The sequence below is a fragment of the Lolium rigidum genome, chromosome 2, assembly GCF_022539505.1.
Source record: "Lolium rigidum isolate FL_2022 chromosome 2, APGP_CSIRO_Lrig_0.1, whole genome shotgun sequence".
Classification (NCBI taxonomy): Eukaryota; Viridiplantae; Streptophyta; class Magnoliopsida; order Poales; family Poaceae; genus Lolium; species Lolium rigidum.
The window spans coordinates 141,401,153-141,473,241 of NC_061509.1; the positions used below are offsets into that span (position 1 = coordinate 141,401,153).

The 72,089-nt window shown below is 45.5% G+C and overlaps 1 protein-coding gene and 1 long non-coding RNA gene across 4 annotated transcripts; one reads left to right on the forward strand and one right to left on the reverse strand.

Annotated features, from left to right (window-relative positions):
* Nucleotides 1–4,947: 4,947 nt before the first annotated feature.
* Nucleotides 4,948–6,524, reverse strand: LOC124690181 (flavin-containing monooxygenase FMO GS-OX-like 8). The gene is made up of 2 exons (XM_047223602.1): nt 5,295–6,524; nt 4,948–5,202 (listed from the first exon to the last, which is right to left on the reverse strand). The coding sequence occupies exons 1-2, from the start codon at nt 6,522–6,524 to the stop codon at nt 4,948–4,950; spliced, it is 1,485 nt and encodes a 494-aa protein (XP_047079558.1).
* A 61,201-nt stretch (nt 6,525–67,725) lies between these two features.
* LOC124687365 lies at nt 67,726–69,388 on the forward strand. 3 transcript variants are annotated; one of them, XR_006998190.1, is made up of 4 exons: nt 67,726–67,826; nt 68,323–68,431; nt 68,845–68,874; nt 69,244–69,388. It is a non-coding gene; the product is annotated as an uncharacterized LOC124687365 (long non-coding RNA). The 3 variants fall into 3 exon arrangements; XR_006998189.1 differs by lacking the exon at nt 68,845–68,874; XR_006998191.1 differs by lacking the exon at nt 69,244–69,388 and having other exon boundaries at nt 68,845–69,235.
* The last annotated feature ends 2,701 nt before the right edge of the window (nt 69,389–72,089 follow it).

A 72,089-nucleotide genomic window follows, 5' to 3' on the forward strand; every position in this document is an offset into this window, starting at 1 on the left:
TCCGATATGGTGTCTGGTGCCCCGAGCCCGTCCCCGTCCCACAGGGGACGCACCGGGGACGCCGGACACACCGAAAAGCGAGGCGAACCGACGCGGGCCCGGCGCGTCAGCGGCTCAGTGAAAAATCGTCTCCCACTCCCGCCAAATCCCACCCCTCTCGCCATATCGCGCCTATCCCATCGCGCATTTCTGGCCTCCCAACACATATCCCGCCGCCGATTCATTTCTCCTTTCCCCGCCGATTTGTTTCTCCCTCCCGCCGTCCACCCGCCGCCGCTACCTTCTCCCCATTCCATGACGCCGCCGGTAGCCCCCAAGAAGATGGCCAAGAAGCCGCCGGGCAATGCGACGAAAGGGGCGAAAGCGCCGTTCGCGAAGCCGCGGAAGGCGCCGGCCCCGAAGAAGAAGCCGGAAGGATGGACCGATGATCAGTGGCATCAAGACTGTCTGCGCTGGAAGATGTCGACGGCGCAGCGGAAAGGACGGAGGACGGCAGAGCAGGAGAAGAAGGCTCTGGCGGCGCGCCAGCACCAACACTTAATGGCCGGGTGTCTCGCCGCCACCAACGCGAGCCCATATAGTACGAACGTGCCGGTGTACGTTCTGGGAGTCTTCTCTCCGTCGTCATCCGCCTTCTACAACGACGGCCCCTCCGGCACTCCTGGGTGCGTGACGCCTAACTTGTCGCCGCACTACCAGGATGCACTGCTGCATGGCGGCTTCAACCCCAACAACCTCTACTCCCCGGCGTACGAGCAGCGCGAGCCAGGACCCGGTGCGGACGGCGACCCTTTCACTGGCCGCAGGGGGCCGCTCGAATTCGACGGCGCCGGTGCTGAGGGTGCAGAGGAAGTGGGTGGGGGTGAGGATGAGGAGGACGATGAAGAGGAGGGGGTGGAGGACGACGACGACGAGGACGAAGAGGGCGGCGAGGAATAAGACGAGGAGGGTACCGGTGATGATGATCTCGTGGAGGTCGATGCGGACGGCGTGAAGAAGAAAAAGAAGAAGAAGGCGTCGGGCACACGAGGCCCCAAGTGGACGGCTTTGGAGGATCTTTGTCTGTGCGAGTCGTGGGCGACGGTGAGCCATGACTCCATCATCGGCGCCAACCAAAAACACGGGAAGTATTGGGCGAGAATCAAAGCCGAGTTCGATGAGCGCAAGCTCATGAAGAGCGACTACAACAAAGTGACAATGAAGAGGAGCCAAAAGGCAATGTCGACGCGATGGGCCATCATCCAGGCGTCGGTGAACTCCTTCCATGGATACCATCAGGAATTACTGACCAGAGCCGAGAGCGGCGCCGACCTCTCCCAAATGGTACGACTCTTTCTTCCATAATCTGTAGCGCCTACATTGTATTCGATGAAATGATTCCGCTTCCTTTGGCTAGTTTGATAGGGCCATGGAGGTTTACGCGAGGAACTCGGATGGGCATAAGTCGTTCGCGCTGATGCATTGCTATACCAAGCTCAAAGGGAATGAGAAATGGCGGTTGACGCGCCTGTCGCTGTCCAAGGGGAAGGACACCATTGATCTGGACGCGGCGTCGGCAACGTCGGCAGGGCGTCCTACTGGCAACAAGGCTGCCAAGGCCACCTTGGTCGACGCCGCGTCGTGTGAGAAGACGCAGGCGTCGATCACGAAATGCCTCGCGGACGTCTCCTCGACCTTTCTCTCCCGCGCCAAAAAGAACGACGAAAGGTGGGCGGAGCTGCTCAAGAGGCAAGCGGAGAAGTTGGAGCTCAAGAAACGCAGGGACGAAATGTCCCTGCTGAGAGCGTCGACAGAGGGAATGTCTCCCCGGACGCGGGCGGCGCACAACTTCTTCAAAGGCCAGATCCTCGACGACATCGAAGCCAAAATGGCGGCGGCCGACGCTGCGGCCGACGCGGCGGCCCAGGAAGCGGCAGCGGCAGCAACTGCGGCGCAAGAGCCGGCTGCCGTGTCTTCGACTGCTACACCATCGTCGGCCTACGCGACGGTGGCGGAGGAGACGGAGCATGCATAGCACCAGGCAGATCGCGACGAGGTCATCGTGATCGACGGGCCTGCGTCCACTCAGGATACGTCGCCGTCGACCAACCCCTTCTTCTAATTTAGCATGCACTATATGGTCTGTAATATGATCGCGCGCCTAGTACTTTGATCGCCGCTATTCTGATCGCGACGATTCGGCGGGAACGATCTCTTTTGAATGCAAAATTTGAATTTTTGATTGGGGGCGGCGTTTGGGGGACGCGACTGGGGAGCGACGTCCCCCAAAGGCGTCACGAACAAAACACGTCCCCCAAACGCTCAATCCGGCGCGGTTTGGGGGACGCTTTGGGGGACGCGGCTGGAGATGCTCTGATTGTTACGATGTGCGGGATCCATATTTTTGGATGAAAACTGTTGTGGAAGGTACAAAGGTACAATTTCTCTACGTGATGCTTATATTTGTTGATGTGCTTGTAAAAAAATTACTTTTGCGCTTCCATGTGAAGATCGCGTACAATTATAGTGTTCCGCCTTTTTTGCTTGGAATGCTTCTCCCACTAACATGTTCTTCCATAGGGTATTTGGATATTTCTGACGATTCAACATGATTTGGTCGCAAATCGCATTTATCTCAAAGAAATCTTCTCAGTATTTTCGCGGCAACCGCATGGGGTTTTATCTAGTCCAGTTTCGAAAGAAGCAAACCCCGCCGAAATCTTGCTTCATAAGGCAGCGGCACGACGTAAATAGTTGCTCAGCGACCGTTTTCGTCCGCCGTGACCGGAAATGCGTGTGGGGTCTGCTCCAGCGGGACGACGCAAAGTGATCGTGCGAAGACGCAAACCTGGCCCAAATATGCGTTAGGTTTGCGTCTCCACGAACGCTGCGCGGACGCGCCGAGCGTCCTCCATTTCTTACCCGGTCCCGCAAGTCAGGGACAATGAAATCGACCACTTCGATTTGCTTCTTTTCCCCCTTCTTTGCTGCCCTAGTGCGACGCCACCATCCCAGCCCCACCCACCGCATCCCCGCAATACTCGCCGTCAGCTCCGTTGTTGCTGCGCGGGAGAGCAGGATCGTACTCGGGCTTGGCTCCGCCGCGTACCTGCCGGCTGTTTTGGGGCCAAACGTTGCCGGTTGCGCCGTCCGGCCTCGTCGCCCACGACCTGTTCGGTCAATTGCGTCGGTAGGTTTCTTACTCGTGTTTTTGGCGCTATTGTGCGCAACCATTGATCCGCAATTCGTACTCACGCAGATGGACATGTGGCAGAGGTTGGACAAGTTCCACGCGGAGGTCATTGACTCCTCTTCAGACGAGGAGTCTGATCAGTCGACGCAGACATTGGCAAGTACTGCGGCCTTCATGATCCACGAGTTCACCTCAAACCCGGGGCCGGAGCACCGGGACTCTGTGAAGAGGCGCTCCAAAAACCTGCCGCGCAACAAAGTGGAAGGGCAGGCCCGCCTCCACAAGGACTACTTCCACCTCACCAATCCGGTGTTCCCGGAAAAACTCTTCCGGCGCCGGTACAGGATGTTAAGGGACTTGTTCTTGGTCATTCTACGGGGCGTCAGAAACTATGACCCGTACTTCCAATGCAGGCCCGATGGAACAGGTGCGCTAGGCTTCACCTCGTACCAAAAATGCTCCGCGGCTATTCGCATGCTCTCATATGAAATGGTTGCGGATATATTCGATGAGTATCTTCGAATAGGTGAGAGCATCTGCCTTGAGACAATGTACAGGTTTTGCCGAGCCGTGATTGGCGTGTTCGGAGCGTATTACTGTATGGAGCCAACTGTTGAGGATACAAGGCGGCTCCTGTCTATCAACGAGTATAGAGGGTTCCCATGAATGATTGGCAGCATAGATTGCATGCATTGGGAGTTGAAAAACTGTCCATTTGGATGGCAGGGTGCGTACAGCGCGCATGAGGAGGGACGGACTGTCATTCTTGAAGCTGTCATATCTCAAGATTTATGGATTTGACATTCACTCTTTGGCATGGCCGGTTCCAACAATGATATCAATGTGTTGCACCGATCACCGTTCAACCGGCTCATGCAAGGCAAAGCTCCCCGGGTGAGCTATGAGATCAATGGAAATGCATATGACAAGCCATATTATCTTGCTGATGGCATCTACCCTGACTGAGCCACATTGGTGAAGACTGTCCGTAATCTAAACTCCGAGAAGACGAGGAGGTTTGCCAAGATGCAAGAGGCTTGCAGGAAAGATGTGGAGCGCGGATTTGGTGTGCTCCAATCTCGGTGGGCAATTGTCCGTCACCCGGCAAGAACATGGTCCCTGAAGACCATGCATGAGGTGATGACATGCTGCGTGATCATGCACAACATGATCATTGAGAACGAGCGTTCTGATAGCCGCAATGAGAACCACTGGGAATTCCAATGTGAGCTGGTGGCGCCACTTCCTGGAGCTTCATCTTGGCAGGACTATTTACATATCAATGTAGAATTAACTAACGAGAACGTCTGCAAACAGCTGCAGACGGATCTGATTGAGCATCAATGGACATTGGCTGGCCATGAAGATCATGCCTAGAGAAATAATATCTTATTTTCATGTAGACTTTTAAAAATTTAAATGTAATAAGTATAACTTCGTTGAATTTCTTATTTTGTTGTTTCGAAACTTCATAATTGATGCAAACGCCGAAATGCGTCGGGCCGCTGAAGCCACCCCTAGATGCAAACGGACGCGCGGACAAAAACGGTCTGTCTCGCGTCCGCCGCGTGACACAAACAGACATTTCGGACGTCCGAAATAGTCGCTCCGCTGGAGATGCCCTAACTAGACCGCATGTGTCACCATACCGAACCTGCCTCATGATTCATCACCTGCCTCATGGACATGGACATCACATTTAAAAAGGAAAAAAAGGAAACTTGCGTAATGGTTGGTTGTGTATTCAGAGGGTTTGCTCTCCCTATCGGCAATCGTCACATGTCGTGAACACCAGGCGCGTCATCTTCGACTTCGACTTCAACATCAGCCATAGTTTTGTTGTCTTGAGCTCGAGCAGCCAAGCCGCGCCATGCCCGCAGGCCCTTGTGCACGTTCTCGCTGTCGTCGGCGCGGTCGCGGAAGGTCTCCGCGTCGTCCTTCATGCTCAAGATGCTGGATAGGACCAGCTCCTTCTTCCACTCCTCCAACGGCGCGAAGTCACAGTACTTCTCCCCGAACTCGTACATTTTCTGATCATCATACAGGTTACCAATGGATTCATGCATTCTTACTGATCGATGAATTTGAATGGATATGCATATGTATATGTACAAAAGCGCACCAGAGGTTCGACGCCGCCGATGTTATGCGTGAGTTTCCTCGGCACGCCGGCTGCCTCCCTGGCACGGTAGTGCTCTTCCACGGACCGCAGCATCTCCTCCTCCGGTGGCAGCGCGCGGCGGCTGGACAACACCTGCGCGACCCACCTCGCTTGCCTCTCGAAGAACCACGGCACCAGGATCTTCCGCGGCACGCCCACGAAGGAGAGCGACGGCGCCAGCGACGGCGGGAACACGTGCTCGAACAGCGGGCCGACCACCTCGTCCTCGACCGCCACCGCCCCGCCCGTGTCCAGGAACGGGAACGAGTAGCCGTACCCCGTGCAGTAGATGACCGTGTCGGCGAGCACCGAGGAGCCGTCCGCGAACTCGACACGGCCGTCGGCGTGCAGCCGGCGTGTCCGCGGGTGGAGGCGCAACACGTCGCCGTGGCTCGCCAGCATCCTGGACATGGCAGGCGTGGTGGCTTCCTCCGCGGAGGAGGAGTTGGCGGTGAGGTGCACCTCCCTGGCGACTTGGCAGAGGTCCAGCGCGATGTCCTTGCCGCTGTCCCCGCACCCGACCACCACCACCGTCTCTCCCTGGAACGGCTCAGGCGTCCGGTACGAGTGGCTGTGCAGCTGCCTACGCCCCCACTCCTCCATGCCTTGGATGCGCGGGAGCACCGGCTGCGAGTAGTGGCCGGTGGCCACCACCACGGCGTCGAACACCTCGTCTTGCGCGTCGTCGTCCGTGCCGGTGCTCACCGACCTCACCGCCCACTGGCGCGTCGTCGATGTCGGCGCCGCGGCTGCGACGCGCAGAACACGGGTGTTGAGCCTGACGGCGTCCATGAGCCCGAACGCGTCGCAAAAGTCGCGGAGGTAGCAGTGCACCTCGCGGTGGCCGGGGAAGCGTCGCGGGTCGCGGCCGTCGTCCCCGTCCCTGGGCACGAACTGGAAGTCGGAGAAGCCCATAGCCTCCCGCGGGCTGATGAGACGGAGGCAGGCGTAGATGCTACCGGGCACGCGCACCGACACAGCGGCGCCGAGCGGGTCGTCGCCGTCGGTCCTCGGGTCGTAAAGCCACTGCCCGCCGACGTCGCCGCTCTGCTCCATCACCGTCACGGCGTGCCCCTCTCGCCGCAGCTCCCGCGCGGCCGCCAGACCGGCCATGCCGCCCCCAACCACGCACACCTTCTTGGAATGCAGCTGCTGCTGTAGCGCCGGCAGCGTGCCGTCGCCAGCGACCATGTCGATCGATTGGCACTGGAGTTTGGTAGTACTACTACAATGGAAAGGTTGACCGCTGGAGACTTTGCTTTGGGTTTCAGGACCAGGGCGATGGCTCGATAAGTTTCCTAGGCAGAGTCTGAAAGTGTGCACCTTGACTAGCATCGTTTCTTGGTCGTCTTTTTTTATTTCTGGCTTCGTCATATTCGTTCAATCCTGACGAAGACAAAATGCGTCACGCGAAATTAGTCGGCACGATCACATTTACATGTGTTGTGCTTTGTTTTATAGGATGGCCATAGACAAACAATCTTACAGCATCCCACCGTCGGCCCCGATAGCTATGTGGAGATCGGAGTAGTTTTTGAGCTCACACCGACGCGCTCCAAAAAGCGTTGGCGCAGTTTCGAGTCCAATAGAAATGTTGGTAACCACATACCGGTCTCTTCACAAAGGGCGCGAATCAGGCGCGCCGACGCCAAGCTCTACGGGGTTTCACGGGTAGGGCCGCCTTGGTAACGACTCAACGGCCGGCGGCATCATAAATACGACGACTTGTATGCTCTATGGCCGGTCGACGATGAAGCCAGCGGTTCTCCATGCGCAGATGCCACCGTAAATGCGGATGGCTTGGATGCTCTACAGCGAGTTGGCACATCTTACTTAGTGCGTCCTCCATCACGCTATCCTCTCCTTTCCTCTCCACCACCGTCGCATTCCTCTACAGAACAATACTGCGGCGGTTGTTTACGACGTACTCGATGCTTCGCCGTAACGGCCGCATGCCGCCATCGACGCCGCAACCACCACCGCAGCCCGACGCCGAGTTCGACTTCAACTCCGAGGACTCTGGCGACTCTTAGTTCGACGAGTGGGACGAAGCGTTCATAGCAGACTCAGAAGCTGAGGCGACGGAGGAGGAGGAGGCGCAGTGGGGCGAGCAACAACAGGTCCCCGACGACCCAGAGCAGGCAGCAATCGTAACCTCTTTCAACACGCAGTTCTTCCGGAGGCTGAAGGAGGAAGGGCGCGAGTTCATCAACGATGCCAACTTCGAGCACGCCGTCGTGATCTCGCGCCAGCGGGCGGCCACGGAGGAGGTAGGACATCTCCTCATGGCGGCCGAACGACAGAAACTGCTTGAGCTCAGCGCTCAGCGCAAGGCCGAGGTGTCTCACCAGTGGCTTGCGTCTTGAGGGGGCAGCGCCACCGGCAAGCTCCAGCATCGCCGGCGGCCATGCTCCACCGCCATATGCTAGAAGCAAGGACGAAGAAGTGGGCACAGATGCAGGCGGCAAAGGGGAAGAACGATGATGAGGCATGTAGGGATTACGTTGCATAGAAAACAAAAAATTTCCTACCGCGAACACGCAATCCAAGCCAAGATGCAATCTAGAAGACGGTAGCAACGAGGAGATTAACGAGTCTCACCCTTGAAGAGATTCCAAAGCCTACAAGATGAGGCTCTTGTTGCTGCGGTAGACGTTCACTTGCCGCTTGCAAAAGCGCGTACGAACGGGCAGCACCTCCGTACTCGGTCACACGTTCGGTTGTTGATGAAGACGACGTCCACCTCCCCGTTCCAGCGGGCAGCGGAAGTAGTAGCTCCTCTTGAATCCAACAGCACGACGGCGTGGTGTCGGTGGTGGTGGAGAAATCCGGCGGAGCTTCGCTAAGCGTGCGGGTAGTGGAGGAGCGGGGCGGCTAGGGTTTGGGGAGAGGGGGCGCCGGCCATCTAGGGGGTGCAGCCACCTTGGTGGTTGTTGGGGTGGCCGGCCCCCTCCCCTTGGCCCTCATTATATAGGTGGAAGCCCCAAGTGTTGGACTACAAGTCTCCGAATAAGACCCGAACCCAAAACCTTCCATGTGAGGCCTTGTTTGGTACTAGAGTTTTCGTGGGGATTAGCGGGGATAATCCGCTCGAAATTTTAAATCCCCACTTATCCCCAATGCATGTTTGGTGCTAGAGTATGAGAGAGTTTAATCCCCACTTTTCCCCCAAATTTTAGTGTAATTTTTTCAATCCCCAATACTCTACCCATACCTAGTGGATTGGGGATGGGGTTTTGGGGGGATTGGGTGACAGTAGTAATTCACCCAATACTCTAGAGTATTATCCCCAGTAATCCTCACTGATACACTAGTACCAAACAAGGCCTGATAGGGAAACCTACCCAAGGTGGGAATCCCACTTGTGGTGGGATTCCCCCCTTCCATGTGGGGGGGTGGCCGACCCCCATAGGGGGAGTCCACTTGGGACTCCTCCCCCTCTAGGGTTGGCCGGCCATGGAGGCGGAGTCCCTCCGGGACTCCACCTCCCTTGGTGGGTTCTTCCGGACTTTTCTAGAACCTTCTAGAACCTTCCATAGAACCTTCCGGATCATTTTAAATCTCATAAAATGACTTCCTATATATGAATCTTATTCTCCGACCATTCCGAACTCCTCGTGATGTACGGGATCTCATCCGGACTCCGAACAAATGTTCGAACTCCATTCCATATTCAAGTTCTACCATTTCAACATCCAACTTTAAGTGTGTCACCCTACGGTTCGCGAACTATGCGGACATGGTTGAGTACTCACTCCGACCAATAACCAATAGCGGGATCCGGAGATCCATAATGGCTCCCACATATTCAACGATGACTTTAGTGATCGAATGAACCATTCACATACGATACCAATTCCCTTTGTCACGCGATATTTTACTTGTCCGAGGTTTGATCATCGGTATCACTCTATACCTTGTTCAACCTCGTCTCCTGACAAGTACTCTTTACTCGTACCGTGGTATGTGGTCTCTTATGAACTCATTCATATGATTGCAAGACATTAGATGACATTCCACCGAGAGGGCCCAGAGTATATCTATCCGTCATCGGGATGGACAAATCCCACTGTTGATCCATATGCCTCAACTCATACTTTCCGGATACTTAATCCCACCTTTATAACCACCCATTTACGCAATGGCGTTTAGTGTAATCAAAGTACCTTTCGGTATAAGTGATTTACATGATCTCATGGTCATAAGGACTAGGTAACTATGTATCGAAAGCTTATAGCAAATAACTTAATGACGTGATCTTATGCTACGCTTAATTGGGTGTGTCCATTACATCATTCATATAATGACATAACCTTGTTATTAATAACATCCAATGTTCATGATTATGAAACTAATCATCCATTAATCAACAAGCAAGTTAAGAGGCATACTAGGGACTCTTTGTTGTTTACATATCACACATGTACTAATGTTTCGGTTAATACAATTATAGCATGACATATAAACATTTATCATAAACATAAAGATATATAATAACCACTTTTATTATTGCCTCTTGGGCATATCTCCTTCGACCTCCCACTTGCACTAGAGTCAATAATCTAGATTACATTGTAATATACCTAACACCCATGGCATTCTGGTGTTGGTCATGCTTTGTCCTAGGGAGAGCTTTAGTCAACGGATCTGCTACATTCAGATCAGTGTGTACTTTGCAAATCTTTACTTCTCCATCTTCGATGTACTCGCGAATCGAGTGGTAACGCAGCTTGATATGCTTCAGCCTCTTGTGTGACCTTGGCTCTTGTGTATTGGCGATGGCACCCATGTTATCACAGTAAATGATTAATGGGTCCAATGCACTAGGAACCACACCGAGATCTACAATGAACCTCTTCATCCATACCGCTTCGATGAAGCCTCCGAAGCCGCTATGTACTCGATTCCCGTTGAAGACTTCGCCACCGTGCACCGCTTTGAGCTTGCCCAGCCTATCGCAAAGCACCATTCAATATAAACACGTACCCGGACCGTGACTTAGAGTCATCAGGATCAGTGTTCCAACTTGCATTGGTGTAACCATTTACAACGAGCTCTTGGTCACCTCCATAACAAAGAAACATATCCTTAGTTCTTTTCAAGTACTTCAGGATATTCTTGACTGCTGTCCAGTGTTCCATTCCTGGATCACTTTGATATCTGCTAGTCAAACTAACACCATGCGCTATATCCGGTCTAGTACATAGCATGGCATACATGATAGATCCTACTGCCGAGACATAGGGGATATTACTCATCCTTTCTCTTTCTTCTGCCGTAGCCGGTCCTTGAGTCTTACTCAAGACCTTGCCTGGTAACATAGGTAAGAACCCTTTCTTACTTTCGTCCATTCTAAACTTCTTTAGAATCTTGTCCATATATGTACTCGTGATAGCCCTATTAGGCGTCTTGATCTATCTCTATAAATCTTGATGCCTAATATATACGATGCTTCACCAAGGTCTTTCATTGAAAAACTATTATTCAAATAACCTTTAACACCGATTAATAGTTCTATATCATTCCCGATCAATAATATGTCATCTACATATAATATCAGGAATGCTACGTGAGCTCCCACTCACTTTCTTGTAAATACGAGGCCTCTCCATGACACTGTATAAACCCGAAGTCTTTGATCACCTTATCAAAGCGTCGGTTCCAACTTCTTGATGCTTGCTTCAGTCCATAGATTGAACGCTGAAGTTTGCATACTTTGTAAGCATTTTTAGGATCGACAAAACCTTTGGGTTGTACCATATAAAACTCTTCCTCAATGTCTCCATTAAGGAACGCCGTTTTGACATCCATCTGCCAAATCTCATAATCGAAAAATGCAGCTATTGCTAACAAAATCCTCACAGATTTTGGCTTCGCTACAGGTGAGAAAGTCTCATCGTAGTCAACTCCTTGAATTTGTCGGAAACCCTTTGCGACAAGTCGAGCTTTATAGACAGTAATATTACCATCAGCATCTGTTTTTCTTTTGAAGATCCATTTATTCTCGACAGCCTTTCGGCTATCGGGTAAGTCTACCAAAGTCCATACTTTGTTATCATACATGGATCCCATTTCGGATTTCATGGCTTCTTGCCATTTGTTGGAATCTCGGGCTCATGATCGCTTCTTCATACATTGCGGGGTCCTCATCATTGTTATCCACAATCATGACATTTAGACAAGGATCATACCAATCGGGAGTGGCACGTTCCCTTGTCGATCCGCGAGGTTCGGTAGTTTCCTCGTTCGAAGTTTCATGATCATTATCATTAGCTTCCTCTCGTTGCCGGTGTAGGCGGTACAGTACAACTTCCGGTATCGCGCTACTCTGATCAACGAGTATAGATTCATCAATCTCATCGAGTTCTACTTTTCTTCCAGTCACTTCTTTAGTGAGAAATTCTTTCTCGAGAAAGGTTCCGTTCTTAGCAACAAAGATTTTGCCTTCGGATTTGTGATAGAAAGTGTACCCTATAGTTTCCTTAGGGTATCCTATGAAGACGCATTTCTCCGCTTTGGGTTCTAGCTTGTCCGGTTGTAACTTCTTTACATAGGCTTCGCAACCCCAAACTTTCAGGAACGACTGACTTAGGTTTCTTATTAAACCATAATTCATACGGTGTCGTTTCTACGGATTTTGATGGTGCTCTATTTAAAGTGAATGCGGGCTGTCTCTAATGCATAACTCCAAAATGATAACGGCAAATCCGTAAGAGACATCATAGAACGAACCATATCTAAGAGAGTTCGATTACGACGTTCGGACACACCGTTTCGTTGTGGTGTTCCCGGCGGTGTCAATTGTGAAAGTATTCCGCATTTCTTTAAATGCATGTCAAACTCATAACTCAGATATTCACCTCCACGATCAGATCGTAGAAATTTAATCTTCTTGTTACGTTGATTTTCTACTTCACTTTGGAATTCCTTAAACTTCTCGAAAGTTTTGGATTTATGTTTCATGAAATAGATATACTCATATCTACTCGGATCATCTCGTGAAGGTTAGAACATAACGATAACCACCGCGCGATGCTACACTCATTGGTCCGCACACATCGGTATGTATGATTTCCAATAAGTCGGTAGCTCGCTCCATCATACCGAGAAAATGGAGTCTTAGTCATTTTTCCCATTAGACATGCTTCGCATCTATCAAGTGACTCAAAGTCAAGTGATTCAAGTAATCCATTAGTATGGAGTTTCTTCATGCGTTTCACTCCAATATGACCAAGACGACAGTGCCACATATAAGTAGAATTATCATTCAATTTAATTCGCTTAGCATCAATGTTATGTATATGCGTATCACTATTATCGAGATCTAACAGAAATAAGCCATTCTTTTCAGGTGATCGACCATAAAAGATATTATTCATAAAAATAGAACAACCATTATTCTCAGACTTGAATGAATAACCGTCTTGCATTAAACAAGATCCAGATATAATGTTCATGCTCAACGCGGGTACAAAATAACAATTATTTAGGCTTAAAACTAATCCCGAAGGTAGATGTAGAGGAAGTGTGCCGACGAGCGATCACATCGACTTTGGATCCGTTTCCAACGGGCATCGTCACTTCATCTTTCGGTAGTCTTCGTTTATTCTTTAGTTCTCGTTTCGAGTTACAAATATGAGCAACCGAACCAGGTATCAAATACCCGTGTACTAGAACGAGAACCGATGAGATAAACATCTATAACATGTATACCGGATATACCTTCTTTCTTCTTCTTGACAAGGCCGCTCTTCGGATCAGCCGGATACTTGGAGCAATTACGCTTCCGGTGTCCCTTCTCCTTGCAGTAATAGCACTCAGCATCGAGGCTTAGGGCCGTTCTTAGGTTTCATAGGAGGCGTGGCAGCTTTCTTGCCACCCTTCTTGAATTTTCCCTTAGACTTGCCCTCGTTTCTTGAAACTCGGTGGTCTTGTTGACCATCAACACTTGGTGCTCTTTCTTGATCTCAATCTCGGCAGCTTTTAGCATGCCAAAGAGTTCGATTAACTCCTTGTTCATGTTCTCGCATATTGTAGTTCATCACAAAGTTCTTGTAACTTGGTGGCGGTGATTGAAGGACACGATTAATCCCCGATCCGTTAGGAATCACTATTCCAAAGTCACTGAGTTTCTTCGCATGCCCGGTCATGGCGAGCATGTGCTCACTAACGGAGCTGCCTTCTTCCATCATACAGCTGAAGAAATGTTTCGATGCTTCATAGCACTCCACGGCCGCATGAGTCTCAAAAATAGCTTTCAGCTCTTTCATCAACTCATGAGGATCGTGGTGCTCAAAACGTTTTTGAAGATCGGATTTCAGACTGCACAGGATGGCACACTGAACTTGAGAGTACCGAGTTTTCCGAGTCTCGTAAACAACTTTTACTTCATCGGTTTCAGTTTACGCAGGGAGGGTCACCTAGCGGTGCATCAAGCACATATTGCGGATTTCCGCCGGAGAGGAAGATCCTCACATGATGGAACCAGGTCGGTGAAGTTGCTACCGTTGCTCTTAAGTTTTTCTTTCTCTAGGAAGCCGGTTAAAATTGATTGGGGACGCCATCTCTACAACATATATTTGCAAAAGTTTAGACTAAGTTTATGACAAATTGAGTTCAAATTTTAATTCAACATAATTAAAAATCTAGGTGAACTCCCACTCAAAACAATATCCCTCGCATTGTCTTAGTGATCACACGAACCAAATCCACCGCACCTAAGTCCGATCATCACGAGACAAGGTGTGATTTCAATGGCGAACACTCAAAGTGTTCATCATATCAACCATATGATTCATGCTCTACCTTTCGGTATCACGTGTTTCGAGTCATGTCTGTACATGCTAGGCTCGTCAAGGCCACCTTAGTATCCGCATGTGCAAAAATGTCTTGCACCCGTTGTATGCACTTGTTGATTCTATCACACCCGATCATCACGAGATGCTTCGAAACGACAAGTCTTGGCAACGGTGCTACTAAGGATGAACACTTTATTATCTTGAGATTTTAGTGAGGGATCATCTTATAATGCTACCGTCGCGATCTAAGCAAAATAAGATGCATAAAAGGATTAACATCACATGCAGTTCATATGTGATATGATATGGCCCTTTTGTCTCTGTGCCTTTGATCTTCATCTCCAAAGCACGGACATGATCTCCATCATCTTCGGGCATGATCTCCATCATCGTCGGCGTAGCGTCAAGGTCAATGGCGCCGTCTTCATGATTGTCCTCCATGTAGCAACTATTACAACTACTTTGAAATACTACTCAACATGAAATTTAAAGACAACCATAAGGCTCCCGCCGGTTGCCACAATACAATAATGATCATCTCATACATATTCATCATCACATTATGGCCATATCACATCACCAAACCCCGCAAAAACAAGTTAGACGTCTCTAATTTGGTTTGCATATTTTACGTGGTTTAGGGTTTTCGAGAGAGATCTAATCTACCTACGAACATGAACCACAACGTTGATACTAATGTTGTCAATAGAAAAGTAAATTGAATCTTTACTATAGTAGGAGAGACGGACACCCGCAAAGCCTCTTATGCAATACAAGTTGCATGTTGAACGAGGAACAAGTCTCATGAACGCGGTCATGTAAAGTTAGTCCGAGCCGCTTCATCCCACTATGCCACAAAGATGCAAAGTACTCAAACTAAAGATAACAAGAGCATCAACGCCCACAAAACCATTGTGTTCTACTCGTGCAACCATCTATGCATAGACACGGCTCTGATACCACTGTAGGGATTACGTTGCATAGAAAACAAAAATTTTCCTACCGCGAACACGCAATCCAAGCCAAGATGCAATCTAGAAGACGGTAGCAACGAGGAGATTAACGAGTCTCACCCTTGAAGAGATTCCAAAGCCTACAAGATGAGGCTCTTGTTGCTGCGGTAGACGTTCACTTGCCGCTTGCAAAAGCGCGTAGAAGATCTTGATCACGGCGCCACGAACGGGCAGCACCTCCGTACTCGGTCACACGTTCGGTTGTTGATGAAGACGACGTCCACCTCCCCGTTCCAGCGGGCAGCGGAAGTAGTAGCTCCTCTTGAATCCGACAGCACGACGGCGTGGTGTCGGTGGTGGTGGAGAAATCCGGCGGAGCTTCGCTAAGCGTGCGGGAAGTGGAGGAGTGGGGCGGCTAGGGTTTGGGGAGAGGGGGCACCGGCCATCTAGGGGGTGCGGCCACCTTGGTGGTTGTTGGGGTGGCCGGCCCCCTCCCCTTGGCCCTCATTATATAGGTGGAAGCCCCAAGTGTTGGACTACAAGTCTCCGAATAAGACCCGAACCCAAAACCTTCCATGTGATAGGGAAACCTACCCAAGGTGGGAATCCCACTTGGGGTGGGATTCCCCCCTTCCATGTGGGGGGGTGGCCGGCCCCCATAGGGGGAGTCCACTTGGGACTCCCCCTCTAGGGTTGGCCGGCCATGGAGGTAGAGTCCCTCCGGGACTCCGCCTTCCTTGGTGGTTTCTTTCGGACTTTTCTAGAACCTTCTAGAACCTTCCATAGAACCTTCCGGATCATTTTAAATCTCATAAAATGACTTCCTATATATGAATCTTATTCTCCGGACCATTCCGGAACTCCTCGTGATGTCCGGGATCTCATCCGGGACTCCGAACAAATGTTTGAACTCCATTCCATATTCAAGTTCTACCATTTCAACATCCAACTTTAAGTGTGTCACCCTGATACGTCCAATTTGCATCACTATTTTATATCATAATTTGCTGTTATTCATTGATATATTTCATATTGGGACACAATACTTATGTTATTTCATCTATTTTGCATGTTTCATCATTATTGGAGGATCGAACACCGGAGCCGGGATTCTGCTGGAAAAAGCACCGTCGAACGCAATATTTCGGAAGATCAACTCGGAAGGAAATTATACCAAAAATCCTATTTTTCAAGATGACGAAGGAAGCCGGAAGGAGGAGCCGGGAGCAGCCGGGGTGGGCCCACACCCTAGGGCGGCGCGGCCCGGGCCCCGGCCGCGCCGGCCTATGGTGCAGGGGGCCCACGACCCTTTTCGCCTCCTTTTCTTCGCCAAACCCTTCGTCCCGAAGACCTAAGCCACGAGAGGGTACCTCGCGAAGAGTTACAGCCCGCCTGCGGGGCGGAGAACACCGAGAGAGAAAAGAGCTCTCCGGCGGGCGGGAATCCGCCGGGAAATTCCCTCCGGGAGGGGGAAATCGACGCCATCGACACCGTCATCGAGCTGGACATCATCGCCATCACCATCATCATCATCTCCACCATCATCATCGCCGTCATCACCGCTGGACACCGCCTCCGCCGTAGCAATTTGGGTTTGATCTTGATTGTTTGATAGGGGAAACTCTCCCGGTATCGATTTCTACTTGTTGTTGATGCTATTGAGTGAAACCATTGAACCAAGTTTATGTTCAGATTGTTATTCATCATCATATCACCTCTGATCATGTTCCGTATGATGTCTTGTGAGTAGTTCGTTTAGTTCTTGAGGACATGGGTGAAGTCTAAATGTTAGTAGTGAACTATGGTTGAGTAATATTCAATGGTGTGATATTTAAGTTGTGGTGTTATTCTTCTAGTGGTGTCATGTGAACGTCGACTACATGACACTTCACCATTTATGGGCCTAGGGGAATGCATCTTGTATTCGTTTGCTAATTGCGGGGTTGCCGGAGTGACAGAAACCTAAACCCCCGTTGGTATATCGATGCGGGAGGGATCGCAGGATCTCGAGTTTAAGGCTGTGGTTAGATTTATTCTTAATTACTTTCTTGTAGTTGCGGATGCTTGCAAGGGGTATAATCACAAGTATGTATTAGTCCTAGGAAGGGCGGTACATTAGCATAGGTTCACCCACACAACACTTATCATAACAATGAAGATTATTTAGCCGTATGTAGCGAAAGCACTAGACTAAAATCCCGTGTGTCCTCGAGAACGTTTGGTCATTATAAGTAAACAAACCGGCTTGTCCTTTGTGCTAAAAAGGATTGGGCCACTCGCTGCAATTATTACTCTCGCACTTTACATACTCGTACTTTATTCAACTGTTACATCAAACCCCCCGAATACTTGTCTCGTGAGCATTTACGGTGAATCCTTCATCGAAACTGCTTGTCAACACCTTCTGCTCCTCGTTGGGATCGACATTCTTACTTATCGAAGATACTACGATACACCCCCTATACTTGTGGGTCATCAAGACTATTTTATGGCGCCGTTGCCGGGGAGTGAAGCGCTATTGGTAAGTGGAATTGGTAAGGAAAACCTTTACTTGTTGTGCTGATTTTATTTCTGCACTGCTGCTATAAGTCATTATGGAGAGATCTTCTCTTCAATTTTTATTTGGGAAATCTACTACTACTGCAACGGTAGTGGATGAGGCGCCAGGTGAGGAAGTAATACCATATAAAATACCTATGAAAATTATTGAACGTGTTATGGATAACCGCTATGAAGGGGATGGAACTGTCCATCCCGGTGATCATTTACTATTTTTGCATGAATTATGCGGTTTATTCAAATGTGCAGGTATTGCTATGGATGAAGTGAGGAAGAAACTATTCTCTTTATCGCTGTCTGGTAAAGCGGCGCATTGGTATAAATTACTTGGATAATGGGGATTCTCTTGAATGGAATGATATTGTGCCCCGGTTTTATTCTAAGTTCTATCCTCCAAGTGAAATTCACAAGGATCGGAATCGCATATATAATTTTTGGCCTCATGATGGAGAGAGTATTGCCCAAGCTTGGGGGAGATTGAAGTCTTTAATGCTCAAATGCCCCATTCATGAGCTTCCTGGTAATGTTATTATTGATAATTTCTATGCAAGACTTTCTTTTCAAGACAAGACCTTGCTTGGATACTTCTTGTTCCGGATCATTTACACGCAACAAAGAAGAGTTTAAAAGGGACCTTCTTGATCGGATCCAAGAAAATGCTGAAGGTTGGGAGAATGACAAGGATAGAGAATCGGGTATAATTTGTGATTATAAATGCATTGAAGCTTTTATGGATACTCGATAAATTTCGTAATATGAGTGCTATATATGGTCTTGATTCTCAAGTTGGCTGTAAATCTTTATAAAGCTTTTGCCTCTCATTATGAATTGCCAAAGAAGAATTTTGATAAGTATCATGAACCGTATAAAGATAAAATTGATTCATCTATTAATAAATGCGTTGTAGTTGAAACTGCTGATCGTGTTATTCCTGAAGCTTATATTGAAAAAACTCCTTTCCCTGCTAAAATGAAAGTGTACTCTGTTATAAATAGTGCGGTTCATAAAAGTGAAAAGAAACCTGTAGAACTCTGAAGAACAAATAAAAGTTGAACTTCTCTGTTGCAATAGTTAAAGATCTTGTGACTGAAAATGTGGAGGATGGTCATATTATTTTCTGTGAAGATGCTTCTAATATTGTTTCACATCCTAATAAACCCAAACAAGCTAGTGTTCCTATGATATCTGTTAAAATTGGTGATCATTGTTATTATGGATTATGTGATATTGGTGCAAGTGTTAGTGCTATTCCGTATGAGCTTTACACGGAGATTATGCACGAAATTGATTCTTGTGAACTTGAAGATATTGATGTGGTTATTCAGCTGGCTAATAGAGAAACTATTTCTCCAATTGGTATTGTTCGAGATGTGGAAGTTTTATGCGGTAAGATTAAATATCCTGCTGACTTTTTGGTACTTGGTTCTCGTCGCTAGTGATTATTGTCCTATTATTTTTGGTAGACCTTTTCTAAATACTTGTGGAGCTATTATAGATTGCAAGAAAGAGAAAATTTTGACTAAATTCGCTGGTGAATCTTATGAGTTTAACTTCTCTAAATTTACTAAAACTCCTTATAAAGCTGATTTGCCTAGTAATGATTTTAAAATGGAGCAATGTGCATCTATTGTTCTTGTTCCTAATAATCCTTTGCAGCAACATTTGGAGGATAGCGAGAGCGAAATTTTTAGGAAAGAAAGAGATGAGCTTGAGGAAATTTTTCTTCGCCAACCTATTCTCAAGCATGATTTACCGGTGGAAGATTTGGGTACAACACCGCCACCAAAGGAAGATCCTGTTTTTGATTTAAAGCCTTTACCTGATAATCTTAAATATGCTCATATTGATGATAAGAAAATATATCCTGTTATTATTAGTTCTAAGCTTTCAGAGATTGAGGAAGAAAGGTTATTGGAAATATTGAAGAAGCATCGAGGCGCTATTGGCTACACTCTTGATGATTTGAAGGGGATTTCTCCGTCTATATGCCAACATGCTATTAATAGGGAAGATGATGCAAAGCCTGTTGTTGAACCTCAGCGTCGTCTAATTCCGAAGATGAAGGAAGTGGTAAGGAATGAGGTATTACGACTTCTTGAAGCTGGTATTATATATCCTATTGCTGATAGTAGATGGGTTAGTCCTGTGCATTGCGTTCCCAAGAAAGGAGGTATGACTGTTGTGCCTAATGATAATGATGAGCTCATTCCTCAAAGAGTAGTTGTAGGGTATAGAATGTGCATTGATTTTCGAAAAGTTAATAAAGTTACTAAGAAAGATCATTACCCTTTACCATTTATTGATCAAATGCTAGAAAGATTGTCTAAAAATACTCATTTTTGCTTTCTTGATGGTTATTCTGGGTTTTCACAAATTGCTGTTAAAGCTAAAGATCAAGAGAAAACCACTTTTACCTGTCCCTATGGAACTTATGCTTATAGACGCATGCCTTTTGGTTTATGTAATGCTCCTGCTACTTTTCAAAGATGCATGTCTGCTATTTTTCATGGTTTTTGTGAAAGTATTGTAGAGGTATTCATGGATGATTTTTCCGTCTATGGGAATTCTTTTGATAGTTGCTTGCGAAACCTTGATAAAGTTTTGCGAGAGATGTGAAGAAACTAACCTTGTTCTTAATTGGGAGAAATGCCACTTTATGGTTAATGAAGGAATTGTATTGGGACATAAAATTTCTGAGAGAGGTATTGAAGTTGATAGAGCTAAAGTTGAAGCAATTGAGAAGATGCCCTATCCGAGGGATGTTAAAGGTATTCGTAGTGTTCTTGGTCATGCTGGGTTTTATAGGAGATTTATTAAAGATTTCTCCAAGATTTCAAAGCCTCTTACTAATCTTCTTCAAAAAGATGTACCATTTGTTTTTGATGATGATTGTAAGGAAGCTTTTGAAACTCTTAAGAAAGCCTTAACAACTGCTCCTATAGTTGAACCTCCTGATTGGAACTTACCATTTGAAATTATGTGTGATGCTAGTGATTTTGCTGTAGGCGCTGTTCTTGGACAGCGAGTAGATAAAAAACTGAATGTTATTCATTATGCTAGTAAAACTCTTGATGCTGCTCAAAGAAATTATGCTACAACTGAAAAAGAATTATTAGCTGTAGTCTTTGCTTGTGATAAATTTAGATCTTATATTGTTGATTCAAAAGTTACTATTCATACTGATCATGCTTGCAATTAGATACCTAATGACAAAGAAAGATGCTAAGCCGAGGCTTATTAGATGGGTACTTCTTTTGCAAGAATTTGATTTACATATTGTAGATAGGAAAGGTGCTTGATAATCCTGTTGCTTGATAATTTGTCTAGATTGGAAAATATTGCTTATGATCCTGTTCCTGTTAATGATAGTTTTCCAAATGAACAATTGGCTGTAATAAAGGTGAGCTCGCGAGACAGTCCTTGGTATGCTTGATTATGCTAACTTTATTGTTTCCAAGTACTTGCCTCCAACCTTTTCAGCTCAGCAAAGGAGGAAATTCTTTTATGACTTGAGGCATTATTTACGGGATGACCCACACTTATATAAAGAAGGAGTGGATGGTATTATGCGAAGATGTGTTCCCGAGTATGAACAACAAGAAATATTGAGTAAATGTCATGGTAGTGCTTATGGAGGACATCACGTTGGAGAAAGAACCGCGCAAAAGGTTTTACAATCAGGTTTTTATTGGCCAACTCTCTTCAAAGATGCGAGAAAGTTTATTTTATCTTGTGATGAATGCCAAAGGGTTGGTAATATCTCCGGACGCAATGAAATGCCTATGAATTATACTCTTGTTATTGAACCGTTTGATTGTTGGGGATTTGACTTCATGGGACCTTTTCCGTCTTCGGAAGGTAACACTCATATACTTGTTGCTTCGTTGATTATGTTACTAAATGGGTGGAAGCTATACCTACAAAAAGTGCTGATGGTGAGACCTCTTTAAGAATGCTCTTAGATATTATTTTTCCTAGATTTGGAGTACCTAGATATATTATGACTGATGGAGGTTCTCATTTTATTCATGGAGGTTTTAGAAAAACTCTTGCTAAGTATGGTATTAATCATAGAATTGCTTCTGCTTATCATCCTCAAACTAGTGGTCAAGTAGAATTATCAAATAGAGAGATTAAATCTATTTTGGGAAAGACCGTTAATAAAACTAGAAAGAATTGGGCTAGTAAATTGAAGGATGCACTTTGGGCTTATAGAACTGCTTATAAAAATCCCATGGGAATGTCACCTTATAAAATGGTTTATGGGAAAGCTTGTCATTTACCTCTAGAACTAGAGCACAAAGCTTATTGGGCTATTAGAGAATTAAATAAAGATCCTAAACTTGCCGGTGATAAGAGGTTGTTGCAATTGAGTTCTCTAGATGAATGGAGAAGTGAAGCTTATGAAAATGCTAAACTCTTTAAAGAGAAAGTTAAAAAATGGCATGATAGGAGGATCATCAAAAGAGAATTTAATATTGGGGATAAAGTCCTATTGTATCGGTCTCGTCTCAGATTCTTTGCGGGGAAATTACTCTCGAAATGGGAAGGACCATATGTTGTCGAGGAGGTGTATCGTTCAGGAGCAATCAAAATTAGCTCTCTCCAAGGCAATGCTACGCAAGTGGTGAATGGACAAAGACTCAAGCATTATATCTCAGGTGATTCCTATAATGTTGATGTTGATATTATTCAAGTGGAAACACCGGAGGCCTACATCAAAGGGCAAATTGACGATCCGCCGGAACTCGACTTCGAATAGGTAACGATCTTGGTAATGAAAAGTACGCAATTTACTTTCCGAACTATATTTTTGCTGTTTTTGGAAAATATGAGAAATTACGAGTTCGAAACGGAGTGGAAAGGACGCACGAGGGGGTGCCACCATAGGGCGGCGCGGCCTGACCTGGGCCCGCGCCGGCCTATGGTTTGGCCGCCTCGTCGCCCCTTTCCGACTCTGGTTCGATCTGGTGCTTTCCTTTTGACGAGAAATTTTTTGCTATATAATCCCCCGGACCCCTGGAGGTCCGTATATCGTTTTCTCGACGTGTTTTGTTTCAAGCTGTTTCTGCCAGGATCTGTTTTCGGTTTAGAAGCACCATGGCCTCCAACAACAAGGGCAAGGGGCTTTTGGAGGAAGAGAAGGAGGTGCCATCAAGACAAGAGCAGCAAGCCGGAGGAAGCAAGCAAATCTTGGTGGGATACGCGTGACACTCGACGTTCTTTTTCTCATAACCTCGCAGGGACCTTTACCACCCGCTCTTAGCCTCGACTCTTTCCCCATGATGGAAGAAGTCATACGGATTACCGATGAGTTTTGTGATCAATATCGGGCTCTACGAAGAGAAGTGGAGATACTCCGAGAGGAGAATTGCCGTCTCCGAAGAATGATTGAATACCACTCGATTCGCGTCACAAGGTCGTCATCGCCAACTTCGGATAACAATGAATCTCTTTGAATCTTAGTGCAGAATTGTCAAGCTGAGAAACTGAAGACGAAGGAGCTTATTAAGAAGCTCGGGAGGAGTTCATTACCATCATCGCCAAAGGAGTAATTCATCATCGGTATTGGCATCCCCTTGGTTTGTTCCAAGCTTGGGGGAGTGCCGCGGTATCACATTATCACTACCTTTTACTTTTATTGTCAAGTAGTATCATATCATGAGTAGGGAAGTTATCATATAAGATGGGTTGCGTTTGGAAGTATCTCTCCTTTAGTTGGTTATCTATGTATCCCTTGGTGTGAGTTATCGTTATGGAATATTAATGAGAAGTCTTATCATTTACATATTGCACATCTTATTTTAGTTTGCAATCTCTACTATATGATTCACCTTGTTGTTAGTATTGGTATCACTTTGGGAGCATTGAATAAATCTATTTGGTTTTGGCAAACTTAGCATTGGTCAATAGCAACAACACTTTGAGGTTTAAATAGAAAAGAGAAATACATGTAGATGTTTCATTGTCTTTCTTGTTAGCTCATAGCTTATTATTCTGAAGTTAAAATTGTTTGTACTTACAAGGAAGATGCATGATTGTTTCTATCACATGTATATTTGTTTGTTTCCCTCGACTCTTATGCTTGCTAATTAACCTTGCTAGCCAAAGACCTGTACTGAGAGGGAATACTTCTCGTGCATCCAAACCTTAACCCAAACCTATGCCATTTGTGTCCACCATACCTACCTACTACATGGTATTTTCTCGCCATTCCAAGTAAATACTTCATGTGCTACCTTTAAACAATTCAAAACTTAGTATCTCTTATTTGTGTCAATGTTTCATAGCTCATGAGGAAGTATGTGGTGTTTTATCTTTCAATCTTGTTGGGCAACTTCCACCAATGGACTAGTGGCTTCACCCGCTTATCCAATAATTTTGCAAAAAGAGCTGGCAATGGGATTCCCGAGTCCCAAATTGATTAAACTAAATAGACACTCCTCCATGGTATGTGATTGATGGACGGCACCCGAAGGATTCGGTTAGCCATGGCTTGTGTAAGCAAAGGTTGGGGGAGTGTCATCATCATAATAAAGCTAAAATAAAAAGGCACTCCTTCATGGTATGAGATTGTTGGCAGGCACCCGATGATTCGGTTAGCCATGGTTTGTGAAAGAAAGGTTGGAAGGAGTGCCACACAAAATGAAAATAATATGGGAGCCGCTCTTAGGAGGTTGTCTGGCAAGGGGGTTAGAGTACCCGCTACCAGTCGTTGACAACAACAAACACCTCTCAAAATGTTACTTTTATTCTCTTTATATGATTGCAAAAATTGAAAAAGCTCTAGCACATGATTTAATCCCTGCTTCCCTCTGCGAAGGGCCTGTCTTTTACTTTATGTTGAGTCAGTAAACCTATTTCCCTCCATCTCAAGCAAGCATTTGAGTAGTTGTGATCAAACCATTATATTGTGATTTGCTACATCATGTCTTTTATTCTTCTTTGTTTAGTACAAGTTTTATTTGAATGAATATAGCTTTGCAAGTTATCAATGATTATGAGTAGACCATTACGATTGAGTATGCAAGTTGTGCCTTATAAACTCTAACATGAGAGCGCTGCTCAATGAGATAAATATAATCTGTTAATTGTTCTCTGACCAAGAACAAAGTTTGCCATCACCAATCATGATTTCTCATGCACCTTTACTTGTGATTACCTTATACTTGTTTCAATATGAGTTATAAGAGGTTGTTTACTATAATGTCCTGTGTGAATGAATATGATGCTTCTTGTCCGTATTTTATTTATCGACTCTTCACTCCATAAACATGTGGTCATGTCTATCGAGCTCAGTTTCGCTTGGGGACAAGCGAAGTCTAAGCTTAGGGGAGTTGATACGTCCAATTTGCATCACTATTTTATATCATAATTTGCTGTTATTCATTGATATATTTCATATTGGGACACAATACTTATGTTATTTCATCTATTTTGCATGTTTCATCATTATTGGAGGATCGAACACGGAGCCGAGATTACGCTGGAAAAAGCACCGTCGAACGCAATATTTCGGAAGTTCAACTGCGGAAGGAAATTATACCAAAAATCCTATTTTTCAAGATGACGAAGGAAGCCGGAAGGAGGAGCCGGGAGCAGCCGAGGTGGGCCCACACCCTAGGGCGGCGCGGCCCGAGGCCCCGGCCGCGCCGGCCTGTGGTGCGGGGGCCCACGACCCCTTTCGCCTCCTTTTCTTCGCCAAACCCTTCGTCCCGAAGACCTAAGCCAGCAGAGGGTACCTCGCGAAGAGTTACGGCCCGCCTCGCGGGGCGGAGAACACCGAGAGAGAAAAGAGCTCTCCGGCGGGCGAGGAATCCGCCGGGGAAATTCCCTCCGGGAGGGGGAAATCGACGCCATCGACACCGTCATCGAGCTGGACATCATCGCCATCACCATCATCATCATCTCCACCATCATCATCGCCGTCATCACCGCTGGACACCGCCACCGCCGTAGCAATTTGGGTTTGATCTTGATTGTTTGATAGGGGAAACTCTCCCGGTATCGATTTCTACTTGTTGTTGATGCTATTGAGTGAAACCATTGAACCAAGTTTATGTTCAGATTGTTATTCATCATCATATCACCTCTGAGTAGTTCGTTTAGTTCTTGAGGACATGGGTGAAGTCTAAATGTTAGTAGTGAACTATGGTTGAGTAATATTCAATGGTGTGATATTTAAGTTGTGGTGTTATTCTTCTAGTGGTGTCATGTGAACGTCGACTACATGACACTTCACCATTTATGGGCCTAGGGGAATGCATCTTGTATTCGTTTGCTAATTGCGGGGTTGCCGGAGTGACGGAAACCTAAACCCCGTTGGTATATCGATGCGGGGAGGGATCGCGAGGATCTCGAGTTTAAGGCTGTGGTTAGATTTATTCTTAATTACTTTCTTGTAGTTGCGGATGCTTGCAAGGGGTATAATCACAAGTATGTATTAGTCCTAGGAAGGGCGGTACATTAGCATAGGTTCACCCACACAACACTTATCATAACAATGAAGATTATTTAGCCGTATGTAGCGAAAGCACTAGACTAAAATCCCGCGTGTCCTCGAGAACGTTTGGTCATTATAAGTAAACAAACCGGCTTGTCCTTTGTGCTAAAAAGGATTGGGCCACTCGCTGCAATTATTACTCTCGCACTTTACATACTCGTACTTTATTCAACTGTTACATCAAACCCCCCGAATACTTGTCTGTGAGCATTTACAGTGAATCCTTCATCGAAACTGCTTGTCAACACCTTCTGCTCCTCGTTGGGATCGACATTCTTACTTATCGAAGATACTACGATACACCCCCTATACTTGTGGGTCATCACACCCTACGGTTCGCGAACTATGCGGACATGGTTGAGTACTCACTCTGACCAATAACCAATAGCGGGATCTGGAGATCCATAATGGCTCCCACATATTCAACGATGACTTTAGTGATCGAATGAACCATTCACATACGATACCAATTCCCTTTGTCACGCGATATTTTACTTGTCCGAGGTTTGATCATCGGTATCACTCTATACCTTGTCAACCTCGTCTCCTGACAAGTACTCTTTACTCGTACCGTGGTATGTGGTCTCTTATGAACTCATTCATATGCTTGCAAGACATTAGACGACATTCCACCGAGAGGGCCCGGAGTATATCTATCCGTCATCGGGATGGACAAATCCCACTGTTGATCCATATGCCTCAACTCATACTTTCCGGATACTTAATCCCACCTTTATAACCACCCATTTACGCACTGGCGTTTGGTGTAATCAAAGTACCTTTCCGGTATAAGTGATTTACATGATCTCATGGTCATAAGGACTAGGTAACTATGTATCGAAAGCTTATATCAAATAACTTAATGACGTGATCTTATGCTACGCTTAATTGGGTGTGTCCATTACATCATTCATATAATGACATAACCTTGTTATTAATAACATCCAATGTTCATGATTATGAAACTAATCATCCATTAATCAACAAGCTAGTTAAGAGGCATACTAGGGACTCTTTGTTGTTTACATATCACACATGTACTAATGTTTCAGTTAATACAATTATAGCATGACATATAAACATTTATCTCCTTCAAGGCAGACCCATTGCGAGCCCCAACCGATGGCAGGTTCAGTCTAGTTTGAAGTTTGTCGAGGGTACTCCTCGCCAATGCCCTCCGATAGGGGCTTAGGGTTGACGGAATCCTGTAGGCTAACACGAGACATCGGTTCACAGACAAGCGGGGAGAGCGATTTACCCAGGTTCGGGGCCCTCGATGAGATAAAACCCTTACGTCCTGCCCGTCCGTTCTTTGCTTATGAAAACAATGGGTTACAATGGGGTGCCGAATAGATCGGCTGAGATCTAGGCGTGATTGCTGTTGCTAGGGTTACCTAGCTCTAAGCTTTTTCTGGCTAAGATTGCTAAAGTTGCTATTGTCCTTCGGCAGCCCCTCTCCTGGCCTTTATATAGGAGGCCAGGTCTCAAGAGGTCTAACCGAATACGACTAGATTTATAGTAGTTTAGATCCAATCTTTCCTTGTTTTGTTCGCTTCCTTGTCTTGCCCGTCAAGGGATCTTCTGGCGCGCCGACCTAGTGGCCCATCTAGCCTTCGGGTGTCTTCATGGGCCTCTAGTTGGTCAATACAGGATAGGGTAACATCGGTTACTCGAAGGGTAATGCCCACGTCAGTAGCCCCCGAGTGTCTAGCCGAAGATAATTCGGGTAGAGACTAATGCATGTCCTCTCATGATATTCTTCTCCTTCATTATCCTTATTCATCTTGATTATGCTTCATCTTCTTTTTATCGGGTGCGCGTCAGCGCTCCCGATGGGAGTAGCCCCCGAGTCCAGGTTCGGATGCTTGCAATCCGTGCGTAGACTCAAGTTGTACTACTCGAATGCTTTCCTCTGCCGAATTTTTCGCTAGGCTTCATAGGTCATCCGATATATTTTCTTTACGCAAAGGATAATGAGCAACGTGCCCAACTTTTGTTGGTTAACTGCCGATGGCAAAACAACGTTACTCTACACAGAATCAAGTCCCCGGACATGATCCTGGAGTGCAAAAAATTTTTACATGATGTACATCATGCGCATCATGCGCTCCCGATGGGAGTGTCTGGGTGAAATCGTTTGAGTGCAGACTCAGTCCTTCTTCCTTCGACTGCTCATTCCGTCGAGTCTTCTTTTTATCGGGTGCGCGTCAGCGCTCCCGATGGGAGTAGCCCCCGAGTCCAGGTTCGGATGCTTGCAATCCGTGCGTGGACTTAAAGCCTCCATCCGATGACTTTTAATATTTCCTTCGAATGCTTCCAAGTTATGACGTCATTGCTGACGTGTTACTGCTGCAGGCTAATCTATCAGGTCCATCATGACGAGCTAGCCCTAGCCCTGTTCAATCTTAGGGCTTGACCACTGTATGCGTAACGACCGAGGTGGCTCCTCGATTTTTGCGCAATCGTGGGCGTCGTGGGCCGTCAGTTCCTTCCCTTCCTCAAGCGCCACGTGCTTACTTATCCCTTAACTTCTCCTTAAAATTTCCAAAGGCAAAAAATTCTCAATTTTCTCCACGGTTCCCGCAGCATCTCCTCGTTCTCTCTCTTCTCCCTTTTTTCGCCATTGCCGCGCCGCCGCCACAGTTTCAATCTTCCTCAGATCTCACGATGGTGAAGAAGAAGAACACCGCCGCTGCCGCTAGCTCCACCAGCGGAGGTGCTGCTGCCAAGTCCTCCTCTTCTCTTCCGAAGGGGAGCGCCCCGAGCGCCCTCCCCCGCCTCCGCGCCGCCAGCGCCGTTGGGCTCGACGGCCAAGCCTGGGGACTGGGTAGCTTCAACCGTCACCAAGCGTGACGAGAAGAGGTCCCGAAGCTTAGGATTGATACCCTCCGACACGGGTGATGTAATCCTTCCAGGTGCGATTTCTCGGCCTGATCCTCCCGCGGGATTTTCTGTGATGTTCTTATCTTTTCTTCATCGAGGCCTTTCACTCCATTCTCATGGATTCCTCCTCCATCTCTTGCGGACGTATGAGATCCAACTATGGTAACTCACCCCCAACTCAATCCTCCATGTTGCCGTGTTTATCACCCTTTGCGAGGCATTCTTGGGTATTGAACCTCATTTTGGACTGTGGAAAAAGATCTTCTATGTGAAGAGATATAGCAGTAGTAATGGATACTTTGTCACCGGAGGGGTAGGTTTCGTTGCCCGTTCAGAAGTTAATTACTTCAATTTCCCAATGAGAGAGTCTGTGCAAGGATGGAGGCTGAAATGGTTTTACGTCAAAGATTCCTCGTCACCCGAATGTCGACTCCCCTGCTATGCCGACGTTTCTGAAGCCAAGCCTAAGGACTCTTGGAAGAACATCCTCTCAGCCGATGAAAGGGCTTCAGCCGAAGAATTGTTCGCCAAATTCCTTCGAATCAAAGAGGCTGATGGCCAAACTATGATTGGTACAGAGGTGGCAGCAGTTTTCTTAAGGCGTCGAATCCAGCCAATCATGGCCAGAGTTCACCCGATGTGGTTGTATTCAGGTCCAAAGGATGAAACCAGGATTAATGCTGCCGATCTATCAGAAAAGGAGTTGCTTGATGAAGTTCGTCGTCTTACTTCCTTCAACCAGGAAGATTCGATCCCGCTAATCTCTTCTTATGCTCCCCTTGACGTTGATCATCCACCACCAGGGGTATTTTCCTTTCTTCACATTTTTATTATAGCTTCTTGTTCAGCCAACATGATTACCTTTGTTCTTACTTTTTCACTTTTCTTCGCCAGATCCCTATGGCTTCTGAAAATACACGTGATTCGCCGGATGACACTTCCGAGGGGAGAGGCTCCTCAATCCCCATAGATTTTCACACCACCGATGAAACAGGTCTAGAGGATGAATATAACAGTCCGATGAACCTTGAAGTTGCCCACGCTGATCTTCGCCCCTCAGCCGATAACACTTGTATCGCAAATGGATCAGTGCGTAACGTCGACACTGATCATGATACTTTTGTTGATGCAGCTGCTGATGGGGCTAGAGCTTCTCCCGCGAAGAGATCAACCGGCGGCTTTGCCGATGAAGATGATCTCTTCGATATGTAAGTAGTTCTTCTCTGAAAGTTATACTGTGCCTTTTTTACCTTTCATACTCCTGTTATAATCACAGTCGACTGTTTTCTTTTACAGTGATGAGGGCTTCATAGAACCTCCTCCTAAAAAGGCCAAGTCCGATGCCGTTTCGCCGGTCGTGGTGGCTTCCGAAGCTTCGGCTCCTAAGGCTGCCCCCGTGGCTCAAGCATCGACTGCGTCTTCCCTTTCCAAAGGGAAAGATATTTCTCCAACTCGCCGCTACCGCGGCTCCTTTTTCTCGTAAGTTCTCTTCTGATCTTTAGTACAGATGTCTTGGAGCGTGCCTTGTTTAATTGTTTTTCTTTTCTCTTAAGGACCTGCGCGGCGTTATCTCCTCTCTGGAGGTTTTCGCCTCCCGATTCACTTCTCTAGAGGCTGACAAAGTTCGGCTGCAAGAGGAAGTCGAATCTTCTTCCTGAAAACTGGATGGCGCAGTCAAAATAGCTGCCGCGGCTCGCCAAGAGATTGATTCTCTGAAGGATGAGCTGGCCAGACTGAAAGGGAAGCTGAAGGAGGAAGAAGCATCCAGGCTGGTGGCTGAGGCTCGAGCAGCTGAAAAGGATGAAGTCCTTCGCCGATCTTCTTTGGCCTTGCTTGGTAATTTCTAACGTACTTCTTGTCGAGTGACATGCTTATGGATTTAAACTTTTTGTCAATGACTGAATTTTCTCCTTCCTTTTTATTACAGAGGCAGCAAACATTCCTGTCGATGCCCTGGAAAGAGTTCCAAATAACTCCCCAGCGAATGCTGTGTCACCGATTCTCGCTTCTCACCAGCTTACACAAGAGCTTCTTGTGAAGGAGAAGGGTGCTCTGGCGCGGATGCACTCGATGATCTTTCCCAAGATCAAGCAAGAGAAGACCCTGGGACAGCTGATCGATACCTTCGCGGTTGATACCAAAGAGGTCATCGAGGTATTCAAGCATACATCGCGCACTTTTGGTGCTGTCCTTGCCTTCCAACTTATGATGGGTTACGGCTTTAAGGGTGACATCGAAGAAATGACTAAGGGGCTTCCAAAAGAGCAAGACGGCAGCCTCGTTGATTTGAGCACCTTTAAGGCTTCTGCTCTTACTTGCGCCCGTCAGCTTCTTGAGCTGGTTTCATCAAGGAAATCGTTGACTGGCCCTAGTTCATCGACTCAAACCCAGCTCCCTTGATTCTTGTAACAAACTTGTGCCTTGAGTTGATGCAAAACATTGTTCCGCCGCACAACTCATGCTTTGTAATAAACTCCGTGCTAGCATTGTTGTTAGCACACTTTTGCTTATGATATCACTTTCTTGCACTTCTCCCGATGGGAGTTATTTTTGATGTTTGGCTGTACCATATCCATCACTTCTTTATGACCAGTATTTTTGCAGTGTCTTCCCAGCATCCTCGCTTGCGTACGACTCGTCGGGTGCTCTTCCTGAAAGCGATCGGATCCAGCCGCATGAAAGACCGGATCACGCAGATGGAAAAGGACTTACGCAACACTTATGCTTTAGCTGCCATCATCAACAAAAAGAGCGAGATTGCAGCCGACGTGGAGCGGTATACTCTTGGCGAACTGCATAAGGCTACCGAAAGTCTAAACTGTAAGTTTCCTGATCCCTTTGCCTCTTTGCTAGCAACTTCTTGTCTGAGTCTTGACTAACTGTTTTGGCAGTCATAGCACTGAACCATGCGGAAGAGAACAAACGGATACACAAGCGGGTGCATGCTTTGACTCAGCTGTCCTCATCCGAAGAAATTTTCTGGCAGGAACACTCGAAGGCCTCGGCTATCGTCAAATTTCAAGATCGAGTACATGATGCGTGTAGTTGACACGTCCGTTGGGAACCCCAAGAGGAAGGTGTGATGCGCAGAGCGGCAAGTTTCCCTCAGTAAGAAACCAAGGTTTAATCGAACCAGTAGGAGTCAAGAAGCACGTTGAAGGTTGATGGCGGCGGGATGTAGTGCGGCGCAACACCAGAGATTCCGGCGCCAACGTGGAACCTGCACAACACAACCAAAGTACTTTGCCCCAATGAAACAAGTGAGGTTGTCAATCTCACCGGCTTGTCGTAACAAAGGATTAACCGTATTGTGTGGAAGATGATTGTTTGCAGTAAAACAAGAGAACAAGTATTGCAAGAGATTGTATTTCAGGATAGAGAATTGGACCGGGGTCCACAGCTCACTAGAGGTGTCTCTCCCATAAGATAAACAAGCATGTTGGGTGAACAAATTACGGTTGGGCAATTGACAAATAAAGAGGGCATGACCATGCACATACATATTATGATGAGTATAGTGAGATTTAATTGGGCATTACGACAAAGTACATAGACCGCCATCCAGACATGCATCTATGCCTAAAAAGTCCACCTTCAGAGTTATCATCCGAACCCCTCCAAGTATTAAGTTGCTAACAACGAGACAATTGCATTAAGTATTGCGCGTAATGTAATTAGTGACTACATCCTTGAACATAGCACCAATGTTTTATCCCTAGTGGCAACAAGCACATCCATAACCTTAGAGGTTCTTGTCACCCCTCCGCATTCACTGGAGACATGAACCCACTATCGAGCATAAATACTCCCTCTTGGAGTTACTAGCATCAACTTGGCCAGAGCATCTACTAATAACGGAGAGCATGCAAGATCATAAACAACACATAGACATGAATTGATAATCAACATAACAAGTATTCTCTATTCATCGGATCCCAACAAACGCAACATATAGAATTACAGATAGATGATCTTGATCATGTTAGGTAGCTCACAAGATCCGACAATGAAGCACAATGGGGAGAAGACAACCATCTAGCTACTGCTATGGACCCATAGTCCAGGGGTAGACTACTCACACATCACTCCGGAGGCGACCATGGCGGCGTAGAGTCCTCCGGGAGATGATTCCCCTCTCCGGCAGGGTGCCGGAGGCGATCTCCCGGATCCCCCGAGATGGGATCGGCGGCGGCGGCGTCTCCGGAAGGTTTTCCGTATCGTGGCTCTCGGTACCGGGGGTTTCGCAACGGAGGCTTTAAGTAGGCGGAAGGGCAGGTCAAGAGGCGGCACGAGGGCCCCACACCACAGGCCGCGCGGCCAAGGGGGGGCCGCGCCGCCCTAGGGTGTGGCCACCTCGTGGCCCCACTTCGTCTCCTCTTCGGACTTCTGGAAGCTTCGTGGCAAAATAGGACCCTGGGCGTTGATTTCGTCCAATTCCGAGAATATTTCGTTACTAGGATTTCTGAAACCAAAAACAGCAGAAAACGAAGAATCGGCACTTCGGCATCTTGTTAATAGGTTAGTTCCGGAAAATGCACGAATATGACATAAAGTGTGCATAAAACATGTAGATAACATGAATAATGTGGCATGGAACATAAGAAATTATCGATACGTCGGAGACGTATCAGCATCCCCAAGCTTAGTTCCGCTCGTCCCGAGCGAGTAAAACGATAACACAGATAATTTCCGGAGTGACATGCCATCATAACCTTGATCATACTATTTGTAAAGCATATGTAGTGAATGCAGCGATCAAAACAATGTATATGACATGAGTAAACAAGTGAATCATAAAGCAAAGACTTTTCATGAATAGCACTTCAAGACAAGCATCAATAAGTCTTGCATAAGAGTTAACTCATAAAGCAATAATTCATAGTAAAAGCATTGAAGCAACACAAAGGAAGATTAAGTTTCAGCGGTTGCTTTCAACTTGTAACATGTATATCTCATGGATATTGTCAACATAGAGTAATATAATAAGTGCAATAAGCAAATATGTAGGAATCAATGCACAGTTCACACAAGTGTTTGCTTCTTGAGGTGGAGAGAAATAGGTGAACCGACTCAACATTGAAAGTAAAAGAATGGTCCTCCATAGAGGAAAAGCATCGATTGCTATATTTGTGCTAGAGCTTTGATTTTGAAAACATGAAACAATTTTGTCAACGGTAGTAATAAAGCATATGTATCATGTAAATTATATCTTACAAGTTGCAAGCCTCATGCATAGTATACTAATAGTGCCCGCACCTTGTCCTAATTAGCTTGGACTACCGGATCATCGCAATGCACATGTTTTAACCAAGTGTCACAAAGGGGTACCTCTATGCCGCCTGTACAAAGGTCTAAGGAGAAAGCTCGCATTGGATTTCTCGCTATTGATTATTCTCAACTTAGACATCCATACCGGGACAACATAGACAACAGATAATGGACTCCTCTTTTATGCATAAGCATGTAACAACAATTAATAATTTTCTCATATGAGATTGAGGATATTTGTCCAAAACTGAAACTTCCACCATGGATCATGGCTTTAGTTAGCGGCCCAATGTTCTTCTCTAACAATATGCATGCTTAACCATAAGGTGGTAGATCGCTCTTACTTCATACAAGACGAACATGCATAGCAACTCACATGAAATTCAACAAAGAGTAGTTGATGGCGTCCCCAGTGAACATGGTTATCGCACAACAAGCAACTTAATAAGAGATAAAGTGCATAATTACATATTCAATACCGCAATAGTTTTTAAGCTATTTGTCCCATGAGCTATATATTGCAAAGGTGAATGATGGAATTTTAAAGGTAGCACTCAAGCAATTTACTTTGGAATGGCGGGAAATACCATGTAGTAGGTAGGTATGGTGGACACAAATGGCATAGTGGTTGGCTCAAGTATTTTGGATGCATGAGAAGTATTCCCTCTCGATACAAGGTTTAGGCTAGCAAGGTTTATTTGAAAAAAACACAAGGATGAACCGGTGCAGCAAAACTCACATAAAAGACATATTGTAAACATTATAAGACTCTACACCGTCTTCCTTGTTGTTCAAACTCAATACTAGAAATTATCTAGACCTTAGAGAAACCAAATATGCAAACCAAATTTTAGCATGCTCTATGTATTTCTTCATTAATGGGTGCAAAGCATATGATGCAAGAGCTTAAACATGAGCACAACAATTGCCAAGTATCACATTACCCAAGACATTTATAGCAATTACTACATGTATCATTTTCCAATTCCAACCATATAACAATTTAACGAAGGAGAAACTTCGCCATGAATACTATGAGTAGAAACTAAGGACATACTTGTCCATATGCTACAGCGGAGCGTGTCTCTCTCCCATAAAGTGAATGGTAGGATCCATTTTATTCAAACAAAACAAAAAACAAAAACAAACCGACGCTCCAAGCAAAGCACATAAGATGTGATGGAATAAAAATATAGTTTCGGGGGAGGAACCCGATAATGTTGTCGATGAAGAAGGGGATGCCTTGGGCATCCCCAAGCTTAGACGCTTGAGTCTTCTTGATATATGCAGGGGTGAACCACCGGGGCATCCCCAAGCTTAGAGCTTTCACTCTCCTTGATCATGTTGCATCATACTCCTCTCTTGATCCTTGAAAACTTCCTCCACACCAAACTTAGAACAACTCATTAGAGGGTTAGCGACAATAAAAATTAACATGTTCAGAGGTGACACAATCATTCTTAACACTTCTGGACATTGCATAAAGCTACTGGACATTAATGGATCAAAGAAATTCATCCAACATAGCAAAAGAGGCAATGCGAAATAAAAGGCAGAATCTGTCAAAACAGAACAGTTCGTATTGACGAATTTTATCGAGGCACCAGACTTGCTCAAATGAAAATGCTCAAATTGAATGAAAGTTGCGTACATATCTGAGGATCACTCACGTAAATTGGCATAATTTTCTGAGTTACCTACAGAGAAAACAGCCCAGATTCGTGACAGCAAAGAAATCTGTTTCTGTGCAGTAATCCAAATCTAGTATGAACTTTTCTATCAACGACTTTACTTGGCACAATAAAACACTAAACTAAGATAAGGAGAGGTTTCTACAGTAGTAAACAACTTCCAAGACACAAAATAAAAACAAAGTACTGTAGGTAAAAAAACATGGGTTGTCTCCCATAAGCGCTTTTCTTTAACGCCTTTCAGCTAGGCGCAGAAAGTGTATATCAAGTATTATCGGGAGATGGTGTATCGTTATTATGAGCTCCCCCATCCGTAGTGGTACTAAGGGCTTTGTCAATTTTAGGCCTATAATAATACTTCTTTGGTTTAGGCACTTTAGAGACATACATAAACTTTTGCTCCTTACCCACATAAGCTTTCTCCTTATATTTAAGAGAAGAAAATGTTGAACCCAAGGTTCCCATAGCTTTTTCAAGTTCATCAATCCTATTGATTTGATCATCATGGACAACACAAGTTCCTAGGACACTAATTCTTTCATCAATTCTTCCTAAGGATTTATCAAGTTCATCAGTTTTATCAAGTAACACTTCCAATTTAGCTTCAATACTTGGAAAATTTTTCTCTATGGTTTCCAATTTTTTCATAACATCTTCAAGAGAGATTTCAGTTTTAACTTCATCAACAGGAGGTATTCCAAATAGACTCTCAACAATGCAACTAGCTTCTAATGCAGGAGTACTTAGGAAGTTACCTTTTGCGAGACTATCAAGAACATACCTATTCCAGCTAGAGATACCAACATAAAAATTCCTGAGTAAGATAGTGGTGGAGTGTTTCTTAGTGCACCTATTATGGGCATCACTAATTCTATACCAAGCATCTCTTAAACATTCTCCCCCTAGTTGCTTAAACATACGAACTTCAACTTCAGGATTACTCATTTGAGCAGTAGTAAATAAAGCAAACTAGATAAAGTAAATGCAAGTAACTAATTTTTTTGTGTTTTTGATATAGCAAACAAGATAGCAAATAAAGTAAAACTAGCAACTAATTTTTTTGTATTTTGATTTAGTGCAGCAAACAAAGTAGTAAATAAAACTAAGCAAGACAAAAACAAAGTAAAGAGATTGAGAAGTGGAGACTCCCCTTGCAGCGTGTCTTGATCTCCCGGCAACGGCGCCGAGAAATTTGCTTCATGCGTGTAGTTGACACGTCCGTTGGGAACCCCAAGAGGAAGGTGTGATGCGCACAGCGGCAAGTTTCCCTCAGTAAGAAACGAAGGTTTAATCGAACCAGTAGGAGTCAAGAAGCACGTTGAAGGTTGATGGCGGCGGGATGTAGTGCGGCGCAACACCAGAGATTCCGGCGCCAACGTGGAACCTGCACAACACAACCAAAGTACTTTGCCCCAACGAAACAGTGAGGTTGTCAATCTCACCGGCTTGCTGTAACAAAGGATTAACCGTATTATGTGGAAGATGATTATTTGCAGAAAACAGTAGAACAGTATTGCAGTAGATTGTATTTTAGTATAGAGAATTGGACCGGGGTCCACAGTTCACTAGAGGTGTCTCTCCCATAAGATAAACAGCATGTTGGGTGAACAAATTACAGTTGGGCAATTGACAAATAAAGAGGGCATGACCATGCACATACATATTATGATGAGTCTAGTGAGATTTAATTGGGCATTACGACAAAGTACATAGACCGCCATCCAGCATGCATCTATGCCTAAAAAGTCCACCTTCAGGGTTATCATCCGAACCCCCTCCAGTATTAAGTTGCTAACAACAGACAATTGCATTAAGTATTGCGCGTAATGTAATTAGTGACTACATCCTTGAACATAGCACCAATGTTTTATCCCTAGTGGCAACAACACATCCATAACCTTAGAGGTTCTTGTCACCCCTCCGGATTCACGGAGACATGAACCCACTATCGAGCATAAATACTCCCTCTTGGAGTTACTAGCATCAACTTGGCCAGAGCATCTACTAATAACGGAGAGCATGCAAGATCATAAACAACACATAGACATGAATTGATAATCAACATAACAAGTATTCTCTATTCATCGGATCCCAACAAACGCAACATATAGAATTACGGATAGATGATCTTGATCATGTTAGGCAGCTCACAAGATCCGACAATGAAGCACAATGGGGAGAAGACAACCATCTAGCTACTGCTATGGACCCATAGTCCAGGGGTAGACTACTCACACATCACTCCGGAGGCGACCATGGCGGCGTAGAGTCCTCCGGGAGATGATTCCCCTCTCCGGCAGGGTGCCGGAGGCGATCTCCTGGATCCCCCGAGATGGGATCGGCGGCGGCGGCGTCTCTAGAAGGTTTTCCGTATCGTGGCTCTCGGTACTGGGGGTTTCGCAACGGAGGCTTTGAGTAGGCGGAAGGGCAGGTCAGGAGGCGGCACGAGGGCCCCACACCACGGGGCCGCGCGGCCAAGGGGGCCGCGCCGCCCTAGGGTGTGGCCACCTCGTGGCCCCACTTCGTCTCCTCTTCGGACTTCTCGGAAGCTTCGTGGCAAAATAGGACCTCGGGCGTTGATTTCGTCCAATTCCGAGAATATTTCGTTACTAGGATTTCGAAACCAAAAACAGCAGAAAACAACAGAATCGGCACTTCGGCATCTTGTTAATAGGTTAGTTCCAGAAAATGCACGAATATGACATAAAGTGTGCATAAAACATGTAGATAACATCAATAATGTGGCATGGAACATAAGAAATTATCGATACGTCGGAGACGTATCAGTACACCAGGTCCACCAGTTCTTCGACAAGTGCTACAAGGCTATGAGGGTAGTTTGGAAAACAATGTTTCCTCTGAATGCAGTTTCTCCTACCCTCTTGACTTTGATGTTTGAATTTGGGAGCGCCAAGAAGGTTCGGGAGCTGGTAAGATCTCAAGTCTTTGCAGGGGCCAAGTGCACGCTTGCCCTTGTGCTTGCTTGTTATCCTTCGGCTTGCTTGTTGTCTATCGCCAATGCAACTGGCGATCTCGAAGAATTGTACCCGAAGGTTTTGGCACCTGCCCATATAATTGTCGACAGGCTTGAGGAGATGTCAAAGGTACCTGAGGAAAAGGAAACTCCGCAAGGGTGATGTAAAGGTGTAAAATTACTTTTGTAAATTGTTTTGGCTAGTTCTTCCGAGTGTTCGGATTTTTGAGCCGCAACTTGTTTGTCTTGGTTAATACATGAATATGTACTTTTACCATGCCGTTGGCAAATACTGAAAGGGGCGAAGCTTAATTGCCCGTTGGATGTATGCGTACTAGTTGGTTAGCAAATCATTATGAGTGATCAGCTCGTGTTGCAGGTTTTGCTAAACCTGTTGTATGTGCAACTTTGCTTTCAACCGTTTATAAATTTCGACAGTCATTCCCGAATTTTTCGGGTGTAATGATCCTGCCGATGAACCCGTTGTTCTCTGATATTTTCATAAGTGAAATATCAAGCGTGGGTTGTGTGTAAATTTTCCAAACTCTTGCTTTGTACGGCACTCGTAGAGGCATCTGAAGCAGAGGAGCGGATTGATGTCCTTATTCTTCTTTGCAGTGCCCGTAAAGGTTTTTGTCCTGAGCGCTATCTTCTGCCGCACGTTAAATTATGCCGCTTCTTGGCGGCAGCACGGTCATAGATGCTTTAGATTACTGCAATACTTTAACAAGAATTGGAACTTAAGTACTGATTGATAGGGTTAAATATGAAACTGGAGGGCGAAAACAAGAGGCCCTGTGTAAAGTAAAAGGGGAAAAATTTAAGAACTAGGGGAGTGTTTTATCAAGAAAGGGGTTCTTCTCTTCTTCGGAAGGATCTTCCGATTTCTTCGTCATGCTGGGGGTCGCGACAGTGCTGTTGATTTCGCCAGATGCTTGAGCAGCAATTGTTAGTATCTTGCCGCCTCCTGCATCTTCTGCCGAAACTTTTTCTGCCGATGCTATTGCTGCTGGGCCTTCGGGAGTTGGCTTCTTCTTAATTTCCCTGTCGAGTTTTTCCTCCTTGATTTCTTGTATCGTCAACTTGGGCGGGTGAAAGGATACGGATGTCGCCTAGAGGGGGGGGGGTGAATAGGCAATTTAAAACTTTTGCGAGATGGGCTTAACAAATGCGGAATAAAACTAGCGTTTACTTTGTCAAGCCCAAAGCCTATATACTATGGTTCGCCTATGTGCACCAACAACTTATGCTAAGCAATACAAGCAAGTATGATAGCAAGATATATATAACTTCAAGCACGATGGCTATCACAAGGTAAAGTGCATAAGTAAAGAGCTCGGGTATAGAGATAACCGAGGCACGCGGGAGACGATGATTTATCCCGGAGTTCACACTCTTGCGAGTGCTAATCTCCGGTGGAGAGGTGCGGTTGCTTAGTGCTCCCGAACGCCACAAGAGGCTCACCTTGAGGTGTGGTTGCTCGATGCACACCAACGCCACAAAGGCCTCACCCCAAGATGCGGTACTCACACCACACACCGAACGCCACGAAGGCGCCTCACCTAAATCTCCGGTGACCCTCGCCACAAAGGCCTAGGTCACGGTTCCACTAAGGGATTTCCTTCGAGGCGGAAACCGGGCCTTACACAAAGATTGGGGCACACATCCACAACTTAATTGGAGGCTCCCAACAAACCGCCACAAAGGCCTAGAATCCGTCTAGGGTTCCAAGAACCCAAGAGTAACAACCTTCTTGCTTTCACCACCACGAATCACCGTGGAGAACTCAAACCGATGCACCAAATGCAATGGCAAGAACACCACAAAGATGCTCAGGTCCTTCTCTCTCAAATTCCAACAAAGCTACAAAAGCTATTGGGGGAATAAGAGAGGAAGAACAAAAGAAGAACACAAAGTTCCCCAAGATCTAGATCCCAAAGATTCACTCACAAAGAGATGATTTGGTTTGGTCAAAGTGTGGATCTAGATCCCCTCAATCTTTCTCTCAAATAGATGCAAGAATCATGGGAAGGGGAGAGAGATCTCAAGCTCACAAAAAGTCAATCAACAATGGAGGTGAGAGGCTTGAGAGAGAGGAGGAAGAAGAAGGAGCAAGCAGTAAAAAACAAGGAGAGAGAGGGGCTTAAAAAGGATGCCCCAATTTCTGCCCGTTGGAGTGCTGCGCGCGGGGAAGAAGAGGACCGGTAGTACCGGCCAGGTTGGGCCGGTACTACCGGCCAGTGTTGGCAGGAGGCGGCGGGGGTAGCGAGCTGCGGGCAGGGAGGGGAGGCCGGAGCCTCCGGCCGGGGTACCGGCCAAGGTACCGCCGGGGCTCCAACCTCCCTGCACATGTACTGAGCCACAAATGGCTCCCCGCACCACGGGCGGTACCTGGGCGGTACTACCGCTCGTGCACGGGCGGTACTACCGCCGTGCTCAGGCGGTACTACCGCTCAGCCCAAACTCCTCTTTTGGGCAAACTTAGAAAAAGCATAACTTGAGTATCCGGACTCCGATTTTGATGATCTTGGACTCGTTTCGAAGCTAGTAACAAGCTCTACAAGATCATGCAGGGAACCATCATAGTCCAGCAAAAGAGTATAGAAACAAATGATGAAAGGTTTGACCTATCTAAGAAAGACATACCGGTAAAACCTCCAACCTCGAAAATGCAACAAGTTGCCCAAGCAAAAACCATTCTTGATGAACTAGAGCTTGTCATGAGAATACGCACAAGCTCTAAAACATCACATGGATAAGATCCAAATAACAACCAAGAAAGATGATGCAAGGATGCAAAGGTTTGAGCTCTCTCCGAACGATATGATCGAGTTACTCACTCGAGAGCCCTCTTGATAGTACGGCAACTAAACTATAAACCGGTCTCCAAATACACCATGAGACCGGTGAGAAAGAAACCCTATCAAGAGCAAAACTTAACCTTGCGCATTCCACTTGAGCTTGATGATGACGGTCTTGACCGCAACAAGATGGAACGCCTTTCTTGATTGTGCTTGTTTGACGAAGTCTTGTGGATTGCTCCCCCATAATCCACCATGGGAGAGCTTCTTCTTCAGTGCATCTTCACATATCCATGATCACCATATGGATGGCAAGACTCAAGCAAAGGATCTCTTCGAGATGGCTCATCTTGAACTTGCACTACATTATGTTGATGTCTTGAAGTAACTTGAGGGCTCACTTCATCTTCATCTTCAAGACATACTTGACACTTGATATCCTTCATCAATTTCTTCTTATTGCAACCTTGAAGCCAACAAATGGTTCAAGCATTGCCTATGGACAACACCTACAAATATAACTCAATGCAAACATTAGTCCATAGGGATTGTCATTAATTACCAAAACCACACATGGGGGCTCCATGCACTTTCAATCTCCCCCATTTTGGTAATTGATGACAATCTCTTTGAGAGGGTTTATATAAGGAATTTAAGTAACAAATAAGTTGAATATATAGAGCAAACTCCCCCATAATATATGCATGTGTGAATGATCTTGACTTTCATTGCATATATTGGCATTCAAAGCCAAGTGGAGTTTCCTCTAAATATTCAACTATGCAAAGCAACAAGATGCAATGCAATAAAGGCACATGCTTAAGCACAAAGCAAAGACATAACCAAATTCCCTTAAACCCTCCAAACTTCTCCCCCATTGGCACCAATTGCCGAAATGGGTGAAAAATTTAGAAGGCCAATATAGTGAGAGTTCCTCCATAGCGTGTGCATTTCTCATAATTTGAGTGGAATCAAATGCACATATCCAATGACGAATATTCGGAAGGAATCACACTATAGATAGGATCAAAGATTTCAAAAAGATAACAAAGTCAAGAAGCTTCAACAAATGAAGCAAGCAACCAAATGAACCACAAGGAAGATACCAAAAGAAAGATAGATATTATGATAAGATTAAGAAGATTGCTCTAAATAATATGAGGAAGCTCCCCAAGGTTTGTGCACAAAACTAGACAATTTGCATTGGAGTATAAAGTGCACAAACATGGAATCATCACTCCCATAATATCATTCAAAAACAAAAGATACCAAGTGAATCAAACTCTAATGATCACCACAAGATAGTGTTCTAAATCAAATGAGGAAGCTCCCCAAGGTACATGCATAAAATAAAATGTTACATTTGAATACAATATGCATAACATGGAATCCTCACTTCCACATTTAAAACACAAACATTTGTAATAGACCATAGATAGAAAAGTAAGCTAAACACTTGCAATCAAACAAATAGTTGAGCAACAAGTAAGAGGCACCATAATAAAAAGGCTCAACCAAGAGGATATGTGAAAGGCATGATAAAGCATATTATAAGACTATTACAAGGATGAGCAAAAAGCATCATCATAGTCTTCAATGAATTATATTGCTTAGCATGACCAATCAACACTCAATAAATAAATAAGATATCAAAAGGAGATGTATCATCTCTTATGTGTATAAGTTTCTCTAAGTGGGCAATATCACAAAGATATTTATCCACAAAGAAACATGCACACATAAAATAGATACGCAAGAAAAATAGTATGATATCCAAGACGAAGTCATGCAATATACCAATAAGAATTTTTGCTTAATAGCATGGCCAAAGGCTCAATTTTATCTTATTGTACATTCATGAACTTCAACCACAAACAACTAAAATACATCACAAATATCAACAAGGGATAGAAGATAGTTGGGATGCATTTGAGAAAGGCAACAAGTATCACAAACGGGGATACTAAAAGAAATAACTCAATTTGCACTTTCATCGATATTGCACATGTGAGAGCCTTGAGGAATTGATATGCAATAAAATTGCTAGATAGGCATAGTTGGGATGGATGAATCATGAGCATGATTTAAAAATACTTCCCAACAAATGCACTCATCTCAAATTACTCACATTCACAATAAAGAGGTTTCATAAAAAATTCAAGAAGCACAATATTTGCAAATCAAGAGATTCATGCCAAGATGCAACCATAAGGTTGGATACAAGAAAAGTATGCATGAGAAGATACTTGTTACCAAGATAGCATTGGTGTGGATGTAGTAGATATGTGTTCGTTGACCATCCTAGCTTGCCTCAAGATACCATTGAGTCACCACTTATTCCCAAGAGTGAGACAAGCATCCAATGCATATCCATTGTACCTAACAAAAAGGTAAGTACAAAAAGGTCCCCAAACTAATTGGGTCCGAAGAAGTTAGACACACTACAACATATAGGACAAACTCCACAATTCTATGTGCATATAGATATGAAATTGAATTTCATGCACATCTTAGCCAAATTAGGATTTGATGGAGTTTACCCTATATATTGGATCAAAGAAAGTGACACATGACATAAGATATACATATATTAAATATGCATGCACAATACTTTCAAGAGCCAAAAGGAGATACAATTTGGACAAAACACCAAATAAATCAAGAGACAATGGTTGCCCAAATTGTATCAAAGAATCAAATCAACACAAGATTGACTCCAAAGACTTATCTCATTATAAGAATCTAATTAACCCTAAACACAAAGAATGAGATAACCAACTCCCAAGAGAGCAAGGTTCCAACAAATAAACCAAACCCTCTACACTTTTTATGATGGCACAAAGTACCAAAAAGAAAATTTTGTATCTCCCAAAACCAAATTTTTGATAAAGATCAAGAGATGTTTAAGAATTCTAACAAATATAGAAGAGCTCCCCCAAGAATAGTGCATTATCTCGGATTTTTCATATGAAGACAAAATGCACAAAACTAGGATCATCACGCTACCTATATATACTAAAATGCCAAGAAAGTTGAATAGACAAATTAGATCCATAAGATGCAAGGAAGACATATGGGAGTCAAAGCAAAACAAATTCATGGCAATAAATAAGGCAATTCGAACACAAGAGCCAATGTAAATATGATCAATAAAAATCTACCTCATAAAGATTACCAATTGTCCTAGGACAAGAGGTATTAGGAAATATTTCCCGGTGGTAGTTTGTAAGAATTCATGAGATCATATTTACAACGAATAAAGCATATGGTAAAAGATAAGAGTTAGCCATCATGCAAAGATAGTTTCTTGATAGCTTCATTTAGTCATACCAACATGCAAAGCAATTAATAGTATTCATACCAACATGCAAAGCAATTAATAGTATTCATACCAACATGCAAAGCAATTAATAGTATGACTTGAAGCACATGGTTTTCCAAAAATGTATTGAGGGACAAGTTGTGAAAGACCATGCCAAGAACAACTTTCACAAATAAGATCCACAAAGGTATTTGCAATGAAGCCATTTAAGCAAATTGGAACTTGTTTGAGCAAACATGCCACATAGGAGAGAGATAATTTACGGTATCGATTCTATGTGACACAACCTCAAATGTTCACATTTTCTAGGCTTGTAATATGCACAAAGCTTATTACTCCCCCATAATGTGATAAGGAATTTATTTTCACAAGAGGCAAATAAGATCCAACTAGAGATATTAATGGATATTATAAATTGAATTTCTCATGAAGATGACATACCACATAGAGACTAGATAATCTTGCAATATCAATTCTAAGTGATATTCCTCATGTACACACATTGTTTAGGATCATGAAATTCCCAAAGGAATATCACTCCCCCAAAATGGGATAGTCCATTAAACTCTCATAAGAGCCATATAAGATACAACAAGATGCAAAGAGGCTCCAACACAAACACAAATACATGGTGTACAACCTAACATACATAGACTTGATTTCTCAAGAAAAGCAAGTAGGAAGCACAACATATACAAACACATGTTAGGAACAAAACTAACACATGCAAAGGGGCGAGTAACTTTCAATATAAGTGTGTTGAGCACATGTTACCGCAAGGAGGAACATTGGGTATATGATAGAAGTAACATAACCAAAAGACTTGGCTTGAGATAATATAAATGATGAAGATCCCTTAATTCTTCATGATGTAGCCAAGTCTCCAATGCCCTCCAACAAGCACCTATTGATCAAGTTTTGGATTGTTGGTCCCCAACTAAGTTGGGTCCTAAGAGGTTAGTCACAATAGGCTTGGCAACCCAAATGGTTCTTTTCTTGACACCACTTTGAGCACCAACAAATTTGGCAAACACATTGCCACCCTCATCCTTACGAAGAGAATAAACATCATCAACGGTGATAGAGTTGGATGAGGTACCAATAGTGCAAAAGGAGGAGATGTGGCCCTTCTCACGGCATATGTAGCAAGTTCTTTTCTTCTCCTTCTTCTCACTAGATTTCTCCACAATGGGAGCATTGGCTTGATTCTTCTTGGGAAGTGGAATTTCTTCAACTTGAGGTTGAATATGAGTTTGAGCTTGAGGCCGCTTCCCTTTTTGCTTCTTCTTCAAAGGGCAAGATCTAACATGGTGCCCTTCAATTTTGCACTTGAAGCAAACAATCTTGGCCGGGTCTTTGACTTGTACTTGGCCCTTCTTGTTGTTGTTGTTCTTGGACTTGTTCTTGTTGTTGGATTTGAATCCAAGTCCACTCTTGTCATTGGGGGATTGTTGCATACTCAACATCGTGTCAAGTTTGCATTTCCCTTCATGACTCTTTACCAAGTCATTCTTCAAAGAAGTGACTTGAGCCTTGAGCTCTTTGATTTCCTCTACATGGTTAGTAACAACACAAGTACTAGAGGAAGTAGAATCTTCATTGTTAGAGCAAGAAAGCAAGGAAGATAATTCATCACAAGATTTACCAATATTATGAGAGGATGAATTACTAGGACTAGCGCATGGCAATATAACATTTTGAGTAGTAGTGCTAGTACCCACATGAGGCTCACAAGGTGTTGCCTTAGATATGATAGCCTCATGAGCTAACTTTAGCCTATCATGAGAGGCTAGAAGATCCTCATGGGAGCTAGCAAGCTTTCCATGATTTTCTTCCAATTTCCCATAATTGCTAGTTAGCAAATCAAGTTGAGCCCTTAGCTCAACATTCTCCTTCAAGATAGATGCTTCACAAGAAGTAGAGTTAGTAGCACAAGCATCATCACAAGACATATTAAGAAGAGAGGGTAACATAGCATGCTCTTTTAAATATGAAGCTTGTAGTTGCTCATATGACTTGGTGAGGATAGAGTGTTCGCTCTCCAAGGCCTTGTGGGCCTTGTCTAGATTATCTAGATCCTTAACAAGTTTATCATGACCAACACCAACTTTGGACTTTTCATTTTTAAGCAATTTTAATTTAGCTTTAGCATGGTCTCTTTCTTTAGTGAGTTTAGCAAATATTTCATTTTGAGACACCTCAAGGGTTTCAAGTTGCTCCTCTAGAGAGGCTACGGTATCTTGTTCTTCTTCAAGATCATTCTTTAAGGATGCTACATCATTGGCATACTCTCGTTCAAGAGCACCCTTTTTATCAATGGTGTTCTCATGCATCCAAATAAGTTTTTGGCTCTCAATAGCGGTAGTCAAGATTTCAAAGAAGTGAGTGCTAGCAATTTTATCTTTGCAAATAACCTTGAATACGCTCTCACCCTTATCGCGTAGAGAGACAACCCAATCCTCTTCTTCATATTCATCCTCATCCTTATCACCATGAGACATATTAGGTTCCATGGTAGGAGGTACCGTGGAACCCTTGGCCATAAGGCATATATGAGGACCGTGAGATAAAGATGAGGAGTTACTTGAGGCTCCTTTCAAGATCTTGTCTTGACCAATAGAATCTTTGGTTTTCTCTAAATTGTTAGACACACAACAACTAGAGGAAATAGAATCATTTTTATCATGGCCACAAGACAAATCAAGCATATCATTATGAGATTTATTCAAGCAACTTACACATGATATGCAAGGACTATCAACACAAGCATGTAAATCATTTCTAGTGCTAGATGTGTTTAAGTCCAAAGATGAAGCATTGCAATGAGATAGAGATGAAGAATCATCAATAGTAAGCTCAATATTAACATTGCAATTTTCATCACCACTCACCATATCATTACCTTGTGTCTTACCACACTTTGGTGAAGTGGATGAAGATGAGAACTCATCACGACCGGAAGTGGAAGCAATACAATCATCCTCAATAATATTGGACACATCATATTTATCTTGAAGCTTTGTCCATAATTCATGAGCGCTCCCAAAAGGCATGATTGAAGAAGTAACTACATTGCTCACAACAATGGAAAACACATGAGAAGCAAGAGCATCGAGGCAAGAGTTTTTCTCCTCCTCAAGAGATAAATTTTGAGGATCCTTAGGAGAAGAAAAACCCATGCCAAGAAATCGCTCCATGTCCGGAGACATACGCCGCAAAATATTAAGCACATAAATTTTCCATAGATCATAATTTGTGCCATCAAATATAACCAAGTTATTGTGCGCTAATCCCCTAACCGACATCTTTACTCTCAAGGCGGTGAAGCCTAAGAATGAGAGACCTTGCTCTGATACCAATTGAAAGGATACGGATGTCGCCTAGAGGGGGGGTGAATAGGCGATTTAAAACTTTTGCGAGATGGGCTTAACAAATGCGGAATAAAACTAGCGTTTACTTTGTCAAGCCCAAAGCCTATATACTATGGTTCGCCTATGTGCACCAACAACTTATGCTAAGCAATACAAGCAAGTATGATAGCAAGATATATATAACTTCAAGCACGATGGCTATCACAAGGTAAAGTGCATAAGTAAAGAGCTCGGGTATAGAGATAACCGAGGCACGCGGGAGACGATGATTTATCCCGGAGTTCACACTCTTGCGAGTGCTAATCTCCGGTGGAGAGGTGCGGTTGCTTAGTGCTCCCGAACGCCACAAGAGGCTCACCTTGAGGTGTGGTTGCTCGATGCACACCAACGCCACAAAGGCCTCACCCCAAGATGCGGTACTCACACCACACACCGAACGCCACGAAGGCGCCTCACCTAAATCTCCGGTGACCCTCGCCACAAAGGCCTAGGTCACGGTTCCACTAAGGGATTTCCTTCGAGGCGGAAACCGGGCCTTACACAAAGATTGGGGCACACATCCACAACTTAATTGGAGGCTCCCAACAAACCGCCACAAAGGCCTAGAATCCGTCTAGGGTTCCAAGAACCCAAGAGTAACAACCTTCTTGCTTTCACCACCACGAATCACCGTGGAGAACTCAAACCGATGCACCAAATGCAATGGCAAGAACACCACAAAGATGCTCAGGTCCTTCTCTCTCAAATTCCAACAAAGCTACAAAAGCTATTGGGGGAATAAGAGAGGAAGAACAAAAGAAGAACACAAAGTTCCCCAAGATCTAGATCCCAAAGATTCACTCACAAAGAGATGATTTGGTTTGGTCAAAGTGTGGATCTAGATCCCCTCAATCTTTCTCTCAAATAGATGCAAGAATCATGGGAAGGGGAGAGAGATCTCAAGCTCACAAAAAGTCAATCAACAATGGAGGTGAGAGGCTTGAGAGAGAGGAGGAAGAAGAAGGAGCAAGCAAGTAAAAAACAAGGAGAGAGAGGGGCTTAAAAAGGATGCCCCAATTTCTGCCCGTTGGAGTGCTGCGCGCGGGAAGAAGAGGACCGGTAGTACCGGCCAGGTTGGGCCGGTACTACCGGCCGATGTTAGCGGGAGGCGGCGGGGGTAGCGAGCTGCGGGCGGGGAGGGAGGCCGGAGCCTCCGGCCGGGGTACCGGCCAAGGTACCGCCGGGGCTCCAACCTCCCTGCACATGTACTGAGCCACAAATGGCTCCCCGGTACCACGGGCGGTACCTCGGGCGGTACTACCGCTCGTGCTCGGGCGGTACTACCGCTCAGCCCAAACTCCTCTTTTTGGGCAAACTTAGAAAAAGCATAACTTGAGTATCCGGACTCCGATTTTGATGATCTTGGACTCGTTTCGAAGCTAGTAACAAGCTCTACAAGATCATGCAGGGAACCATCATAGTCCAGCAAAAGAGTATAGAAACAAATGATGAAAGGTTTGACCTATCTAAGAAAGACATACCGGTAAAACATCCAACCTCGAAAATGCAACAAGTTGCCCAAGCAAAAACCATTCTTGATGAACTAGAGCTTGTCATGAGAATACGCACAAGCTCTAAAACATCACATGGATAAGATCCAAATAACAACCAAGAAAGATGATGCAAGGATGCAAAGGTTTGAGCTCTCTCCGAACGATATGATCGAGTTACTCACTCGAGAGCCCTCTTGATAGTACGGCAACTAAACTATAAACCGGTCTCCAACTACACCATGAGACCGGTGAGAAAGAAACCCTATCAAGAGCAAAACTTAACCTTGCGCATTCCACTTGAGCTTGATGATGACGGTCTTGACCGCAACAAGATGGAACGCCTTTCTTGATTGTGCTTGTTTGACGAAGTCTTGTGGATTGCTCCCCCATAATCCACCATGGGAGAGCTTCTTCTTCGGTGCATCTTCACATATCCATGATCACCATATGGATGGCAAGACTCAAGCAAAGGATCTCTTCGAGATGGCTCATCTTGAACTTGCACTACATTATGTTGATGTCTTGAAGTAACTTGAGGGCTCACTTCATCTTCATCTTCAAGACATACTTGACACTTGATATCCTTCATCAATTTCTTCTTATTGCAACCTTGAAGCCAACAAATGGTTCAAGCATTGCCTATGGACAACACCTACAAATATAACTCAATGCAAACATTAGTCCATAGGGATTGTCATTAATTACCAAAACCACACATGGGGGCTCCATGCACTTTCAGCGGGTGGTCAACAGTATCTCGCCGTGGCCCAAATTTAGCAGCAATCCTTTGAAAGTCACGGTCACAATTGTCCGAGCGTGAAAAGCTCCCATAGTCTGTGATGTTTGTTCCATTGTTCCCTAGCATCTTCAGCTTGAGGTATGCGTAGTGCGGCACGGCCATGAACTTGGCATAAGCTGGTCTCCCGAGTATGGCGTGGTACTGCGATTCCCAGTTCACGACTTCAAACTCGATCTTCTCCTTCCTGAAGTTGTCGGGTTTACCGAAAACGACATTCAAGTAAGCTTTGCCAAGGGAATGCGCATGTGAAGTAGGGAGTATCCCATGGAAGCGAGTATCTGAGTCCTCCAGCATTCTCATGGTGATCCCCATACTTTGAATTGTGTCAAGGAATATCAAGTTGAGACCACTTCCTCCATCCATGAAGACTTTGCTCATCTTGAATCCTCCTATCTGTGCTTCGACCACTAGGGCGGCGTGCCCTGGCTTCGGTATGGTCATCGGGTGATCCATTCGACTGAACGTGATTTCCTGAGATGACCATTCGACATATTCGGGAATGTTTGCCATGACGCTTTCTGCCAGGTTGATTTCTCGGGTGAGCTTCTTCATCTCTCTCCTTGAAACACCTGTCCTGTGAATCATGTTCATTTGCCCACGTGGCGGTGGAAATGCCTCGTTGGGTTGATGAGGCTGAGCTTGCTGGACTTGATGCTGTGGCGGGGGTGGCAGTGGTGGTGGCGGTAGCTGCTTCTGGCCTGCCTGCTGGATGAGCTCGTGCATATCGAGGAACTGCCGACAATCCCTGAGCAGGTGGCTAGATTTTACTTTTCCATCCTTGGAATCGGTATAAGAATGCAGGTAGCAAGGGGCGTTGATCTGTTCAGCGTAAGGCAATTTGGGAGTTCTCTGAGGTCGCGGTTTGTAGTTGCCACGGTTCCTAGAGTCGTTCCGATTGCTGTCCTGCCGATCGTCTCGCCTGTTGTCATACCGATCATCCTGTCGATCAGAATAACCTGCGGCCACCAGGTTGTTGTCATCGTAACTGCGGTTCTTCCTTCTCTTACTCCGGTCCCTTCGACCACCCGAATCATTCTTCGGCTGGTCATCCTCTTCGTCGTCGCTGCGCTGTCGTGGTTTTCGGACATTGTCTTCACCATCGGCCCAGCTGTTGGCGATTTCCATTAGCTTGGTTATGGTCTTCGGCTTTTTGCGTCCAAGCTCTTCTATATAGCTTTCACGTCGGATGCCATCGCTAAAAGCGTCAATTGCCCTGTCCACAGATACGTCTTCCGCGGCATTTAGGAGTTTGGTGAACCTCCCGATGTACGCGCGCATCGACTCCTTTTGCTTCTGTTGGCAGTGTCGCAACTCCTCGATCCCGACGGGCCTCTTGTAGGTTGCTTGAAAGTTAGCAACAAAAGCTTCTACTAAGTCATCCCATGACTTGATGGAACCCTTCGGCAGTCCTCCGAGCCGAGGCTCGTGCTGAGTCCTTTAGGTAAAGCTGCAGACATTGCATTGCTGCTATCCGATTCCCTTTTGCGGAATTACCGTCACGAGATAGTCCTCTATCCAGGATCTTGGCTCCTGCTGCCCATCGTATTTGGCAGCGTCGGTAGGCGTAGGTTTGAACTTTTTGGGTGGCATTGCCTCCCGAATTTTGTAGCTCAGACAGTCGGCTCCTCTAAGTTCGCCGTCGTTTTCCTGGGTCTCGTCCGAAGAATCGCTGTCAAGTTCTTCCCTCATGGCGCGTCGTCGCCTTGCTTTGTCAATCCTGCTCTGTGTGATTTCGTCCCGAGCGTCTCTTGCGCGATGTTTTGATCCGCTGGCCTGCAGGGTCTTCTCTTTCGGCGGAACTAGATTATGTCCTAGTATCGCAAGACTCTCCAAAGCACCGCGGTGGGCCTGAGCCATGGATCCTTCAGGACGCTGGTTAATGAGGTACGCTGCAAGGTTGGCCGTTGCTCCTGCGACGGTTTTTGGCCGTGGCATGCCTGCGGTGTCCGTGGTCATAAAGGACTTGGTCAAGTTTGATGTTATCTCCCTTGCATCATCTTCCGAGAGCCTGGACATCCTCGATCGGTGTTTGCCTCCTCCGTGGGTACTTCGGGAGGCGCTCCCCTGCGAGGCCCTTCGTCGCTCGCTGGACCGGTCTGCCGCAGATAGTCGTTTCTCGAGGGTGGCTTGCTCCTTAGACAGGCGCTCCCGATTTTTCTCCAATATGGAGCGGTAGGCGTTGAGCGTACCAACCGTGGTTCCCGCCGAAAGCGGTGTATTGTTGAGCACGGCTGCCTTGGCTGCTGCCCACTCTTCTTCTGTGATGGTGTGGTCGCTGTTGTCATTGCTGGCGCTATCTCCGAAACTAGCCCGCCTGCTGGAACGGGGGGTGCGTTCCCCATCTCCCCTGTTAGCGACGTAGACTTGGAGGGGTGCCACTCTTCGGATGTCTCCTCGGACAACGCTACCAATGCTGTCCTCTCCCGACGAATAATAGGCGTTGCAGATGAATGGCGTGTCGCTTGACCCTAGTCCATGCCTGGTGTCACAGTTTATGCAGTAGTACGAGGTCATCTCCGAGGGCATGGGGTCATCAGATCCAACTGACATGGAAGATGCCGAGCGAGGAGTCGATGGCGCGGACGGACTCGACAGGTTTTCTTGGCCATCCGAAAGGTCGGGTGTCGATGACGCACTTGGGCTTGTTGATCTGGAGATAGGAGATTCCAGTAGCCGGAGAATTCCTTCTGAGTTGACGTTGTAGTGGACGCTCCCGAACGCCATGTCCATGTTGCCATGCAGACCAGAGAAGGTGGAGCGAGACGATTCGCTGTGCGGGGTAAATTCGTAGGAGCCAAAACGGATCGGGCTTCCCAGATGAGACGATGATGGTGCTGATGAAGCTGCTGATGACATGACGGGTTCAGCCGATGTCCGATCTTGTGCCGACAGGGTTCCCACAGACGGCGCCAATTGTCGAGGGTACTCCTCGCCAATGCCCTCCGATAGGGGCTTAGGGTTGACGGAATCCTGTAGGCTAACACGAGACATCGGTTCACAGACAAGCGGGGAGAGCGATTTACCCAGGTTCGGGGCCCTCGATGAGGTAAAACCCTTACGTCCTGCCTGTCTGTTCTTTGCTTATGAAAACAATGGGTTACAATGGGGTGCCGAATAGATCGGCTGAGATCTAGGCGTGATTGCTGTTGCTAGGGTTACCTAGCTCTAAGCTTTTTCTGGCTAAGATTGCTAAAGTTGCTCTTGTCCTTCGGCAGCCCCTCTCATGGCCTTTATATAGGAGGCCAGGTCTCAAGAGGTCTAACCGAATACGACTAGATTTACAGTAGTTTAGATCCAATCTTTCCTTGTTTGTTCGCTTCCTTGTCTTGCCCGTCAAGGGATCTTCTGGCGCGCCGACCTAGTGGCCCATCTAGCCTTCGGGTGTCTTCATGGGCCTCCAGTTGGTCAATACAGGATAGGGTAACATCGGTTACTCGAAGGGTAATGCCCACGTCAAAGTTCCTTCCACTCATCATGATCACCTGCACCTATCGGCGTTTATTTGGGGACCGCCAGTGGAGATGCTCTTACGACCAACAACGAGCCAAGTCAATGGTGTCCTGTTTTGTTGGTAGGTTGTGGGTGCTTATGAAGCATGCCGCTCGATCAAATCAATGGTGTTTTAATGTAAGTGGTGTGCTATGTTAAGGTTGGAAGTACGAGAGGCCAGAAGGAGTTCCACGGCGAAGTGAGTAAATGATGAGGAACTACCACATTATAGGCGGTTATGTCTGCCAATATTGGGCAAGGCGACACATTACTACCACTTTAGGGGCATGGTTGTGACAAAAAGCACTGATTTTGCTGATTAGCCGTGTTAAACCGTTTTCTGACCGTTCGGGCCCACCTGACGGGTTTACGTGGCAGAAACAGAAAGATCAAACCTCACTACAAGAATTTTATAACCTTTCAGGGTCGATTTGCAAAATCACCGAAGGGATAAGATTCCCATCTTCTCCTGATCTCCTGCCCATCACCAGCATCGTCGCCGCCGTCTCCCCGGTCCCCAGGCGCAGCAGGGACGACATCCCTGCCGCCATGCTCCTCCCGCAAAAGTTGCTTCGCTGCCCCTGGCCAGCCCCACCTCAGCAGCTCGCCGCAGCCACCGGGAGGGCGCTGCTGCACGCCGGAGGGCTGATGGTCACCGCCCCTGTCCAGCCCCACCTTAGGCGCTCACGGAGGATGCTTCTACACGTCGCAGCGGCCGCTGGCCGTCGAGGGAGCGAGCGCGACCCTCGGCCTTGCTCCTCTGCGACCACGGGAAGGAGATCCTCTCCACGGGATGACCTCGGCGGGCGGAGATGGAGGCATGAGAGGAGGTGCGCGGGCAGGAAGCCGGCCTTGGCGAGCCAGACGAACTGCTCCGAGGGCGTGGAGTACGAGGGGCGGCGGGAGGAGGGGCTACGACCGACGCGAAGGGTGTTGACGTCCTGCACGAACTTGCCGAGGCGGAAGACCATGCGGTTGAGGCCGATGCTGGACTCGAAGGACTTGAGCCGCGCGGAGGCGGTCGGGGTTACTGGCGGCCACGCGGCGAGCGCGAGGCACGCGACATAGCGCGAGATCTTGAGCAGCTTGTTGACTGTCATGGCGGGCTAGTTAGGCCTCAAGGTGGACGAGGAAGTCCCGGGGAGGCGCGTGCGTGGCGGCGGTGGCCTTGTGAGTCCGAGGGTCGGAGACGAAGGCCATGGCGGTGCGGGCGCTGGGGGCGGAGCAACCGCTGTCGATCGGGGCGCAGCAACTTGATTGCTTTTATACAATAGAGCCCGGGGGTTTTGAGTAAAAATGGGAGACCATCATTGCCACGTAGACCGACAGGTGGGTCCGAACGGTCAGAAAATGGTTTAACACGGCTAATTATTAAAATCAGTGTTTTTTTGTCACGACCATGCCCCTGAAGTGGTAGTTATGTGTCACCTTGCCCAATGTTGGTAGTTTTCAGACATGATCGTCTGTAATGTGGCAGTTCCTCGTCATTTACTCGACCTAGGGATCTGGTTAGGCGACTAACATGGCGACTAGGGTTTTTCTTCCTCCCGCTGGTGGCTCCCTCCTGTGAGGAGTTCCTTTTGATCACGTTTTAGTCGGCTGCACAGTCTTCTCTTCTCCGCATCCGACTCCCCTGGTCTCCTCTAAGATTGAGGTGCTGTTTCTCACGGAGGCGATGGCGAGTCCGGCGGCGAGTACGTCAAACCAATCTGGCGGACCGAAAAAGAAAGGAGAGGCTTTGGATGATCTCCTTAATCGTTTAGGGATTTAAGACAATGAAATTGATGTCCTAGTTTTCGAAGAGGAAGAGTTTGCCCCGAAGGAAGGGATCAAGTGGATGGAGAGCTAGAGAAGATGCGGCAGAAGCTGGATGGAAGAAAAGCTGCGGCAGATGCGTCTAGCGAGCGTACAAACAACCTGAGCCATCGCTCAGGACGTTCGGCAAACAATGGAGAAGGTCATAGAAGAAGACCAAGGTCCAGATTGGAAAACATACCCGAAGGAGAACGGGAAAACCTGATCCAGAACCTCGACATGTCGTTTATGTCGATATACACAAGAGGAAACATCATACCAAAAACTCCATAGGCAGGATATATGGCAGCACAAGCTTTCATACTAGCATCCAAACCTCAGGCATGGGACCCTCGCGAGTCACTGTATCAGATGTCCATGACAGGTGTAGGAGTCATAGGGGCAGCACTAACAGGAAGGGAAGCAACACCGCAACCCGAAAGTACTCAACGAAGAAATAGTTCGAGGCGAAATAGTCCTCAGTGAACAAAGGCAACAACGCAAGATCCGCGAAGCGCTCCAAGAGAGGTGGACGCAAGAAACACAGTACCTCAAGCTCGAGTGGACAGGGCACGCAAGGAAAGAGATCGCGAAAATAGAGCACGAGAACGTCGGCGCACTCCAGAAGATAGCGATGACGACATATCCGGACTCCCTTGCTTTACCCGAAGAGTTTGCAAAACCCGAGTGCCATCCACCTTCAAGTTACCAAACAACTATAAAAAGTTCGACGGGCTACAAGACCCAGAGGACTGGTTAGTGGATTATCTGGAGCCAGTAAAACTGGCGGGTGGAACGAAGGCAACAGCCATGCAAAGCATCCAAGTTCACCTCAGCGGAGCCGCAAGATCATGGATGAAGAAGCTGCCAGAAGGATCCATCGACAACTGGGAAACTTTTGAGGACTTGTTCGTGAAGAACTTCAGATCAACGTGCAAAAAACCAGCATCAATAGAGCAGCTAAGGATGTGCAAGCAAAAGCCAGATGAAACTATCAGAGCGTATATCCAGCGCTGGAGTATCATCAAAAATTCGGCTGAAAACGTATCTGATGAAAGAGCAATAGACGCATTCATTGCAGGGATCCGAAGGAGAGACCTGATCGAAGATTGTGGAAGATCCAACCCAAGAATAGTATCAGATCTCATGGAGATAGCAAATCGCTGGGCCGGCGGAGAGGATGATGTCCACAATAAGAGGCAAAGATCACCCGAGGATGTTCGCCATAGAAACAACAATCAAAATTGATGACTTATCGTAACTATTCGGATTACGACGGTCCCGGCCAAGTATCGTCCGACTTCCGAGGAAACAGTGGAGGAAATCATCGGGAGGATTACCACAAGAGCAATGATCAAAGGAGTGATCACAGAGATGCACCAAGTCCTAGTATATAACTTTTGAGATATATATCCCATATTTTATTGTTGAGATTAATGATTAAAATTCTTCTTAAAGTAGGTAAATGGCTTATAAACCAATATCAAGGTAGTATAACCATGGTTTCATGGAATAATTCTTAAAGTACCGCTGAGTATTTTCTTTTACACGCAGCAACGCGCGGGCACTTAGCTAGACCATCCTTCGCCCATGGAAGAGGGCTCAGGCAGGGGGCCCCTTTCCCCACTGCTTTTCATCATCGTAATGGATGTACTCGCCGGCATGTTGCGGGTCGCGGAGAGAGCGGGCGTTCTGGATAACCTGAACGGCCTTGGCATCAAGCATCGAGTCTCGCTATACGCGGACGATGTCGTGGTCTTTGCCAAACCGATCCCCTCCGAACTCAACGCCGTCCGAGCCATCCTGGAGTGCTTCGGTGGGGCATCCGGGCTCCATGTCAATTTTGACAAAAGCGCAGCGGCTCCGATCGGTGCGGCGCCCTCAACCTTGATGCCACAGCCAATGCCTTGGCTTGCCCGGTGAACAGCTCCCCTGCTCTTACCTTGGCCTGCCGCTGTAGATTACTAGACTCCACAAGAGGGACTTGCAGGCTATCCTTGACAAGCTTGCTAGTAAGCTCGCTCATTGGAAGGCGCAACTGATGTCAAAAGAGGGTAGAGTGGCCTACGTTCAGTTCATCCTCACATCTTCGGTGGTGTACCACCTCTTGGCGCTCGACCTCGATCCGTGGTTCCTCAAAGCTGTGGACAAGATGAGAAGGTCTTTCCTCTGGGCCGACAGCGATGATTGCCCAGGTGGGAAGTGCACGGTGGCGTGGAATTTGGTTTGCCATTCGAAGAGGCTTGGAGGACTAGGGTTGCACAATCTAAAGCTTCTCAACACCGCGCTTCGCGCCAAGTGGATGTGGCTATCTAGGACGGACGTTGAGCGCCCTTGGGCTGGCCTCAATCCCACCCCTGGGCCAGACTCCGTCGCCCTGTTCAATGCATCCGTCACGGTCTCACTGGGATCGGGCGCTGCTGGCGTGCAGTTGACGTGGGAGTTAGAAATCTCTGTGGTGTAATTTTCCTTCACGTCCCCGGCAACGGCGCCAGAAAAAGAGCTTGATACACGTACAGCACGCGTCCGCTGGGAACCCCAAGAGGAAGGTGTGATGCGTACAGCGGAAAGTTTTCCCTCAGTAAGAAACCAAGGTTTATCGAACCAGTAGGAGCCAAGAAGCACGTTGAAGGTTGATGGCGGCGGAGTGTAGTGCGGTGCAACACCAGGGATTCCGGCGCCAACGTGGAACCTGCACAACACAACCAAAGTACTTTGCCCCAACGTAAGAGTGAGGTTGTCAATCTCACCGGCTTGCTGCAACAAAGGATTAGATGTATAGTGTGGATGATGATGTTTGCAGAAAACAGTAGAACGAGTATTGCAGTAGATTGTATTCGATGTAAAAGAATGGACCGGGGTCCACAGTTCACTAGTGGTGTCTCTCCCATAAGAAATAGCATGTTGGGTGAACAAATTATAGTTGGGCAATTGAAAAATAAAGAGGGCATGACCATGCACATACATGCTATGATGAGTAGTGTGAGATTTAATTGGGCATTACGACAAAGTACATAGACCGCTATCCAGCATGCATCTATGCCTAAAAAGTCCACCTTCAGGTTATCATCCGAACCCCTCCCAGCATTAAGTTGCAAACAACAGACAATTGCATTAAGTATGGTGCGTAATGTAATCAACAAATACATCCTTAGACATAGCATTGATGTTTTATCCCTAGTGGCAACAGCACATCCACAACCTTAGAACTTTCTGTCACTGTCCCAGATTTAATGGAGACATGAACCCACTATCGAGCATAAATACTCCCTCTTGGAGTTACAAGTAACAACTTGGCTAGAGCCTCTACTAATAACGGAGAGCATGCAAGATCATAAACAACACATAGATGATAGATTGATAATCAACATAACATAGCATTCATTATTCATCGGATCCCAACAAACGCAACATGTAGCATTACAAATAGATGATCTTGATCATGTTAGGCAGCTCACAAGATCCAACAATGATAGCACATGAGGAGAAGACAACCATCTAGCTACTGCTATGGACCCATAGTCCAGGGGTGAACTACTCACACATCACTCCGGAGGCGACCATGGCGGTGAAGAGTCCTCCAGGAGATGATTCCCCTCTCGGCGAGGTGCCGGAGGCGATCTCCCGAATCCCCGAGATGGGATTGGCGGCGGCGGCGTCTCTGGAAGGTTTTCCGTATCGTGGCTCTCGGTACTGGAACTATTATCGACGAAGGCTTATGTAGGCGGAAGGGTAGGTCAGGGGGCGCCACGAGGGGCCCACACACTAGGGACGCGCGGCCAGGGCCTGGGCCGCGCCGCCCTACTGTGGCGTCGCCTCGTCGCCCCACTTCGTTTCCCTTTCGGACTTCTGGAAGCTTCGTGGAAAAATAAGATCCTGGGCGTTGATTTCGTCCAATTCCGAGAATATTTCCTTACTAGGATTTCTGAAACAAAAAACAACAGAAAACAGCAACTGGCTCTTCGGCATCTTGTTAATAGGTTAGTGCCGGAAAATGCATAAACATGACATAAAGTATGTATAAAACATGTAGGTATTGTCATAAAACAAGCATGGAACATAAGAAATTATCGATACGTTGGAGACGTATCAGCATCCCCAAGCTTAGTTCCTACTCGTCCCGAGTAGGTAAACGATAACAAAGATAATTTCTGAAGTGACATGCCATCATAATCTTGATCAATACTATTGTAAGCACATGTAATGAATGCAGCGATCCAAAGCAATGGTAAAGACAATGGTTAAACAACTGAATCATATAGCAAAGACTTTTCATGAATAGTACTTTCAAGACAAGCATCAATAAGTCTTGCATAAGAGTTAACTCATAAAGCAATAAATTCATAGTAAAGGCATTGAAGCAACACAAAGGAAGATTAAGTTTCAGCGGTTGCTTTCAACTTGTAACATGTATACCTCATAGATATTGTCAACATAAAGTAAAATAATAAGTGAAATATGCAAGTATGTAGGAATCAATGCACAGTTAACACAAGTGTTTGCTTCTTGAGGTGGAAGGAAGTAGGTAAACTGACTCAACATAAAAGTAGAAGAAAGGCCCTTCGCAGAGGGAATCATCGATTGCTATATTTGTGCTAGAGCTTTTATTTTGAAAACATAAAGAGAGCATAAAAGTAAATTTTGAGAGGTGTTTGTTGTCGTCAACGAATGGTAGTGGGCACTCTAACCCCCTTGCCAGACAAACCTTCAAAGAGCGGCTCCCATGAAACATTTTTTTTTTTGGGTGGCACTCCTTCCAACCTTGCTTTCACAAACCATGGCTAACCGAATCCTCGGGTGCCTGCCAACAATCTCATACCATGAAGGAGTGCCTTTTTATTTTAGTTTTATTTAGATGACACTCCTCCCCACCTTTGCTTTCTAAAGCCATGGCTAACCGAATCCTCGGGTGCCGTCCAACAATCACATACCATGGAGGAGTGTCTATTTTTTTGTAAAATTATGAGAGTTAATTAATTGGGACTGGGAATCCCATTGCCAGCTCTTTTTGCAAAATTATTGGATAAGCGGATGAAGCCACTAGTCCATTGGTGAAAGTTGCCCAACAAGATTGAAAGATAAACACCACATACTTCCTCATGAGCTATAAAACATTGACACAAATCAGAGATGATAAATTTTGAAGTGTTTAAAGATAGCACTCAAGCAATTTACTTTGGAATGGCAGAGAAATACCATGTAGTAGGTAGGTATGGTGGACACAAATGGCATAGTTATTGGCTCAAGGATTTGGATGCACGAGAAGTAATCCCTCTCAATACAAGGCTTAGGCTAGCAAGGTTATTTGAAACAAACACAAGTATGAACCGGTACATCAAAACTTACATAAGAGCATATTGCAAGCATTATAAGACTCTACACCGTCTTCCTTGTTGTTCGACCCTTACTAGAAAATATCTAGACCTTAGAGAGACCAATCATGCAAACCAAATTTTAGCAAGCTCTATGTATTTCTTCACTAATAGGTGCAAAGTATATGATGCAAGAGCTTAAACATGATCCTTATGAGCACAACAATTGCCAAGTATCAAATTATTCAAGACATTCTACCAATTACCACATGTAGCATTTCCCGTTTCCAACCATATAACAATTAACGAAGCAGTTTTAACCTTCGCCATGAACATTATGAGTAAAGCCTAAGGACATATTTGTCCATATGCAACAGCGGAGCCTGTCTCTCTCCCACACAATGAATGCTAGGATCCAACTTTATTCAAACAAAACAAAAACAAAACAAACAGACGCTCCAAGTAAAGCACATAAGATGTGATGGAATAAAAATATAGTTTCACTAGAGGAACCTGATAATGTTGTCGATGAAGAAGGGGATGCCTTGGGCATCCCCAAGCTTAGATGCTTGAGTCTTCTTGAAATATGCAGGGATGAACCACCGGGGCATCCCCAAGCTTAGAGCTTTCACTCTCCTTGATCATATTGTATCATCCTCCTCTCTTGATCCTTGAAAACTTCCTCCACACCAAACTCAAAACAACTCGTTAGAGGGTTAGTGCATAATCAAAATTCACATGTTCAGAGGTGACATAATCATTTTTAACACTTCTGGACATTGCACAAAGCTACTGAAAGTTAATGGAATAAAGAAGTCCATCAAACATAGCAAAACAGACAATTCGAAATAAAAAGCAGAATCTGTCAAAACAGAACAGTCCGTAAAGACGAATTTTTTAGGTGCACCAGACTTGCTCAAATGAAAATGCTCAAATTGAATGAAAGTTGCGTACATATCTGAGGATCACTCACGTAAATTGGCAGAATTTTCTGAGTTACCTACAGAGCCTACTGCTCAAATTCGTGATAGCAAGAAATCTGTTTCTGCGCAGCAAACCAAATCTAGTATGAACCTTACTATCAAAGACTTTACTTGGCACAACAATGCAACAAAATTAAGATAAGGAGAGGTTGCTACAGTAGTAAAAATTTCCAAGACTCAAATATAAAACAAAAGTGCAGAAGTAAAATCATGGGTTGTCTCCCATAAGCGCTTTTCTTTAACGCCTTTCGACTAGGCGCGAGAAAGTGTGAATCAAGTAACATCAAGAGATGAAGCATCAACATCATAATTTGTTCTAATGATAGAATCAAAAGGTAACTTCATTCTCTTTCTAGGAAAGTGTTCCATACCTTTCTTGAGAGGAAATTGATATTTAATATTACCTTCCTTCATATCAATAATAGCACCAACGGTTCGAAGAAAAGGTCTTCCCAATATAATGGGACAAGATGCATTGCATTCAATATCCAAGACAACAAAATCAACGGGGACAAGGTTATTGTTAACCGTAATGCGAACATTATCAACCGTCCCCAAAGGTTTCTTTGTAGAATTATCAGCAAGATTAACATCCAAATAACAATTTTTCAATGGTGGCAAGTCAAGCATATTATAGATTTTCCTAGGCATAACGGAAATACTTGCACCAAGATCACATAAAACATTACAATCAAAGTCATTGACCTTCATCTTAATGAAAGGCTCCCAACCATCCTCTAACTTCCTAGGAATAGAAGTTTCACGATTTAGTTTCTCTTCTCTAGCTTTTATGAGAGCATTGGTAATATGTTTTGTAAAGGCCAAATTTATAGCACTAGCATTCGGACTTTTAGCAAGTTTTTGTAAGAACTTTATAACTTCAGAGATGTGACAATCATCAAAATCTAAACCATTATGATCTAAAGCAATGGGATCATTATCCCCAACATTAGAAAAAATTTCAGCAGTTTTATCACAGGCAGTTTTAGCAGGTTCCGACAGTTTTGCAACCTTTGCATTAGGAGTGGAAACATTGCCAACACCAATTATTTTACCATTGATAGTAGGAGGTGCAGCAACATGTGAAGCATTAGCATTACTAGTGTAAAACAAGAAACAAAAAGATGCAATTGCAGGATCTAAAGGAAATAGCTTCGAGCACTTACAACGGTACCAGAAAATAACTTAGTTACATGGGACCAACGTGTGAGTGCCTTTTACCTTTCCTCCCCGACAACGGCGCCAGAAAAAGAGCTGCTGGCGTGCAGTTGACGTGGGAGTTAGAAATCTCTGTGGTGTAATTTTCCTTCACGTCCCCGGCAACGGCGCCAGAAAAAGAGCTTGATACGCGTACAACACGCGTCCGTTGGGAACCCCAAGAGGAAGGTGTGATGCGTATAGCGGCAAGTTTTCCCTCAGTAAGAAACCAAGGTTTATCGAACCAGTAGGAGCCAAGAAGCACGTTGAAGGTTGATGGCGGCGGAGTGTAGTGCGGCGCAACACTAGGGATTCCGATGCCAACGTGGAACCTGCACAACACAACCAAAGTACTTTGCCCCAACGTAACAGTGAGGTTGTCAATCTCACCGGCTTGCTGTAACAAAGGATTAGATGTATAGTGTGGATGATGATGTTTGCAGAAAACGAGTAGAACGAGTATTGCGATGAGATTGTATTCGATGTAAAAGAATGGACCGGGGTCCACAGTTCACTAGTGGTGTCTCTCCCATAAGAAATAGCATGTTGGGTGAACAAATTACAGTTGGGCAATTGACAAATAAAGAGGGCATGACCATGCACATACATGTTATGATGAGTAGTGTGAGATTTAATTGGGCATTACGACAAAGTACATAGACCGCTATCCAGCATGCATCTATGCCTAAAAAGTCCACCTTCAGGTTATCATCCGAACCCCCTCCAGTATTAAGTTGCAAACAACAGGCAATTGCGTTAAGTATGGTGCATAATGTAATCAACAAATACATCCTTAGACATAGCATTGATGTTTTATCCCTAGTGGCAACAACACATCCACAACCTTAGAACTTTCTGTCACTGTCCCAGAGTTAATGGAGGCATGAACCCACTATCGAGCATAAATACTCCCTCTTGGAGTTACAAGTAACGACTTGGCCAGAGCCTCTACTCATACCGGAGAGCATGCAAGATCATAAACAACACATAGATGATAGATTGATAATCAACATAACATAGCATTCATTATTCATCGGATCCCAACAAACGCAACATGTAGCATTACAAATAGATGATCTTGATCATGTTAAGCAGCTCACAAGATCCAACAATGATAGCACATGAGGAGAAGACAACCATCTAGCTACTGCTATGGACCCATAGTCCAGGGGTGAACTACTCACACATCACTCCGGAGGCGACCATGGCGGTGAAGAGTCCTCCGGGAGATGATTCCCCTCTCCGGCAGGGTGCCGGAGGCGATCTCCTGAATCCCCCGAGATGGGATTGGCGGCGGCGGCGTCTCTCGAAGGTTTTTCGTATCGTGGCTCTCGATACTGGAGTTATTATCGACGAAGGCTTATGTAGGCGGAAGGGTAGGTCAGGGGGCGCCACGAGGGGCCCACACGCTAGGGCCGCGCGGCCAGGGCCTGGGCCGCGCCGCCCTACTGTGGCGTCGCCTCGTCGCCCCACTTCGTTTCCCTTTCGGACTTCTGGAAGCTTCGTGGAAAAATAAGATCCTGGACATTGATTTCGTCCAATTGCGAGAATATTTCCTTACTAGGATTTCTGAAACCAAAAACAGCAGAAAACATCAACTAGCTCTTCGGCATCTTGTTAATAGGTTAGTGCCGGAAAATGCATAAACATGACATAAAGTATGTATAAAACATGTAGGTATTGTCATAAAACAAGCATGGAACATAAGAAATTATCGATACGTTGGAGACGTATCAGGCGCTGCCATCCTTTTCTGGTCTGATCCATGGATAGAGAGTCTTACGGCGCATGCGCTTGCTCCGGCTGTCGTCACGCTCGTCAGGCCGCGCTTTGTTTCCCGGCGGACGGTACAGCAAGTGCTGCCTGGCCATGCATGGGTGCTGGACATCGCTGTACCTCTGTCCGTGGATGCAACCGTCCAATTCTTCCGCCTGTGGGATGCCGTCGCAAGGGTGCCAACTGGTGGAGAGGGGATGCCTTCCGTTGTAAATGGTCGGCGGACGACGTCTTCTCCTCTCGATCAGCGTACCAGCTGCTGTTCGAGGGAACGACAAAGCTACCTGGAGCGCCGCATATCTGGCACTCGTTCGCGTCGATGAAGTTTCGCCTACACGCCTGGCTAGCCTTGCGATGGAGATTCTGGTCTGCGGACCATCTGATTAGGCATGGCATGGCAGCCAATGCGATCTGTCGGCTTTGCTCTGCGGCGGACGATACGCTGAACCATTTGTCCCTCGCCTTCCCGTTCGCGGTGCAAGTGTGGGCTGGAGTTATCCACACAGTGCATTCGCAGCTCCATCTTCCGAATGCCGAGCTGGAGGAATGGTGGCCCACTGCTGTCAACGCCCTGCCAGCGGCACGGAGGAAGGAAGCCAACTCGCTCATCATGCTCATCCTTCGTTCGATCTGGATTGAGCGGAACGAGCGCATTTTCAACGATCGATGTACCTCTGCCTCTAGAGTTATCAACGCCATCGTCGATGAGTGGAACTCATGGATGCAGTGTAGGGGTGGATAACTGAGAGATAGTTAAGCTTCTGCTCTCATAGGTCCATCTGTGGTGCTTTCGCACGACGATGGCCGTTTGTAACCTGAACCCTGGTGGCGAATTTCTTCCCTTAAGCTTAATATAAAACACGCAGATCTCCTGCGGGTACTCAAAAAAAAAATTGAGATATCACAACATTTTTTTTGTATACAAAGTGAACTTGTTAACCACACATGCTTTAATTTATTCACAAAATAATTTTGGTGGTTGCTATATCATTTTTCATACATAATGACATTTATGGATATAAAAAATTATAAATAATTAAAGAGTAAAAATGCTAAATAACTAAAGCTTAAAGATCATGCCCTCGCATTTGTGAGGGCACCATGGTACTCCCTCCGTGTACACATAAGTGTCTTAACTTTTTCTAGATATGTATGTATCTACAACTAAAATGTGACTATATACATTCGAATCTAGATAAAACTAAGACAAACTTATTTTGGAACCGAGGTAGTAGTTTTTTCTAACAATATCTGAGTTTGTGGGATGAAATTTGAAGCTGACATTTCGTGTCAAATTTTTTTTGTGAAGCTAACATTGAATAAAATCAACGGCGAAGAAAAGTTCGTTTGTCGTCAAAATTTTAAAAATATGACCTCGGACAAAAAAGTTCAGCAAAAAGTGATTCGTTCTAGATTTTTTATTTTTTCGGAGACACGTTATATTATTGTTTAAGAGCATCTCAAGCAGAGCCCGTAAACCACGCCGGAATCGTTTTTCCGGCCGATTTACGGGTTTAGGTCAAAAGTGGCGTAGAATAGAGACTGAACTCGTCGCTCGGCCCGAAAAACTTTTTCAGGGGCCCGAAATTTTTTAGACTCGACCCCTACTAATACAGACCAAAGGGTAGTTTACAGGCCGAAAACTGAACGGACTTCTCCAGCGCCGCCGTCCGTACAATCGCCTCTAGCCACCGATTTCTGGCTGCTTTACTAAAATTGTGCGACGACGATCAAACTGGTGGCTGCAGATGAGACGTACGACATGCGTATATAGCAGACTATGACGCGGCGTGGTGGCGGACAGGCTACACAACGGGGCTGCATACGCGCGGCCAAGAGCAGCAGCTAGCAGATGCATCGCGCGCGGCCAAGAGCAGCTAGCACATACGCGCGCGGGCGTGCGGCCAAGAGCTGCAGCGATCAATCCAATGAATCCAAAGCTAAATCAATTTCATTTGTGGAGCAAGGCGGAGCGCAGCAGCAATCACGGCCGTGTGGCCGCGTCCGGCCGGGCCGGCCGGTTCTACGCCTTAGGCCTCGTTTGGCACAGGAGTATTAACCGGGTTTGTGGAGTATTATCCCGGCCTAAACTTTATACACGTGAAACCGCGAGCGAGCCGTTTGGCAGGGCGGTCTTGGCCGGGTTCAGCCCGAGTAAACCCCGCAATACACGTCGACCCGACGAGTTTTCCAGACGCTCCACCCACCTCGCGTTTTTTCGGTCCACCGGATCTCCTCTCGCGGCGACGCCGGATCTCCTCTCGCAGCGACGCCGGCGGCTCCCTTGCCCCGCAAACAGAAAGTAACAGCTCCGGCGACGCCTCCTTCAGCACCTTGTGCCGCCGCCTCAGCATCCGCCACCGCCGCCGTTGACTCAGTACCCGCCCCCGCCGCCTCAGAACCTGATGCCGCCGCCGCTTCAGCACCTGGTGCCCTCGCCGCTGAGGTTCCTGCCGACGTAGGCTCCTTCGGCCGTCCGTCCTCTCGTGTAAGTTCTCTTTCAATTCGCCCTTCCCCTCCCTATCTAGTGCTAGATACAACTGCTACATGAATGACCTAGGGTTCTTGATGCCTCCCGTGAGATCCTGTTAGTTGCCTCTAGTTCTTGATGCCTAGGGTGAGCTAGTGGCTACGGATTCAGATTTCTGTTGGATCTGTCATTCTGTCAATTGCTGTAGTAATATATGATTACAGTGTTCGCCTCTAGTTCTTGATGCCACTGCATGTCCATTTGGATCTGTTAATTGCCTCTAGTAATATATGATTTGTGTTCCATTGCACTTCCTTTTGGATTTGTCAACTGCCTCTAGTTTTTTATGCCTGCTCTGCATGAGGACAAGTGCCTCGCATGCATCTGTAGAAATTAGCAAAATTAAATCAGCATGTCATTTCTCTATCAAAAGGAACATAAGTAGTGTATAAAAACTGAAATGTCCATAGTCATTTCTCTATCAAAAGGAACTTATGGCTGCGCTGAATGGCAGACTTGGAGGCTGCAGACTAGCAGATCTCCAGATGGATGGAGTGGTCGCATGCGCTCCATTCGTTCATCCGCCAGTTATTCGCTTCACCTCCCCAGGACACATGACAGAGGTAATTTCTTTTCTTATCATCATTGTAGTCTAGTAACGATGGAGGTTCCAATGATCTGACGGTGTGAGGAATTCAGAGCCGAGTTGTGCTATTGTGAATAAGAACTTGTGATCTGTAGGATGACCCTGTGCAAACATGAAATTTGGAATGCTTATACAATTAATGTGCAATGTCACTTATACGGTCTGATGCATTGTTAGATGCAGTTTCTTGCAAATCTTGTATCAATTAAATAAAATTCACTTTAGCACACAGATGTTTTACAACCAAATATATTTGCATTGTAAGATGGGGTCTAGACAATTGGTTCTAAAAGAAGGAATTTCGCAAACAAAAATTGATGCTTATAGTTTTGCTCAATTAGCTCGTTCATCCTATCACACTGATGCATTTGTATGTTATGTTGATTTCAGTCCATTTCATCCTTTGTGAGAAGAGTGGAGGTAGGTATATTTTGCTAAACAATATTCGTCCTTATCATTTATTGTCGTGCTTCTAAACCATTTCATCTTTGCCCTGTTTCTGTATCTGTAACCATTTCACCACTGCCATGTAACATGAAATTTATTCTTTACTTGTCTACATCCCTGTTATAATATCCGTCTTTTATTTCTTATTCATGGCATGATTGTAATTTAGCTAGGATATAATGATTACTATTGCTGGATGTTTGGTTTGGTGCTTCCTGATTGAGTTAGGCTGCCGAGTGCTTCAAGTTAGCTATGCTTTCTTTTTAAGTCCCGGACTCCCGGTTGCATCATGATTTGTTGTTTTACTAAGATGCTGATTAAGACACATACTTGGTTTGGGAGAAACTCTGTTGGGTGGAACAGGAAGTGCATCAGAGACAGCTTCTCAACATGATGCATGGCTCCGTTGGCGCGGCGGAGCGATGACACTGCCACTTGCCCGGCCTCTGCTGACTTAATATTCGCCGATGCTACCACGTCCATCTTTAAGTCGCCTCACCTTATGTCCCCAAGCTGACAGAAGTCAAGGCCACTGCGCCTCTGATCCAGCATCTATTTTATGTAATGTGCTTGTGACCAGAGTGTAAAAGTTTAATTTTTTTTCGAATTACTATGATCGTCCTAGCTTTGTTGTGTAAATTGCATTTTTGGTTGTAGAATTATCCCTGCCTGCCAAACAGATGAATAAATGGAGAGTATTGGTGACGAAGGGTTTTTTGGTGTAACTGTTAGGAAATATTCTGTCTAGAAGTTAGCGTCAGTTATAGGCTAATGTAGCAGTTAATATTTCCCTAGGATAACTGCTTGCAGTTAACATTTGTCCATTGCCGAAGAGGCACCATACCTATTAGAAGAGACATCATGTCCTTTGGGAAAAGGCACCAACACTGTAACCGACTAAGTACACGCCTGTTCAGCAACTATAAAAGGGCTGAACAGTTCTATCAATACATTCATTCGCTGCCTTTCTATCTCTTGTTTTCTTCACGTCATCAGCACTCGCTCTGCCGAGAGCGACTAGGCCGCCGGAGAGAACAGACAGAAAGGAAAAATGGGTGACATCAGTAAAAAAGAATTCCAAGAACTACAACTTGATGGAAGTAACTATCTATCATGGGCCATGGATATGAAAATAAATTTAAATGGTCGTGGCCTTGGTCCCGTGATTATCACACCCCCCGAAAATGCTCCGAAATACCCTATGTGGCAAAGTATGCGGCATTACATTTCATAAGGCACCACCTCCATCCCGATTTAAAAAATGAATATTTGATGGAGGAGGATCCACTAGCTTTATGGAACTCCCTCAAGGAGAGATATGACCAACAAAGAGCGGTTATGTTGCCGGAAGCCGAGAGAGAATGGTCTCTCATAAGGTTCCAGGACTTTAAGTCCGTTGCGGCATATAATTCTGCCGTGCATAAAGTTAACTCCAAACTGAGATTTTGCAACAAGCAAGTTTCGGATGAAGATTTAATCGAGAAAACCTTATGCACTTTCCATCCCTCGATGAGGATATTGCAACAGCAATATCGTCAACACAAATACACGAAGTATTCTGAGCTTATATACACATTACTTCAGGCCGAGAAGCATGATGAACTTCTCATGAAAAATCACAATGCTCGCCCAACGGGTGCCATGCCGATCCCTGAAGCACATTCTAATGCTCATTTTACTAATAGATTCGGAAACCGTAAGAGGAACTTCCGAAAATTCAAGGGAAAGTGGAAAAACAATGGTCAAAAGACCAATGGTCAATTTAAGGGGAAAGGTCATTTCAAGAGAAATGATCAAAATGACAACTCTAAAACTTGTCAAAGGTGTGGATGTGCGAATCATCGTACAAACAAATGTCGTATTCCCAAGCACCTAGTGGATCTATACATGAAGTATGGAGGAAAAGGGAAGCAAGTTCATGGAAATAAGGCTGAAGCTCACTTCAATGCCATTGAAGACAACCCTGAAGCTAGTCCTTCTCAAAGTGCTATTGAAGAATTCAAGCCAAAGGACAACATCATCCTCGATGAAGACATGCTTGTGGACTACACCCAAGATGTTTTTGGAGACCTCAATTGATCTCCTAAACAATTGATGTCACTTAGCTATTTAAATACTACGATATGTTATATATTGTATAACAATAAGTAGAATAAAGTCTTTCAGACTACATGTATTGTATTATGTGAATCAGACATAATATTGTAATGTATTTATATTTTGAATATGTAATATATATACTATGTATGTAATTTGATGAATATATGAATAAAATAAATTTTTTCTAAAATATTCTCTTTCTATTTTTAGAAATTTACGGGAAAAATCCGATGGAAGAAGAATTATGTTTAGTGGATAGTGCTACTACTAACACAATTTTAAGGGAAACAAAATACTTCCAAACTCTTACTAAGAGAAAGGAAGATGTTATGACTATAACTGGGAGTAACAAAGCAATAATTGGTTCAGGAAGAGCCACATTCACACTCCCTATGGGTACTACTATTGTAATTCAGAATGCGCTCTTGTATCCTGAATCAACACGTACCCTTATAAGTTTCAAAGATATCCGATCAAATGATTTCCATCTTAAAACTGTTAAGATGGATAAGAAAGAATATTTGCTTTTAACAAAAAGCGACGGATATGAGGAACAAACTCTTGAAAAATTCCCTTCATTTTCTTCCGGATTATACTTTACATACATTAAACCCGTACCTTATGTTGCGTACAAAATAATTTTTCAAAATCTTGATAAATTCAAGACTTGGCATGATCGCCTTGGTCATCCTGGAATAGGTATGATGAGAAAAATTATAAGCAATTCTATTGGTCATAATTTACCAATTAAAAGATTTCCCAAGTCATCAGATTTTGTATGCACCGCATGTGCTACCGGGAAATTAATTATTAGGCCATCCTACCTCAAATTTAAAAATGAGTCACTTAATTTTCTTGAAAGAATTCAAGGAGATATATGTGGTCCAATACAACCTTTATCTGGACCATTTAGGTACTTTATGGTGCTAATTGATGCATCTACTAGATCGTCACATGTGTGTTTATTATCAACACGTAACCATGCCTTTGCCAAATTAATATCTCAAATTATCAAATTACGAGCAAATCATCCTGAACACAGGATTAAAACAATAAGAATGGATAATGTGGCTGAATTCAGTTCACGC

Coding starts and splice junctions, on each gene's coding strand:
- LOC124690181 (XM_047223602.1), bottom strand. CDS start 6,524: ATGGTCGCTGGCGACGGCACGCTGCCGGCGCTACAGCAGCAGCTGCAT. Junction 5,203..5,294: donor TCGGCGGCGTCGAACCTCTG/GTGCGCTTTTGT, acceptor TATGATGATCAG/AAAATGTACGAGTTCGGGGA.